This window comes from Phallusia mammillata, chromosome 4 (genome assembly GCF_965637545.1).
Source record: "Phallusia mammillata chromosome 4, kaPhaMamm4.hap1.1, whole genome shotgun sequence".
In the NCBI taxonomy this organism is placed as follows: Eukaryota; Metazoa; Chordata; class Ascidiacea; order Phlebobranchia; family Ascidiidae; genus Phallusia; species Phallusia mammillata.
The window spans coordinates 6,147,031-6,210,852 of NC_137255.1; the positions used below are offsets into that span (position 1 = coordinate 6,147,031).

The 63,822-nt window shown below is 36.8% G+C and overlaps 5 protein-coding genes and 1 long non-coding RNA gene across 6 annotated transcripts; 4 read left to right on the top strand and 2 right to left on the bottom strand.

The window, feature by feature from the left end:
* Positions 1 to 2,839: 2,839 nt before the first annotated feature.
* Positions 2,840 to 3,728, top strand: LOC145222619 (uncharacterized). Its single transcript, XR_013859364.1, has 4 exons — positions 2,840 to 2,901; positions 3,051 to 3,211; positions 3,396 to 3,506; positions 3,589 to 3,728. It is a non-coding gene; the product is annotated as an uncharacterized LOC145222619 (long non-coding RNA).
* Positions 3,729 to 15,590: 11,862 nt separating this feature from the next.
* Positions 15,591 to 27,819, top strand: LOC145222606 (chymotrypsinogen A-like). The gene is made up of 12 exons (XM_080088762.1): positions 15,591 to 15,600; positions 18,008 to 18,067; positions 18,409 to 18,470; positions 18,649 to 18,809; positions 19,013 to 19,123; positions 19,196 to 19,344; positions 19,545 to 19,681; positions 19,872 to 20,022; positions 20,404 to 20,463; positions 25,880 to 26,004; positions 27,021 to 27,098; positions 27,751 to 27,819. The coding sequence occupies exons 1-12, from the start codon at positions 15,591 to 15,593 to the stop codon at positions 27,817 to 27,819; spliced, it is 1,173 nt and encodes a 390-aa protein (XP_079944888.1).
* A 295-nt stretch (positions 27,820 to 28,114) lies between these two features.
* Positions 28,115 to 55,455, top strand: LOC145222621 (transmembrane protease serine 9-like). Its single transcript, XM_080088777.1, has 30 exons — positions 28,115 to 28,142; positions 28,776 to 28,837; positions 29,155 to 29,306; positions 29,625 to 29,720; positions 29,787 to 29,948; positions 30,024 to 30,192; positions 30,557 to 30,698; positions 30,811 to 30,828; positions 31,082 to 31,203; positions 31,693 to 31,776; positions 32,186 to 32,309; positions 32,414 to 32,527; positions 32,711 to 32,772; positions 33,051 to 33,202; positions 33,278 to 33,535; positions 33,642 to 33,807; positions 33,976 to 34,120; positions 34,357 to 34,377; positions 34,874 to 34,942; positions 35,316 to 35,431; positions 35,653 to 35,738; positions 35,936 to 36,072; positions 36,334 to 36,444; positions 36,610 to 36,671; positions 36,988 to 37,145; positions 52,649 to 52,741; positions 53,492 to 53,649; positions 54,089 to 54,237; positions 54,587 to 54,734; positions 54,880 to 55,455. The coding sequence occupies exons 1-30, from the start codon at positions 28,115 to 28,117 to the stop codon at positions 55,449 to 55,451; spliced, it is 3,936 nt and encodes a 1,311-aa protein (XP_079944903.1). The 3' UTR covers positions 55,452 to 55,455.
* Positions 40,131 to 43,821, bottom strand: LOC145222612 (uncharacterized). Its single transcript, XM_080088771.1, has one exon. It carries the CDS (start codon positions 43,483 to 43,485, stop codon positions 42,904 to 42,906), a length of 582 nt encoding a protein of 193 aa, XP_079944897.1. The 5' UTR covers positions 43,486 to 43,821; the 3' UTR covers positions 40,131 to 42,903.
* On the bottom strand, positions 44,266 to 45,370 carry LOC145222613 (uncharacterized). Its single transcript, XM_080088772.1, has 2 exons — positions 44,993 to 45,370; positions 44,266 to 44,931 (listed from the first exon to the last, which is right to left on the bottom strand). Exons 1-2 carry the CDS (start codon positions 45,045 to 45,047, stop codon positions 44,501 to 44,503), a joined length of 486 nt encoding a protein of 161 aa, XP_079944898.1. The 5' UTR covers positions 45,048 to 45,370; the 3' UTR covers positions 44,266 to 44,500.
* On the top strand, positions 45,455 to 52,259 carry LOC145222270 (uncharacterized). The gene is made up of 4 exons (XM_080088361.1): positions 45,455 to 46,391; positions 46,624 to 48,734; positions 48,889 to 50,917; positions 52,069 to 52,259. Exons 1-4 carry the CDS (start codon positions 45,455 to 45,457, stop codon positions 52,257 to 52,259), a joined length of 5,268 nt encoding a protein of 1,755 aa, XP_079944487.1.
* Positions 55,456 to 63,822: the final 8,367 nt, after the last annotated feature.

A 63,822-nucleotide genomic window follows, 5' to 3' on the forward strand; every position in this document is an offset into this window, starting at 1 on the left:
ATGTATTTTTTACGACATCACAGCTGCAACAACATCTTCGACTGGAAAACTAGCAGGCACCAAATGTCCAATGATATTAGGCTACTTATTTGTAGCAGTAGTGTTGTTTGTTTAGCTATGAGAAATTGCTTATCCATGGTGTTTCTATTTCTAAATTAGTCTTCAAACATGTTAAGTCTTATTATTTCAAAATGGCCGGATATAAATGCGCTGTCATGTCTGCGTTGTGATTAGTTTGCAGATAATTTTGCATAAAATTTATTTATATTTTTAGCTTTATTTTCCTTGACGACTTGTAGCTACGTCGAATTTAAGTAACTCTAGTAATTTTAGCATAGTATTTGCTCGTTGCATTTAATGAATAGTTAGTTTTGATGTAGATAGTTTTTAGTGTTGATGTAAATATTCATCCATTTTTCGAGCATTGATGGTTTTACTGTTTATTGACGCGTTGTGAAGTAAAATTTAGTATGATTATAAAACTAAATTTAGTCGCTTGTTAGTCCAGCTTTTTCTAATACTTTTGGTGTTATTTTTGCGTATTATTTTTTTATTTTATAGAAATATTTGTAACAAAATTTGTTTTGTAGAGTGTTGATGGACAAATAAAATAATTCAATTAATTAAGACTTGAAAAGGAGTTATGCTCAAGGGTTTACTCGATTTGGTATAGTTTTTAGCAAAATATGGTATAAAAGGTGTCATAAAAGCTTAGAATTTAAAAAACGAAAGTATGAATCGGTTCTGCCTGTTTAATAATATTTCATGTTAAGTTCTCCTTTTTTGTATCCAGCATAAAGTTTATAAAGACTAAAATTTGTCAATATTTTGAAGTTATCGTATCTAAGGGTAGAGGAACCGACTTGGAATGACCCAGGACAAAAATTCGTGAAATTGCGGTATGTGGCGCAAACAGCAAGATGTGGGGCAACATAAATTTAAAAAAAAAAAACATGTAGTAGTGTGGCAAATAATGCTCATTGACATTGCGACAACAAATCCAACCCTATATGTTATAACTGCAAACAACCACCTTTGTATAATTTGACTAAAGTATCCAACTTGCTTTAGACGCAAAATCGAGCCATTTAAGTGACGTTAAATAATCACTTACGCTTAAGCTAAAGGCTTGGTTTGGCTGCTACAGTGTCTTGTTCCCAAAAAGCCTTCTGGCCGGAGCCATTTTGCCTTATGACGCAATTTATGACAAGAAGGATGCTAATCGGTTCCACAAGAAATAGTAGAAATGTTTTATCTGAATAAGTTTTAGGTGATTTCCTGGTTAGAACCAATCTTGATTAATGTGCCTTTCAGAGTTTTGTTGATAAATGTAAACTTGCAACACATAGATGGAAGACATATCAAACGGATTAAAATAATAGCATCGGTTAAAAAATCAGATACTATTTGATGTTTAAATTTTCTTTAACTTGTTTAAAGGTTTTAATTTAAGTGTTGAGTCACAAGCTGTGGACACAAGTTTGGATTAATGAAGTAAGGGTTATTTCATTCTGCTGTTATGCTTGCTTATTACATTCTTAACAATACTTTTGTACTTCAGTTAATTTGGATAATAGTTCCAGTAACCACGGACAAGTCCCCATAATCATCACAAAAAGTTACATATCATCCAGACGTATGGACAGATGTAACAAGGTAGGTACTTTTCACTTGAGCGCCACAAAGGGTGGTTTTAAGCCAGATGTTTCTGTTTAGTCTGGTAGGGTCACTCTCAACAGGTTGGTCGTGTGGTTGTGTAAATTTCAGGTCACTTATGTCAGTAGATTCGATAGCGTCTGAAGTTTGTAAATGCCAATTGAGATAAAGTTATTGATCCATTGTCCATCTTCAAACAAATTCAAATTAGATTCTAAGTAATTTCCACTCTTGCAAAAATACTGTAGTATTAGATATGCATAAAATCATCTACACATTTTGAATGTTTGCACCAGCTACTATTCTTGGCTTGTGTTAACGCTCCCAATATTTTGACTTGTCTTTATGCTACCAATGCAGAAACATTCACTAATAGTCCAAAAGATACGAATTAACAATCTTGGGGTCTTACGTTTGTCCAACTTTACAGTAATCGCGTAACCTTTTTTTGTGGAGTCTGAAAATTGTGATTGCGATTTGGTTCGACAGTTAATTAAATTTGCGCTTCAGTGAATTCAATGCCTGGCGTCACGTATTGCGCATCAGTTGCCAAACCGATTTGCCAATGTCAACAAGGTTATTGTTGAAATTTCCACCAATGTTTTTTCTATTTAGAGAACAATGCAGCGAGATACGGGTTTCATGTTTTTCTAGCATTGAATTATCTTTGTATTGTTCGCTCAAAGCTTTTTTACACCTTGCGACATCATTGTCCAACCTCGTCATATGTATTGCACAACCAACCTCGTACACAACAGCAGAGGGTGGACTTTTTAGTCGTTCACTTTTCAGGGTTTCTGTCACAGATAAAAGGACGTTTAACGATAAATGAAAATGTACTGTCTGCTATTCGGCCTGATTTGTATCCACAGTGTTTGCGGTAAGTATGTTTGGGTTATATATGACCACAAGAATATTATTCAAATCACAGTACTTGTTTTTTGTTTACAATTCTCAAAGATATTTAGATCTTTCAATCTTTTATATTGTCCTTGACTTCGTTACACGACCACGTAGTGCTTGTTGTAAATTAAAAATACGATTTGAAAAAAAAAAGAAATTGAAATAGTTAAGACTCGAAATGAAATTGAATTAGTTAAGTCGATTTAAAAAAAAATTGAAATAGTAATGTGTATAAACTGTGAAAGATTGCACTGTAACTTAACTTTTGTGCTTACCGCAGGTGTCACTTTTCAACAGTTGAATTGTGGACAACCGGCAATTTCTCCACTTTCGATATCAAAAGTGAGTTTTCTTATTTTGTGAGAACTTCTAATCAAGTGAGCGTAAAAGAAATAATTTGTAAGACAATTAAGACAATTAAAATAGACTTTTATTTTGTAAAGCTTAACTTTTTAGTATGTCAGCTTCCATTTCGTTTTTTTTTAATCAAGGGTGTACGCATTATTGGCGGCAGCGAAGCAACACCTGGCTCTTGGCCTTGGCAAGTTCGTTTGATTCTAGACTTCGGGGCCGGCGGACAAATTCTTTGTGGTGGCTCTATTTTAAATGAGAACTGGATTGTGACCGCTGCGCAGTGCGTGCTGAACGAACCGTAAGTTTAATAAATGCAATTTCGGAAATAAAAGTTCGTGTGTCTGGTTTGTTAAAATAACATTGCGTCAGGCTTTATTAACTTATGTTTTAACATGTTACATCTTTTGTACCTGTTAAAAAACGTTTTGCTTTGAAATATCCATTCTGAATTTAAGTGAAAGATGTAAGTTAAATCTTCTTAGATACACAATACAAAGCGTTGAAGTGCAAATTGGTTTACACAACGTTGGAGACACAATCGGAATTCAAAATGCATCTGTAGCCACAGTTAGATACCATTCGAACTACGACAGGTATGTTAATGAAACTTTAAAGATGCAAAATATTTTTTGCTTGATTTAATTAAATCTAATATTATGGTTTGCAAATCTGAAGCAATTTATTCATAAACGACATTGCGGTATTGGAACTCCGTTCTCCACTGTCGTTTACATCAACCGTGAGCCCAATATGTCTACCCGAAGACACAGTTATTGTTACAAGCACATCTACATGTTTTGCGACGGGTTGGGGCCGTACAGGTAGGTTACGTTACTTGGCTGATAAAACAAGTTGCTTCCCCCAGTTTGCAAACGCAAAAGACATCTCCCAAAAAACTATACAAACAAAAAGGGTTTTATCAAAAATAGCGGGTTGTACAAAAAATGTAAGCCAAAAAACGTTGTTTATTTATTGACAGCCGATATTTTTACCATTACGGTTTGCATTTACAAATACTTAATGCATTTGGCACTTACTTCATACATTTGGCACTAAGTTTTTTATGACGGGGTTCGAACCCATGACAGTTCCGGGGACGAATCCCGATTAAGGTTTTTTCTGCCTTCCAAGCCCCTCAATTTGAGCCTTTGTTTGGAATAATACTATTTGGGGACACAACCTAGTGTTAGTAATCATGCTTATTATAATAGTAATTATTAGCGATTTACAAAACCTGTATAAATTATAACTAAAAACAAGTGTATTTGTTGCAAAGTTCCTGAAGGAAACTTCTCCAATGTTCTACAAGAAGTACAACTAAATGTCATATCTAATACTGTTTGTGGCCTTCAATACACAAACATTGACGGTACGCACATCTGTGCAGGTGGCAGCGGCAGGTCGACTTGCAATGTAAGTTTTTCTATTATAGCTTAACTGGCACTCTAAAGGTCGGATCATTTATTAGCGTAAATAAAAAAAATGTGCCATCAACTAATATTGTTACTCCCGGCTTCATTTAGATTTGGCTGTAAATCTGTCTAATGATAACATTTATTAGATTTCTGCATGGTTATTTTGACAGGGTGACGGCGGTGGGCCTTTGGCTTGTTATATAAGTGAACGGTGGTACTTGATGGGAATTGCATCGTTTGGTAAAGAGCTCTGTAACACAGTTGGTGATACGGCAAGTGTCTTTACAAGAACATCGGAATACGTTGGATGGATTAATCAAGGTAAGCAAGGAAACAAGATTTTAAGTTGTGTGGAATTCTGACAAGTATGACTTGTGGAAACGAGTCTCGTAAAACATTTGCTTTCCTACTGTTATTACCCAGCCGTGCGCAAGTTCCTATATGAAACACTTGTTAAAAGTTTGCAATCTCAAATACTCATCCCCTCCTAATGTAGAAAGATGACAAATGTTTCTCTTTATCTTTGTTTATTACTACGAGCCACATTCCATTTCACTGTTAGAACTCATATAAAGCACTTCTAACCCAATTTCCTGCCTATTTATCATCTCTTAAGTATGTCTACGTCTAGAAAAAAATGTTGATACGCTTTGAAAGCTACAAATATCACCATTGGTTGCTTTGCTTGTCAAACAAATTTAATGTTTTTAGCGATCGGCGATACTACAACAACGTCAACGACCAGTACCAGCAGCACCAACCGTGAGTTATTATGTTCGTTATAAATATTCTGTAAAACGCTAATCTTTGATCAAAAACCTGAACATAATGACTGGGTTATGCAGAGTAGGGCAGAAAAATGAGGATTTTTCTAATTAGTTAATCATGCGAGTTTGAGATATTGATCACCTAAACCGTTTTGTATTCCTACGGCTGTTGTTACTCTGGTTCAAAAAAGGTACAATGTCTGAGTGAAAAACTCACACATTCCTAAGACCCCAGTCCAGTGGTTCTTAACCTTTTTGTAGTCACGGACCCCTTTTATGAATTTTGTAAGTCTGCGGACCCCCAACGCCTTTTACCATAAGTCTTTTTATGTTTCACGTTTCTTGCATTATACCCTGTCATGCTTTTGAAGCATTTAAATCCACCTTCACAGTCCTTTAAAATCAATGACGTTTCTGTATTGTAGTGGCCAACGCATCGAATTGGTAATATTTCTGGTATATATAACTTCACAGATCACTTGTCCTATAAAGTCTATTGTCAATGTGTGTTATGATGTCACAATAGGGAAGACAATCACAAAAAGTAATTGTTCCTGGCATAATTAAGGTGTAATAAACAGCGTGCACTCGTATGCAGGATTGTAAAAACGGTTGAGAATCTTATAAATATTCTTTTGTTGGTTAATGATACTTAACATATTTCCCTCCGTGGACCCCCTAAAACCATCTCACGGACCCCTTGGGGGTCCGCGAACCCCAGGTTAAGAACCACTGCCCTAGTCATTTTATGTAGACCTAGAACAAGAACCTCTTAAAACCCCAGAATTGGGTCTCACCTTCTGCATTGGCCTTTTACGAAAATATTATGTGAGAGCTGTCGCATAAATCAGGGGTCGACAACCTTTTTTTCCTCTGCGGACCGTTTTTGAAAGTAAAATTTTATCGCGGACTCGTCCTCAAAAAACAGTATTTAGTAATAAAAACGCTTAAATTAGTCTATCATCCCATAGGCAAAATGTTTGTAGTATTTACCCTGAAAAATTGTACGGCCCGGTAACGAAATCAATCCTCGCGGACCGGCAGTTGCCGACCACTGACATAAATAATATCTTTTGACAAATTGATTTGAAAACCAATTATTTAAACTCATATTTTTTGCCATCAAATACCACACCAAACGTATTTAGCACATTGATTGTTTTGAACTATAACCTTAAACACACAAAACCAATAAACTTGACACCAATGCCTGTGACACCCAATACTTGACGCCTTTAGAAGTAATGTACCCTTATTAAATGTGTAAATTGTATGTGCAAGTAAGATTAGCTGATTATAATCATGTATTTTTTACGACATCACAGCTGCAACAACATCTTCGACTGGAAAACTAGCAGGCACCAAATGTCCAATGATATTAGGCTACTTATTTGTAGCAGTAGTGTTGTTTGTTTAGCTATGAGAAATTGCTTATCCATGGTGTTTCTATTTCTAAATTAGTCTTCAAACATGTTAAGTCTTATTATTTCAAAATGGCCGGATATAAATGCGCTGTCATGTCTGCGTTGTGATTAGTTTGCAGATAATTTTGCATAAAATTTATTTATATTTTTAGCTTTATTTTCCTTGACGACTTGTAGCTACGTCGAATTTAAGTAACTCTAGTAATTTTAGCATAGTATTTGCTCGTTGCATTTAATGAATAGTTAGTTTTGATGTAGATAGTTTTTAGTGTTGATGTAAATATTCATCCATTTTTCGAGCATTGATGGTTTTACTGTTTATTGACGCGTTGTGAAGTAAAATTTAGTATGATTATAAAACTAAATTTAGTCGCTTGTTAGTCCAGCTTTTTCTAATACTTTTGGTGTTATTTTTGCGTATTATTTTTTTATTTTATAGAAATATTTGTAACAAAATTTGTTTTGTAGAGTGTTGATGGACAAATAAAATAATTCAATTAATTAAGACTTGAAAAGGAGTTATGCTCAAGGGTTTACTCGATTTGGTATAGTTTTTAGCAAAATATGGTATAAAAGGTGTCATAAAAGCTTAGAATTTAAAAAACGAAAGTATGAATCGGTTCTGCCTGTTTAATAATATTTCATGTTAAGTTCTCCTTTTTTGTATCCAGCATAAAGTTTATAAAGACTAAAATTTGTCAATATTTTGAAGTTATCGTATCTAAGGGTAGAGGAACCGACTTGGAATGACCCAGGACAAAAATTCGTGAAATTGCGGTATGTGGCGCAAACAGCAAGTTGTGGGGCAACATAATTTTTTTTAAAAAAAACATGTAGTAGTGTGGCAAATAATGCTCAATGACATTGCGACAACAAATCAAACCCTATATGTTATAACTGCAAACAACCACCTTTGTATAATTTGACTAAAGTATCCAACTTGCTTTAGACGCAAAATCGAGCCATTTAAGTGACGTTAAATAATCACTTGCGCTTAAGCTAAAGGCTTGGTTTGGCTGCTACAGTGTCTTGTTCCCAAAAAGCCTTCTGGCCGGAGCCATTTTGCCTTATGACGCAATTTATGACAAGAAGGATGCTAATCGGTTCCACAAGAAATAGTAGAAATGTTTTATCTGAATAACTTTTAGGTGATTTCCTGGTTAGAACCAATCTTGATTAATGTGCCTTTCAGAGTTTTGTTGATAAATGTAAACTTGCAACACATAGATGGAAGACATATCAAACGCATTAAAATAATAGCATCGGTTAAAATATCAGATGCTATTTGATGTTTAAATTTTCTTTAACTTGTTTAAAGGTTTTAATTTAAGTGTTGAGTCACAAGCTGTGGACACAAGTTTGGATTAATGAAGTAAGGGTTATTTCATTCTGCTGTTATGCTTGCTTATTACATTCTTAACAATACTTTTGTACTTCAGTTAATTTGGATAATAGTTCCAGTAACCACGGACAAGTCCCCATGGTCATCACAAAAAGTTACATATCATCCATACGTATGGACAGATGTAACAAGGTAGGTACTTTTCACTTGAGCGCCACAAAGGGTGGTTTTAAGCCAGATGTTTCTGTTTAGTCTGGTAGGGTCACTCTCAACAGGTTGGTCGTGTGGTTGTGTAAATTTCAGGTCACTTATGTCAGTAGATTCGATAGCGTCTGAAGTTTGTAAATGCCAATTGGGATAAAGTTATTGATCCATTGTCCATCTTCAAACAAATTCAAATTAGATTCTAAGTAATTTCCACTCTTGCAAAAATGCTGTAGTATTAGATATGCATAAAATCATCTACACATTTTGAATGTTTGCACCAGCTACTATTCTTGGCTTGTGTTAACGCTCCCAATATTTTGACTTGTCTTTATGCTCCCAATGCAGAAACTTTCACTAATAGTCCAAAAGATACGAACTAACAATCTTGGGGTCTTACGTTTGTCCAACTTTACAGTAATCGCGTAACCTTTTTTTGTGGAGTCTGAAAATTGTGATTGCGATTTGGTTCGACAGTTAATTAAATTTACGCTTCAGTGAATTCAATGCCTGGCGTCACGTATTGCGCATCAGTTGCCAAACCGATTCGCCAATGTCAACAAGGTTATTGTTGAAATTTCCACCAATGTTTTTTCTATTTAGAGAACAATGCAGCGAGATACGGGTTTCATGTTTTTCTAGCATTGAATTATTTTTGTATTGTTCGCTCAAAGCTTTTTTACACCTTGCGACATCATTGTCCAACCTCGTCATATGTATTGCACAACCAACCTCGTACACAACAGCAGAGGGTGGACTTTTTAGTCGTTCACTTTTCAGGGTTTCTGTCACAGATAAAAGGACGTTTAACGATAAATGAAAATGTACTGTCTGCTATTCGGCCTGATTTGTATCCACAGTGTTTGCGGTAAGTATGTTTGGGTTATATATGACCACAAGAATATTATTCAAATCACAGCACTTGTTTTTTGTTTACAATTCTCAAAGATATTTAGATTTTTCAATCTTTTCTAATCTGTTAAATATATAAAAATAAAATATATATAAATAAAATTGTTTTGGTCTTTTAGTACAATTTCGATCATGTTTTAACTTGGCAGCACGGCAGTGTATATTTGAACTTTCAGTGGCCCAAGATTGCAGTATGTGTGACTCTCAATCATAAAAGATGTTTTGTGTTTCGACAACATTGTGCCATATTCCCAATTCTGTATCTTAGTGATAGGCAGACCAAATGCATTATTAATCGAATGGAATTAGATGTTTAAAAACTCTTTAGTAAATACAAATTGCATTGATAAACTTCTAAAACTATTAGACAATATGTGTAAAAACTTTGACATATTTAATTCCCTTTTCTAGCGATCAGTGACAAGCTAATTATTTCAACCACCAATGTTTCACTGGATAAAAGCATCGAACGTGAGCTATGTTTAAAAATCTTATACCTATGCTGTTTTTTGTCATTCGCCTAATCAAATATAAACCGACTCTGTACGCTAAAGTTAAAGTAACGCCTCAGCGGTAATCAAACGACCGTGAAGTAGATTTACCAATTTTGACAAAAATGTGTAAAACAATCTGGTGCTGCGACGTGAAAGTTTATTATTGTCCACGTCTTCTTTAGACGACCACTTATTGCTTGTTATAAATTTAAAATACGATTTGAAATAAATGAATAAATTGAAATAGTTAACTCTCAACGTACACCATGTGGTAATGTGGTATAAACTGTGAAAGATTGCACTGTGACTTAACTTTATTGCTTGCCACAGGTGTCACCTTTCAACAGTTGAATTGTGGACAACCGGCAATTTCTCCACTTTCGATTTCAAAAGTGAGTTTTCGGGTATTTCACAAACTTATTTTGTGAGAACTTTTATTTTCAAGTAAACGTAAAAAAAATATGACTAAGTATTGCTCATCCAGCAGTTTTATTGTAAACAATCGACGTTTCGACGTCCTATACAAAAAATAATTTGTACAATGAGACAAATAAAATAGACTTTTATTTTGTAATGTCAAATGACTTTTATTTTGTAAAGCTTAACTTTTGAGGATGTTAGCTTCCATTTCGTTTTTTTTTTCAATCAAGGGTGTACGCATTATTGGCGGCAGCGAAGCAACACCTGGCTCTTGGCCTTGGCAAGTTCGTTTGATTCTAGACTTTGGGGCCGGTGGACAAAGTCTTTGCGGTGGCTCTATTTTAAATGAGAACTGGATTGTGACCGCTGCGCACTGCGTGCTGAACGAACCGTAAGTTTACTAAATGCAATTTCGGAAATAAAAGTTCGTGTGTGTGGTTTGTTAAAATGACATTAATTTATGCTTTATTAACTTATGGTTTAACATGTTACATCTTTTGTGCCTGTTTAAAAACGTTTTGCTTTAAAATATCCATTTTGAATTTAAGTGAAAGATGTAAGTTAAATCTTCTTAGATACACAATACAAAGCGTTGAAGTGCAAATTGGTTTACACAACGTTGGAGACACAACGGGAGTCCAAACTGCATTTGTAGCCACAGTTGGATACCATTCGAGCTACGACAGGTATGTTAATGAAACTTTAAAGATGAAACATATTTTTTGCTTGATTTAATGGTATGGTCTACAAATCTGAAGCAATCTATTGAGAAACGATATTGCCGTATTGGAACTCCATTCTCCACTGTCGTTTACATCCATCGTGAGCCCAATATGTCTGCCTGAAGATACTTCAGTTATTGTCACAAGCACCTCTACATGTTTTGCAACGGGTTGGGGCCTTACAGGTTGGTTTCGTTACTTGGCTGACAAAACAAGTTGCTTCCCCCAGTTTGCAAACGTAAAACACATCTCCCAAAAAAATGTACAAACAAAGGGTTTTATCAAAAAATAGCGGATTGTGTTTTTATTGACAACTAACTTAATATTTTTATTATTACGGTTTGCATTTACAAATATTTCATTCATTTGGCGCTTTTATTTCAAACCCATGACCTTCTAAGCCCCCTTAATTTGACCCTCCATTATGTGAGGAACAAAACCTAGTGTTAGTAGCCTACTTATCGTTTAAGTGCTAATAATAAAAGCTTTACAAAACCTGTATAAAATATAACTAAAAACAAGTGTGCTTGTTGCAAAGTTCCTGAAGGAAGCGTCGCCAACGTTCTACAAGAAGTACAACTAAATGTCATATCTAATACACTTTGTGGCCTTCAATACACAAACATTGACGGTACGCACATCTGTGCAGGTGGCAGCGGCAGGTCGACTTGCAATGTAAGTTTTTCTATTATAGCTTAACTGGCACTCTAAAGGTCGGATCATTTATTAGCGTAAATTAAAAAAATGTGCCACCAACTAATATTGTTACTCCCGGCTTCATTTAGATTTGGCTGTAAATCTGTCTAATGATAACATTTATTAGATTTCTGCATGGTTACTTTGACAGGGTGACTCCGGTGGGCCTTTGGCTTGTTATATAAGTGAAAGGTGGTACTTGATGGGAATTACATCGTTTGGCAAAGAGCTATGTAACACAGTTGGTGATACGGCAAGTGTCTTTACAAGAACATCGGAATACGTTGGATGGATTAATCAAGGTAAGCAAGGAAACAAGATTTTAAGTTGTGTGGAATTCTGACAAGTATGACTTGTGGAAACGATTCTCGTAAAACATTTGCTTTCCTACTGTTATTACCCAGCCGTGCGCAAGTTCCTATATGAAACACTCGTTAAATTTTTAAGTTTACAATCTCAAATACTCATCCACTCCTAATTTAGAAAGATGACAAATGTTTCTTTTTATCTTTGTTTATTACTATGAGCCACATTCCATTTCGCAGTTAGAACTCATATAAAGCACTTTTAACCAATTTCCTGCCTATTTAACATCTCTTAAGTATGTCTACGTCTAGAAAGAAATGTCGATACGCTTTGAAAGCTACAAATATAACCATTGGTTGCTTTGCTTGTCAAACAAATTTAATGTTTTTAGCGATCGGCGATACTACAACAACGTCAACGACCAGTACCAGCAGCACCAACCGTGAGTTATTATGTTCGTTATAAATATTCTGGAATCAAAAACCTGAACATAATGACTGGGTTATGCAGAGTAGGGCTGAAAAATGAGGATTTTTCTAATTAGTTAATCATGCGAGTTTCAGATATTGATCACCTAAACCGTTTTGTATTCCTACGGCTTTTGTTACTCTGGTACAAAAAAGGTACACTGTCTGAATAATAAACTCACACATTCCTAAGACCCTAGTCCTTTTATGTACACCTAGAACAAGTACCTCTTAAAACCCCAGAATTAGGTCTCACCTTCTGCATTGGCCTTGTTACGAAAATATTATGTGAGAGCTGTCGCATAAATCAGGGGTCGACAACCTTTTTTTGCTCTGCGGACCGTTTTTGAAAGTAAAATTTTATCGCGGACCTAAAAAAACAGTATTTAGCAATACAAACGCTTAAATTAGTCTATCATACCATAGGCAAAATGTTTGTAGTATTTACCCTGAAAAATTGTACGGCGCGATAACGAACTCGATTCTCTCAGACCGGCAGTTGCCGACCACCGACATAAATAATATCTTTTGACAAATTGATTTAAAAACCAATTATTTAAACTCATATTTTGTGCCATCAAATACCACACCAAACCTATTTAGCGCATTGATTGTTTTGAACTGTAACCCTAAACACACAAAGATAAGTAAACTTAACATCAATGCTTGTGACAACCAATACTTGACGCCTTCAGAAGTAATTTACCTTTATTGTACGTATATGTGCAAGTAAGATTAGCTGATTATAATCACGTCTTTTTTACGACATTACAGCTCCAACAACATCTTCATCTCCTGGAATTACAATTTCAACAACATCTTCGACTGGAAAACTAGCAGGCATCAAATGTCCAATAATATTAGGCTACTTATTTGTAGCAGTAGTGTTGTTTGTTTAGTCATGAGAAATTGCTTATCCATTGTGTTCCTATTTCTAAATTAGTCTTCAAACATGTTAAGTCTTATTATTTCAAAATGTCGGGATATAAATGCCCAGTCATGTCAGCGTTGTGATTAATTTGCAGATAATTTTGAATAAAATTTATTTCTATTTTTAGCTTTATTTTCCTTGACGACTTGTAGCTACGTCGAATTTAAGTAACTCTCGCAATTTTAGCATTGTATTTGCTCGTTGCACTTAATGAATAGTTAGATTTGATGTAAATAATATTTAGTGTTGATGTCAATATTCATCCATTTTTCGAGCATTGATGGTTTACTGTTTATTGGGATTTTGTGAAGTAAAATTTAGTACGATTATAAAACTAAAATGAGTCGCTTGTTAGTCCAGCTATTTCTAATACTTTTGTCATTTTGTGTTATTTTTGCGTATTATGTGAGAGTGATAATTTGCACCTTTTTTTTATATTATCAAAATATTTGTAACAAAATTTGTTTTGTAGAGAGTTGATGGACAAATAAAATAATTCATTTAATTAAGACTTGAAAAGAAGTTATGTTCGAGGCTTTACTCGATTTGGTATAGTTTCTCAGCAAAATATGGTATAAAAGGTGTCATAAAAGCTTAGAATTTAAAAAACGAAAGTATGAATCGGTTCTGTCTGTTAAATAATATTTTCATGTTAAGTTCTACTTTTTTGTATTTGTATCCATCATAAAGTTTATAAAGACTAAAATTGGTCAATATTTTGAGGTTATCGTATCATAGGGTAGAGCTACTGAAACGAGAGGACAAAAAACATGTAGTAGTGTGGCACATGTAAATAATGCTCAATGACATTGCGACAACAAGTTTCAAAAACCAAACCCTATAAGTTATAACTGGAAACAACCACCTTTGTATAAATTGACTAAAGTGATAAACTTGCTTTAGACGTAAAAATCGAGCCATTTAAGTGACGTTAAATAATAATCACTTGCGCTTAAGCTAAGGCTTAGTTTGGCTGCTAAAGTGCCTTGTTCCCGAAAAGCCTTCTGGCCGGAGCCGTTTTGCCTTATGACGTTGTTTTCAGTCAAAGCATCAAGGCAGCGAAATAAATTAATAGTTCATTTCAGTTTGAGGCAAATGTTTGAAATTTTAAAAGGAAAAGAAGGTTTGACCAATGTTAATGCCATCATCAGTTTCTTTTGTCCAGTGTTAATTAATGGTTCAGTTTCCCGAATAGTAAAAGATTGACTGGTAAACTATACCTATACGTAGGTGTTGTGAGGTAAAACGCAGTGATCGGCACTGGGCTTGAATAACAATACTATGTAGAGTAGAATATTAGACCGTTTCAAAAAAAAACAGATAAAAAGCATAAATCTTTTTTTATATATAACAGAAATATACATTTCGCCTTAATAAACAGGCATCGTCAGTTTCTGCAAAAAAAGCAAACATGTGGTGGACTGTCGATAGGAAGTGGTAAAAATAAAATAGTTTAAACACCTAAAATCATATCTCTACAAATTAAACAACTGCGAAGCACAGAGGCAAACCACGACTAGCGAGTGGCAACAAGCGACACAAGAAAAAGGAGACGTGACACAACTGATAAGCCACAATTGCAATTGTTTCAAAATAAACAAGCATTTGTTGCAACATAGGCTACACCACGTCTTTTTGTCAACAAATTCTTGCGCCAACATTAAACAAAGCGAGCCGCTTTTAGTATCCATTTTTAGGTGTTGTGCTGGTCTGTGTTAACGATTCTAAAGCCGTGTTTAATGTCCGTGCAAAGTATTTGCAACGACCGAAACTTGATCCAATGTGAACAAAGTTTTGGCGTCAACAGTGCAAAGTGGGCTGTGATTAAAAACGTGACTCGCTTTTACTTTTATTTACCTTTATCGAACGAAGAAATTGTGTCAAGTGACGATTTGCAAAATAACGTGGCAGAAACAACAGACTAAAGCACGTAAAAAGTATCTGTGTTTAGTTCCTAAGTAAGTATGGTACGGGTACAGATACTGCACATGGTAAAAGTATCGGCAATTCGCACCCCCTTTTTTGTTAAAACTCTGCGGCTGTGCTCATAATACTATTCAACATTACTAACATTCTCTTTAAAATGTACTAACATTTGGCGGGCCGCATGAACTCCTTTGCCGGGCCGCATGCGGCCCGCGGGCCGTAGTTTGCCCACCCCTGCTCTAGAGATTAACAACTAACATTTTGATCCTCTTTCAATGTATCATGTGTAATCATCTATAGTTCATCACCAAATTCCGTGGACCACCCAAAAAGTCATCATGGTCATGGACCACTAGTGTGGAGTACACAACAAACCGTACTCACGATAAACCTCAGTATCGAAATGTGAGAAATAGTCAATTACAGAGTACGGAAAATAGTCACTTGACAATTAATTCTTTTGGTGGTTGTTTCTATTGAGCCTACACAAGTGCCCTTGATTTCATTTATAGAACTGATCAGATCAGCAAGAGGATTGACTCCAATTAAGCACAGATGCACATCAAGGCATTGATCGATATTAACAAACTTATTAGACTTAGAGTAAAATAAAGACAAATGAAAAATCACGGTTTAGGGGGTTGCAACACCATGGAAAGAGGTAAGCCCAATTTAAAAGTGGATACCGTATATACTCGCCGATAGGTCGCGCCACCGTATAGGTCGCACTATTAGTTTTGTGTTAAAAAAGTTTAATTTAGAGTTGACTCGCACATAAGTCGCACTGAAAATCTAGGGATTTAAAAGCCCCTTTCCCTAGCTTTTTTGCATAGATAACTTCCTATTTTTTTTGTAGGGCTTAATATAATCAAAATATGTTTACATTTTTTCTCAACAAAGCGGGAAAATCCAACGCACGCTGAGCGGTCGCACGAGCGCATGCACCCGTATTCGATAGAACCACAGTGGCAATAGCACATTTCCACTACAATTCGCGTCTATAACGCCCACCCTTAATTTTTTACAGAAAATTAGCATAACATTTTGCGCGTTATACTCGAAACGTTACATCCGCCCAAAAAGACCTGAAGCAAAATGGCGACTGTCAAAAGTCTCGTTTGGAGACAAGGCACTTCAGCAGCTAATCAATAGCGCTGCCTTAAGCATGTGATTGTTTGACGTTAGCTGAATGCCAGACTCGTTTGTTACGTTTATAGTAAATATTGTATGGATGTTTGCTGTGTAACTTATGGCAATAAGCATGTTAATCGGTTTCACAAGCAAATTGTGGAAATGTTTTCTTTAAGTGAATTTTAGGTGATTTCCTGGTTTGAACAAATCTTGATTAATGTGCCTATTAGATTTTTGCTAAGCAATGTAAACTTGCAAAACTAACATGAAAGACATATCAAACGCAAATAATCTCATAGCGTCGGTAAAAAAATCCTGAAGCAATATTTAGAAGAGCTCTGTTGTGCAGATACGTTTTGATGTTTAAATGTTACTTTACTTGTTTCAAGGCTTCAAGTGGACTGTAACAGGCTATGGACACAACTTTGAATTAATGAAGTAAGAATCATTTCATTCTGCTGTTATACTTGCTTCTTACATTCTTAGCAACACTTTTGTACTTCAGTTAATTTGGATAATAGATCCAGTAACTAAGAACAAAAGTCCAAGGTCACCAGAAAAAGATACACATCGTCAAGAGGCATGTACAGAAATAACAAGGTTACTTTTCACTTGAGGCCCCAAAGGGTGGTTTTGAAGCAGATGTTCCTGTTAAGTCTGGTGGGGTCACTCTCAACAGGTTAAATGTTTGGTTGTGTAAATTTCAGGTCATTTATATCAGTAAATTCGATAGCGGTATGAAGTTTGTAAATGCCAATTGAGATAAAGTTATCAATCCATTGTCAATCGTCAAACAACTGCAAATTTGATTCCAAGTAATTTCCACTCTCGCAGAAGTACTGTAGTATCAGATATGCATAAAATCATCTTTACATTTTGAATGTTTGCACCAACTATTCTTGCCTTGAGTTCATGCTCCCAATATGTCAATATTTGTGACTTGTCTTTATGCTCTAAATGCAAAAACTTACACCAATAGTCCAAAAGATACAAAATAACAATCCTGGGGCCTTACGTTTGTCCAACTTTACAGTAAACGCGAAACCTTTTTTTGCGAGTCTAAAAAACTTGATTGAGATTTGTTTCGGCAGTTAATTAATTGTATGCTTTAGCGAATCAATGCGTGGCGTCACATATTGCGCAACAGAGTTGTTGAATTTTCGCCAAAGTGTTTTCTATTCATAGAACAATACTATTCAGCGAGACACGGGTTTCATGTTTCTAGCATTGAATTACTTCTGCATTGTTCGGTCAAAGCTATTTACACCTTGCGACATCATTGCCCAATCTCGTCCTATGTATTGCACAACTAACCTCGTACACAACAGCAGGGGATAGACTTTTTATTCGTTCACTTTTCAGGGTTTCTGTCACAGATAAGAGGACGTTTAACGATAAATGAAAATGTACTGTCTAATATTAGGCCTGATTTGTATTCACAGTGTTTGCGGTAAGTATGTTTTAGTTATATATGACCACAAGAATATTATTCAAATAACAGCACTTGTTTTTTGTTTACAATTCTCAAAGATATTTAGGTCTTTCTATCTTTTCTAATCTGTTAATGAAAAAAACTTGCTGGTTTTTAGTACAATTTCGATCATGTTTTAACTTTGTAGTGGAATTTGTTACGACAGCATCAACCGCAGGTTACATCACCAAACAGCGCAGCAGGGTGTATTTGGACCTCAGTGGCCCCAGATTGTAGTTTGTATAACTCTAAATCACGAACGCTGTTATGTGTTTCGACAACATTTTGCCATATTCCCATTCTGTATCTTACTGATAGGCAGACCAGATGCACCGACAATCGAATGGTTCATATGTTTAAAATATATTTGATAAAATTAACATATAACATGCATTGATAAACTTCTAAAAGTATAGACAAGATGTGTAAAAAAATAGGACGTGACAAATGTATTTCTCTTTTGTAGCGATCGGTGAAAATTCAATTATTTCAACCACCAATGTTTCACTGGATAAAAGCATCGAACGTGAGCTTTGTTTTGATATCTCATACCTATGCTGTTTTTTGTCTATCATTCACCTTTTCAAATTAAAACCGACTTTATACACTACAGTCAACAACTCTGCGGTAATCAAACGACGGTGAAGTAAAATTAACTACAAAAATGTGTAAAACAATCCGGTTTTGCTTTGTGACGTAAAAGTTTATTATTGTCCTAGTCTTCGTTACACGACCACGTAGTGCTTGTTATAAATTAAAATACGATTTAAAAAAATGAAATTGAAATAGTTAATTCTCAACGTACACCAAATGTGGCATACATTGGGAAAGATTGCACTGTAACTTAACTTTTTTTGATTGGCACAGGTGTCACTTTTCAACAGTTGAATTGTGGACAACCGGCAATTTCTCCACTTTCAAAATCAAAAGTGAGTTTTCGGGTATTTCACAAACTGATTTTGTAAGAACATTTAAACAAGTGAGTGCAAAAGAAATAATTTGTAAGACAAGACAATCAAAATTGACTTTTATTTTGCAATGTCGAATGACTCTTTGAAAATCTTACCTGTTGAATATGTTAGAATCCTTTTCGATTTTTAAATAAAGGATGCACGCATTATTGGCGGCAGCGAAGCAACGCCTGGCTCTTGGCCCTGGCAAGTTCGTTTGATTCTGGACTTCGGGATCGGTGGAACAGGTCTTTGTGGCGGCTCTATTATAAACGAGAACTGGATTGTGACAGCTGCGCACTGCGTGCTTAACGAACCGTAAGTGTACGAAATGCAATTTCAGGCGCACAATTTCGTAAGGTTCAGTAAAATAACATTGATTTAGACCTTGTTAACTTTTTGGCAGAAAAACAATTTCCTTAATTGTTGTTTTTTAATTAACATCTTACATCATTTGTTACTTTTTCCTTTTAAAATCCTTTTGAAAATTTAAGTGCAAAATGTTAGTTAAATCTTCTTAGATTCACAATACAAAGAGTGGAAGTCCAAGCTGGTTTGCACAACGTTGGAGACACAACGGGAATCCACATTGTATATGCAGTAACAGTTAAATACCATTCTAACTACGACAGGTATGTCTCCAAAAATTTAAACAAACAAAACAATTTTTGCTTGATTTACTATTATGGCTTGCAAATCTACAGCATTCTACTGAGTAATGACATTGCGGTACTCGAACTCCAATCTCCACTGTCGTTTACATCAACTGTCAGCCCAATATGTTTGTCTGAAGATAATTCAGTTATTGTTACAAGCACCTCTACATGTTTTGCAACCGGTTGGGGCCTTATAGGTTGGTTTCGTCAATTCGTTGCTTATCAGATAAAACAAGTTGCTTCCCCAAACTTGCAAACCCTTTTCTTGGAATGACACTATTTTGATATAGGACACCACCTAGTGCTGGTGATCACTGGTTAAGTGCTAACACTCTACGATTTACAAAACTTAAGCTTATATAAATTATTACACTAAACAAGTGCACCTGTTGCAAAGCTCCTGAAGGAAGGGCCGCCAATGTTTTACAAGAAGTACAACTGAATGTCATATACAATACCATTTGTGGCCTTCAACACTCGAACATTGAAGATACGCATTTGTGTGCGGGAAGCAGCGGCAGGTCGGCGTGTAATGTAAGTTTTCCAGTTATAGCTTATCTGGCACTCGGAAGGTCGGATCATTCAGTATTGGAACAGTTTATTAGTGTAAAATTAAAAAAACTGCATCACCACCAAACATAGTCACTGACGATTTCATTCAAAATTGGCTGTACACCTGTCTAATCATAACATTTATTTGATTTTCGTATGTCTACTTTGACAGGGTGACTCCGGTGGGCCTTTGGCTTGTTATATAAATGAAAGGTGGTACTTGATGGGAATTACGTCGTTTGGCCAACCGCTCTGCAACACAGTTAATGATACGGCAACTGTTTTCACAAGAACATCTGAATACGTTGAGTGGATTGATCAAGGTAAGCAAGATTTTAAGTTGTTTTGAATTCTGACAACCATGACTTGTGGAGACGAGTAACGTAAGCCATTTTGCATTCCTATGTTATTACCCAGCCGTGCGCAAGTTGCTATAAGAGACACTCGTTAAACTTAAAACTTGCAATCTCAAACAATCGACCAACTCCTAATAGGAAAAAAAATTCTGTTTATGTTTGTTTATTACTACCAGCCACAACTCATTTCACCGATAGAAATGTATATAAAGCATTTCTAACCAAATTCCCTGCCTGTTTAATAGCTTTAAAGTATGTATATAGCGAGAAAAACATGTTGATGCGCTTTGAAAGCTACAAATATAACTATTGATTGCTTTGCTTGTCAAACAAATATAATGTTTTTAGCGATCAGCGATACTACAACAGTGTCAACCACCAGCGTTTCAACTACCAGCAGCACTAATCGTGAGTTATTATGCTCGTTATAAATATTCTGTAAAAAAACTAATCTTTGGTTCAAAACCTGAACTTATTGACTGCATTATGTAGAGTAGGGCTGATAAATGAGGGTTTTTCAAATTAGTTAACCATGCGACTTTTAGAAAATGATCAACTAAACCGTTTTGTATTCCTACGGCCGTTGTTACTCTGGTTCAAAAAAGGTACAATGTCTAAATGAAAAATTCATACATACCCAAGACCCGTAGCCTTTTTATTTGGACCTAGACCAAGAACTTCTAAAACCGTTCTAAAAAGAATTAGGTCTCCCCTTGGATATATATGTAGCGTTTTTGGGCCTTGTTACGAAATTGTTATGTTAAAGCTGTCACATAAATTATCTCTTTTGACAAATTGATTTGACAACCAATTGTTTAAACTCATATTTGCAATAAAACACCACACCAAAGGTATTTAGCACATTTATTGTTTATAACCTTAAACACACAAAAGCCAATAAACTTAACATCATACTTGTGACAACCAATACATACAAAAATAATATGCATTAAGAAGTAATTTACCCTTATTGAATGTGTAAATTGTATGTGCAAGTAAGATTAGCTGATTATAATCACGTCTGTTTTACGACATTACAGCTCCAACAACATCTTCGACTGAAAAACTAGCAGGCATCAAATGCCCAGTGATATTAGGCTACTTATTTGTAGCAGTAGTGTTGTTTGCTTTGCCATGAGAAATTGCTTAATCATTGTGTTTCTATTTCTAAGTTAGTCCTTAAACATGTAAAAACTTTAATTATTCTAAAATGGCGGGATATAAATGCCCTGTCATGTCTGTGTTGTGATTAACTTACAGATAATTTTGAATAAAATTTATTTCTATTCTTAGCTTTGTTTTCCTTGACGACTTGTAGCTACGTCGAATTTAAGTAACTCTAGCAATTTTTGCATCGTATTTGCTCGTTATACTTAATCAATGTTTAGTTTTGATGTAAACAATATTTAATTTTAATGTAAATAATATTTAGTTTTGATATTTAGTTTTCATTTTTCGAGTATTGATTGTTTAATTTTTATCTGCGTTTTGTGAAGTAAAAATCACTACGATTATAAAACTAAAATTAGTCGCTTGTTAGTCAAGATCTTTCTAATACTTTTGATGTTATGTTTGCGTATTATAAGAAAGTGTTAATGTATTATAAGAGTAGTTCTTTTCAAGTTCTCTTATCGGCGTCCAAAATACTTGAACATTTAAAAATCAACCCCTGCAAACGGAAATACTGTCATAGTAAAAACGAAAGCCACTGCTGTCGAATAACTCTGTTCTTACGAAAATTCAGTGTGAAAAGCAACTAAATCTGTCGCTATATTTTATTTGTTTCATCTGTTCTTACGAATCACTATATTGTGTTTGACTATTGTATGAGCCTACTTTGACAGGAAAAAGGTTGACGCAAGTGAATTCCCGTAATTCAGCAACAGAGAAAAAAAATCACGTTTATCGACAGCAAAATTGTACGAGCGTTCTACGCAAACATGAGATCGCGTTGTCAATACACATATATTATAGATTGGTACAGACATACTAATTCTAGGAACACATGCCGCTATTTAGGCTGACGCAATTAAGTGAAGTTGTTGTTTAGGTCAGAGGTATTACTAGTTTGTCGGTATTAGAAACTTCAACAAAGGCCTGAAATGTGCGAGAAATAGGTTGGCGTCGTTTCATGCCTGCACTAAATGTTTGATGATAAAATTACTTTCATTGTTTTTACTGAATGTCTTTGCGTAATTTTACTAAACATGCAATGACTGATTGGTAATGGGGTTATGGCTAAATCCACAAGCGCATACACCTGCCTCAATTTGTTTGCGCGCATCCATAAGATGAACCATTGATTTACATGTAACATAACCCATTTATAAAAAACAAAATGCAATTGTGAACAAAACTAAAAAACTTTCCCAAATTCTGGTTTTAAATTCGATTACCATGCATATTGTGGCATACGTTATACAGCAAACATCCATACCATGTTTGTTCTCGCGTTGCAGGCAAGCTCAATCAAAAAACTTCTTTTAAACGCAACATACGAGTCTGGCTTTAGGTGACGTCAAACAATCACAGGCTTGAGGCAGCGATTTTGATTGGCTGCTAAAATTCCCAATTAAGACTTTTGACGGTGGCCATTTTGCTTCAGGTCTTCTCGTTGCAGAAATGCGTTAGGTTTGAGTTGAATTCTATAGTTAAGACCAGTTGTCATGATTTGGTTTCTTACAAGCTCTGCATGTATCAGTAACTGTAATAACACTTTATACTCGCGTTTGATAATTTTTTCCAGGACATCGATGCCTTACACTTACAGAAACAGGGTGCAGAATTTCCAGCTAAATAGGATGGTAAGTGTTTGTTATATTTTGCTAAATTTTTAACAGCTGCAAAAAATAGGAGAGGTTTAGTTGTGGTGTAGTTTTTCTGACTATCATGCTGTTGCCGTAGAACTACGCACTCACTGATGTTTTTTTTATATTTCGCAGACGCTGAAAGGCTGAAGTCCAGCACTTAAGGTGGAAATGTCAAGCAGTCGGTAAGTTTGTAATCAAAATTAGTTGCTTTATTGTGACTGCTGTGTTTTTCTTATGATTTGCGACATCGGTTGCTGTGGCGCGCTCTCGTGGGACAGCTCCCCAAAGCGATTTCGTTCGCCATTAACTATTTTAACGCAAGATGCGACACTTTGATTCGCTAATCTTTACAGGATTTTGTAGGGCATATGTCTCAGTTTTTGGCTAATTTCCAATGTTAAAATCGTCCGGTGCCTTTTATGCAAATTACATGAAGTTATAAGTTGTCTTGGCGCTTCTTAAGCAAACTTAATGAGGTCAACATCCTTGCAAGTACACTGTCGGTTTTATACTTTATCCAAGTCTATGCGGTCGCAGTCGTGTACTATAAAAAAGGAGTAGACCTCAATTTGATGCAACACTGTTCGCTAAAAACTAGTTTTTTCACTAGGCAACTTGTATGTTATCGATCTCAACAAAAGAATGAAAAAACAGACTTTTAAACCTACCAGCTAAGCTAGAATAAAGACTGAGTGCCTTTAGTGTTCAAAACGTTGTGTGAAAACACATGTGCGTATTGCAGACTATAGTTTGACTTGCATCTCCAACTGTGCTTTTGGGTCGATGATGAGATTGGACTCGACCTAAAGTTCATAATAATAACTAACAAACACTTAATAACAAGACTTAATAACAATTGTTATTTTTAGCCAAAACAAACTCGGCTTGATGTTTCTGGCAAAAGAGGTCATAACCGTATCCAAGTATTTGTTTAACCCTGTGGTTCTTAACGTTTTTATCACCCCGAACTTCCACGAAATTTTCACGCTTTTGTCAAACCCTACTAATATATACAAGCTAATAAAAGACCAGCATTTTTAAAATATTTTGCAAATAGAGTCACAATTATAACTCAAACATAGCTCTCAGGCCATTTGTTAACTGACGACAAATAAGCTTACAGGGCGCGAATTCAGAAAAAAAGATATAGCGTCTCATATTAGCATATGTCGCTAGCCACTGGGCAGTAAAACGGTAATTGTACAAAAAAATCAAACTAATTAGGCACTTAATCAAGTTAATGACTTTATGTTCGACAACAGTGCAGAATTACGAAAGGTCAGGTGTCGAAAAACGTTTGCTGCACATTAGTACTTGGAAGGACCTTCGTCGAACCCCTGTTTGGGCGTTGGCAAACCTGTGGAGTTCAATCAAATCTAGGTTAAGAACCACACGTCAATTTATCGACTAAATATTAATACACTTTACAATACTGCTGTTCCAAGAATTTGCGCCAACTTATATTATTTACATTTTGTCTCCAAAAAGCACAGGTAGAATGATTAGAGACGTTTGGTTTTTCTTCAAACAAGACCCTGACGAAGCTTAAACGCAAAGTAAATATTTCCTCTTTGATATTCCGACGCACTAAGCAGAGCAAATTACGACACCCGTCAAGGGAAATTCCACAAACCTCAAAAACACAATAGCCATTGTAGTGAAACGCATTTAACTTTTCAAGTAAATATGTGGCTAAATATTACCGAGAAAACGAGTTTCATCACGTTTGGACCTTTTTATTTTGCCTTCACCATTTAACGGCGTTGAATTACGGTCAAATATTTGAGCGACTGGGTCCTTAAAAGACTTGGCTAAGTTGGAAGCCGCGGTAACCAAACAATATTGATACTAATTAAATCAATCGTTACCCACAATATCAAGCAGAAACAAGCGTTCTGCCATAGGCTGTTTACATTTTTTTTTATCATGTGGGTTTATGACATGCATCCAGTCTACTCGTCCCGTTTAGGCCCATCAATAAACAATGATTTATTCTATTTCATGAGAATTTTGAATTGGGTAAATTTTAGTTTTACGCAAAATTCACCAAGTTTATTGACACAAGCCACAATCTTTGTCAATCTAATAAAGAAACCTAATAGCTATACTATATCAAAAAATACCGCAGTATTATTGCTTTTACAACAGTGGTAAACGTACCCTTAGGATGACAGCATGTTTGAATTCGGTCATGGGCCATGTGCCTTGTTTGCTGTCATATGCCCTGTATGGCTGTCATACGTTTCACTTGCTTTTGTCTAATAATGTTGTTAAATGTCATTTCTAATGCCGAAATCAGAGGTCAGCAACACTTAGACTTGCAGTTTAATAGATTTGTTAAGAAACTGATTGTGTTTAGTTTATTAGGGTGCAATAATCCTAAAATGAACGTAGGCCATAAACCTCGACATTTTTCATGTTTTGACTTTGTTTGTAGTTTGTTCTCTTCCCATGGCTTTATACTGAAACCACGGCGAGATTGACAGCTTAACCAAAGTAAAGTGAAAGTAAAACGTGAAGCAAACGTTTCTTTCTTTGACTCACAAAAGCAAGGCAAAAATCAACAGCGTTAAGGGAAAGTCCTGAAAGTAAATATTCTTTGTACTTAACCTCGCATACAATTTTAGTTAAACATGGGACGGAAAGTTACCTAAACATAACGTTTGCGCTTTTTAATTTTTCGCTATTGTAATTTTTCGTTACAAATACGACGACTTTGTCCTTTCAAGACATTACTTGGCTGGCGATCTGTTCTGTTATTTGACCGATTTGGTTTCCAATACTGCATTGAGGCAAAATGTTTCATGCCGTGATATGTTTTGCTTGGTTTATGGTATTACCATTGAGTCAGACACATGTTCCAGCGATTAAACAAACGACTGGTAAGTTTTATTATGTGTTCAAAGTAACTGAAAGTAGATGAAACTCCATTGCGCTAAGTTAAATCTAATCGTGAGGCTGACCGCTACTGCAACTGCTTAGCGTGTGATCTTAAATTTATTGTTTGTTATTAGACATTCATTGCGATGAACCATTTGTCATAAACTCCACCAGTGGTTTCATCACATCCCCATTGTACCCGGAAATTTATCCTCGTGGTCTTCAATGTGAATGGAGAATTGAGGTTCCCAGCGATAAGGTTTACTTTTATTATTGTGATATGTGCCAAATATTTTAATTCAAGATTTACAAGACTTTTTGCTTGGCAGTCCCGGAAACCTGAGAATAACACATAAGGGCTGCACAGCTGCACAGCTGCGCAGCTACACATAAGGGCTGCATAGGACGCAAAGCAATAAAAGAAAGGCCTGCGTCATATCCAAAGTTTATTTGATGTCACATGTTTTGACTTGTAAATATGGAGGGTTTATGTATAAGAGTATCTTCTACCGACCAATGCTCCTTTAGTAATAACGGAAAGGGCAATTGTTAGCATTATTATTTTACTTTTGTTGTGGCAATGCTGCGAAGCTTGTCAAATTACCCCACCTTTTGTAATATAACTTGAGTAAAATAGCTTAAAGTGGTCAACTCTAACGCTTTTAGTGGTTAATAATATATGTGTTTGGCTCAGACCGCGAGCATAAACAATAAGTGCACCCGTGGAAAACAAATGTAAATACAGTTTAAAGGACTTTGGCAAGCGCTAATACATTTTCAGTGTTTCACACGCAAATCTGGGTACATTTAATGGCCGGTTGGGCCTTATAGTATAGATTGATGACACTTGTTGTATTGCGATATACGCAGAATAGTAACTAACAACGTTCTTGGTACCTTCTAAGTGAGCTAAATTAATATTTCTTCAAATAAAAGATTAAACTAACACTGATCGTCTACCGCTCGTTTTGGGTATATTTGGTATAAGTATGTGCAGTTTCGAAAAAACCAACATGTATGACAGTTTTGCAATCATTTCGGGCATCACAGTATGAACAGAATGTTCCTCAAAAGAGTGGACATGCCTCTATGAAGTAAAAATGGTTCATCTTTACCTTTATAGGTACTTTACGTATTACTGTAATGATTGTTTTGCCTTTAGAACGAATTCATACTGTGCTTTGACGCGCAGGGTCCGCCACAGTGCTCTAAAAGGCCATCATACCATCAGCGCCTATGGTAATAAGACCAAGAATGCTATTTGTTGTTTCACAGGTCTCTGTCATTTCGTTTAACGATGTTAATATTCACTGCGGGTATGACTACATGCAAGTTTTGGACGGCGAAGAACAGGTAATTGCTTTATTTAATATTGTTAATCAGATAATCTGTTCGTTTGTGCCAAAATTTTCCCAATACTATAAAACAACCAAAATAATATGTGTTATGATCGGTAAACATTTAAGCAGATTTATGTTTAATAACAGCCTAATCATGAACAAGCTTTTTAAAAACCATATATACCAATTAAAAACTAGGACAAAAGTTCTAGTACGTTTAATGAAATGCAATAAATTCATATAATGCAGCCTTATAAATCGCCATCAAAAGCGAAATTACTCGCGACAATTTATTTGTTTACCTTAAGTACACAGGAAGGAAGTTATGCGGAACAACAAGTCCAAAAAATTTCACAGCTTTTAACAACATAGTGACTGTTCGATTAGTATCAGACAGCTACGAATATTACAACACGAGCCGCGGTTTCAACATTTCCTGGCATACGATAGGTGGGTAATTAGTAGCAGTTAAATTGTTTATTTAATTACCATACTTTTTGAGTTGTGATGGTAATTTTACGTTTCATGAATTACAAGTCCCATATTGTAACATACAATAATGTTTATCAATATTCCGGGGGTTGCAAGAATGTTTTGCATGTTGCACAAGAACTCGCACGTCAGATTGTTATTTATAGACAACACTGTTCTTAACATTGAAAAAGGCACGAAAGAAAATGAAGGTTAGTGGAGACATAAAGCTTGTTTTGTCTGACATAACCACCAACGGTTGACTGCGCACTGTAAAATGATGACTGTCACACTAATATTCGGTTGTAAATGCTGAATGTGCATACACATTCCACTACTTACAAGTAAGTTAGTAAAAAGCACACATGAGGGTCGCGTTTTGTTGGAAAACCTATGTAAGGGGGTCGCGTAAAAGATGTTAGGAGCTTGCTGAAAGCTGGGACGTTTATGCTCCTACTAAAGAGCTTTGTTTCAGATCGCTGTAACGTGAATGAGTTCACATGCTGGAATGGTTCTTGCATCCCCGAAACCAAACACTGCGATCTAGTGGATGATTGCATGGACAACAGTGACGAAATTGAATGTGGTAAGCAGTCATTACGTTAAGCGCCGACTGAAATTTTGTTTTTTTAAAGAAGAAACCACCGGTTAAGGGAAAAAACGTTATTGTGGAACTCTTTTTTACATTCATGGCAATGCATCAGCATGACACATATTGAATCGACTTACGTCAGTTTTTAAGTTTGAGCTAACACCTATCATTTGCTGACATATCTGTGCAGCTTTAGCAATAAGAGTTTGGCAAATTTGACATGACGAGATTGGGGTTCATGAAACCTCGACTTTTCGATAACGCGGTGATACTGCATGGGCTGGCACTAGCAATTCCACCAAGGAAATTTTAATAGGTTTTCTAAGCGTTAAGCATCTGGATTTTGGGCAAGAAACTCATCATTTCTACTCAGTTACCAACGCTAGGATGTGATGGTCGCAAAAAGTAAGGGTTTTTTCAGCGATTGTTGTTCTAAGTTGCTGAGCTTTCACAATTTGTTTACATTTTTACTTCCTCGCAACCAAACATTTGCCAAATATATTAACAGACTTTATTAAACAATGATTACAAACAGTTCTATGCCTTGTATGTAATTCAATCCTTAGTTATACTTTTTCAACCATGATTACTGCGGTTTACGATTACAACAGACTGCTTTGTTTTCAGCACATGATTCAAGAAACTTGTCTGAATGCGGAAAACCCTCGGTGGCTCCACATTTTACGTGGGTAAGCTTCGAATTGCAGTTTGACAAATGCATGTGTTGCAGGTTCAAAACCGTGGCGTAATAAAATAGGTTTATATTACATTACTTTGTTTGTTTCATCAACATCGTTAACATGATTGGGTTACACCTCAACAATATAGCAGAGTTCAGTTTGCAAATTTTCCTTTGTGTTGCTAAAATGTTTTGGATAACAACTAAGTCGATTTTGTTTATTTTTCTTATGAAAGTTCTGTTTATATACTAAACGAGGAACTTTACTTTTGAAAGTTGTGACATTTGTTAAGAGCATTGCCAACATAAGTTCAATATGTATTGTAGGATCCTCGTATTGTTGGTGGCAATGAAGTCAGCTCCGAAAGCTGGCCGTGGCAGATTGCATTGACATACTATCCTGGTGGCAGATCGTTTTGTGGAGGTTCTATCATCAACGACAGATGGGTGGTAACCGCTGCCCGCTGTGTAGGCTATGTGTATAGGTAAGTAAGCCGTTAGTCACAGGTACAAGTTCCGTCTATTAACCTGTCCATAATTTAGGTGTCTGCCTTGTGTTGCACCATTTTGGCTCTCTGTAATTTTAGACCCATTAGCCATATTTAAAAATTGACTGTATACCTCTTGTGCCTTTTTTACTTACCTGTGTGGTAACTGTCAGACTGCCTAATATTCCGCCATTTACCTATGTCACTGACTACCTTGTGCTAAAGAGTTTTCAGATAAATTTAATGAATGGTGCAAAACATTTTGTGCTCTTATATGCTCACCGATCGTAATCTCTACCATTGATGTAGAACACTACACGTTGTTGCTGGACGCCATGAAGCTAGCGGTTTAATTGACGAAGTTTCAATACAGGTCGAACGTATAATAATTCATCCAATGTTTCTGTAAGTATATTGTTAAGGTAATGTTGCTCAGAAAGCGATTATGATATGTATATATTTTTTTTTCAGCAACTCATTTAGGGTTTCTGACATTGCGTTATTGAAACTAAACTCGTCACTGAACTTTAGCGACACCATACGACCAATTTGCGTCCCCACAAACACTTCTAATTTCTATGTTAAAGCTGGGTTAATATGCGTGTCCACAGGATGGGGAGATACAGGTAAAATGTTAAGTGTAATTTATTGTAGTACTACGCGGACATTATTAATGTTATAACGCTTTGTGCGATTTTTATGGGTAAGTTTGATTGTAACGGTTGATTCTTTAATTCCAGATGAATTGTTCCAAGTGAGGCTGCCAGCAGTGGCAAACGAGGAATGCCATCAAATATACAATCGTTCCGGAGAAACCATTCACGACAGCAACATATGTGCTGGTGATGTTGAAACTGGAGGAGTTGGTCCTTGTCATGTACGACTTAAACTTTATAACTTAAAATGTGAAATAGTGCAATGAATCTCTCAACTGGAACGAAATACCTATTTTTGTACATAACCTCTTGCAAAAACACATCACTTGTTATAACTTAGTTTTGCAGTTTTACCTTAGTAATATTGATTTCGGACTAAGTTAGGACTTTGTATTTCAAAAAGGTGTCGGGTTAAAAGGTGTTTTTTGCGGTTAAACTTGCAACCAGTATAATCTGTTCCAGCGTTTGTTACAAAAGAATGACAAGATAACTTGCAGTTACCGATTTTATTTGTTCTGTACCTATTAGCTTTACCAGAGAAAGCACAACGTTTTTTTTAGTTTGCAGTTAAAGTTTTGTTTTCAGGGAGATAGGGGAAGTCCCCTAACCTGCTACATCGGAAACACTTGGTATTTAATGGGAATAACATCATGGGGTTACGGATGCGGTACAAATGTTCCTTGGGTGTTTACAAGGGTTACTTGGTTCCATGACTGGATACAAGAAGGTAAATGAGATGAAACTAAACCCTTTCAACATCTAATAAAATTAAAGCGTTTCAGTTAAAATTAAAGTCGAGTTTACTTACTTTAATTTTAATTGTACATTTATTTTTACAGTTATGGCGAGGAAAGTGGGTGAGTAGTGCAGTAGTTTGTGTGTAAAATTCGAACGTAAAGTGACAATAGTGGCGGCAACCATATTGGTGTAAGTAAAAAGCTGTATTGGTATATCGTATCGGAAAAAAAAAAAATAAAACGAAAAAATCCATAATTTTGTGTTTTTTTGCTTCGGCAATATCAGCTAAATGTTGTATTTATGAAACAACAAATCTTGATTGACAGCACAAAAGAATTTGCATCATTGATCAACCCAGTTTTGTTTTTGCAGATAGCTGTGGAGACAGGGTTTTTACAGATATAACTGGTAATTTTTCTTCACCTCAGTTTGATGGAGAATTGCTGCCATACAACAAAGTTTGTGTGTGGACAATACTGGCTCCTGAAAACTTGGTACTTTAAGTCCCGCAAAAACATAGTTAGCGGAATGTTGAACAATCATTAACAAATTTAATTTTTCTAAATAACCCTTTTTACAAAACGCACCTAAAAAATAATATAGTTTTCTGCTCAAACTATTCCTAAACGTCATATAATAGTTGAATACCAATTTTTATACATATTTTTGGAGGTTTAGCCTGCAACGGGGTAATGGAAACAAAAACTTGCAATTACAACACGATAATATGCCGATGTAACAAATGAGTAACATGATGATCATTGTCAAACTGTCGAATGTAAAAGACAATTGGCTAAACTTTTATTTTTTTTGCATTTAAAATAACTTGTTTGTACCGATCAGTAATTTGGTACAAACGTAAATGACCTGTAATTTTAAGGGTTAATGTTGAAAGTTGAAAATCAGTTAAAGTGGTAGTTTTATAAACGGGTTTAAGCAAAGAGATATTGCCCACACTTTTGTTAAGTCAGGTTCTTTTTCAGCTGATCGAAGTTCGATTCGTCGACGTAATTGATCATGCCTATTGTCGTCAAACCCGACTGGCAGTTTACGATGGGGAGAGTCTTGTAAGTGCGACTAATAGATTTTTCCACTTTGATTTTGTTTTTTTGGTGAGGACTATTTGTTGCTCTTAATTCAGAACAGTGGCGTAACCAGGGCAAATGTTTCGTGTTACAGGTGTTTTGCGTTTGGGTCGGGGGGACTTTATGGCCCCGCTATACGAGCTGAAAGCACTTTTTAGTTCCATAGCCGGAACAAAAATTTACAAGTTGGTGTATAACACCGAGTAATGGGACCTACATGCATTGTCAAAGTGTTTTGGGGAGCGAGCAAATTCGCTTTGGTCTATTCTGGCTGCGAAAACTAAGACATGTAATACCATTGTTGATTCAAAAGGTGCATTTCCAAATCGCACCACTTTTTGTTGCCACTTTAACTGCAGTTAACTTGGAATATTCTGCATATTTTTTACAGTACACAAATTATGAGCATTGTCTCTATCTAAAATTGCAAGATTTCATTTCATCAACAAACAATGTGACATTTGTGTTTCGAGGAAGTAATAAGTTTTCAATTCACGTTTCCTGGGAAATGAAAGGTATTACTTTAATTTGACGTTAATTGGTTTCGCTTTTTATCCCTAATGGAACGGGTTGGGGTTTTAAAATTACCCGTAATAAACACAGTTATAACATTTTTCAGAGAAATGTAGAAACAATGGCTTTGCTTGTTGGGACGGATCTCAATGTATTTCTGAATCTTCGACATGTGATGGAGTAAGAGATTGTGCGGATGATAGTGATGAAATTGAATGTGGTGAGTGATAGTTTGCAGTATGTTTGTTGACGTTATATGGAATTGTTAAAACGATCGACATGCAATAAATTGTAGGGTCAAATTTGTCAAAAATACAACATAAATTCAATACCTGTTGGTTGGTATATTTTTAAAAAGTATTAATTACGTAAGCTTAGATGCTGTGCGTTGTGTTTATTTCAGCTCAACCATCATCAAACTTTGGTGAATGTGGAAAAACAGATGTTGCTCCTGGTTTTACTTGGGTAAGAACAATACATGATTTGGAACGGAATAATAGTAAAACACGTGTTTATTCCATGTTTTCATTATTTGCAGATAAACGCTTATGACTAAGCTTTTTTTGTGTTTTCATTATTTGCGGATAAACGCTTCTAAAGTTTGTTGAAAGAAGGTGAAAGGTATTTCAACTAATATTTTAATGGCACCTGTTGTGCTTGGACTGCAAAATCCTATCAAACAAATGGAAGGCGATTAACAATACTTATATTTTTAAAATCTGACAGTCTAAACTCGTTTACAGAATCCTCGTATAGTTGGAGGCAGCAAACCTACCAATGTTTCATCCTGGCCTTGGCAAGCATCAATCTATATATATGATTATTATGCGAAATGCAGTGGTTCAATCGTCGGCTCAAAATGGGTCATGTCGTCTGCTAGTTGCCTACAATATTGGTACGACTGGTTGTAAATGCATTATACGTTTAGCACATAGAATAATGTACTGCGCGGTTGTCGATGTCCCTGCAGGAATAGCTATGACCTATCGGTGGGGGTGGGTCCGAACGGAACTTTCTATACAGTGGTGTCAGTCACTTCTCATCCCAACTATGGGAATTACTACAGCGACATTGAATACGATATCGCGATTGTAGAAGTGTCTCCAGCGTTTACATTCTCATCAACACTTCGACCTATTTGTCTTTCTATGAACGACGATGACATCAAGATAGGAGAAACGTGTATCGCCATTGGTACTGGTTATAATGGTAAGATTTGTTCTAACTTGTTTAACTTAAATTTCTTAAATTTATTGAAATTTTCTTAAATTTATTGTTGATCTTGCAGGAAGAAACTGTTAATCATTAGTTTTTGTTATTAAGCCATACTCTAGTCTTTCCCATGGTTTTGCAGGCGTGGCATACGATTCGAAACTGTATCAAGTTCGTCTTCCGGTTCTTGACTACAAAACTTGTAGAAATTACACATACCACAATTTTACCGAGGACGCTGTATTTTGTGCTGGATACACTGATGGGAGAGAAACCGGTACATGTTATGTAAGTCTGTATGCAGTTGAGTGTACCCAAGTCTTTTGAACTACTTATAATGGCGCATAATGTGAGGTTACACCCACCGAACAAGTAACTTTATAGTCTTAGCCGTTTTACGGAATATTTTCCTAACATACCGACGCAAATAAAAAGAATTGTTTTCGGATGTTATAGAGTGACCAAGGTGGCCCACTGATGTGTTTAATTGAAGAAAATACTTGGACTCAAATAGGCGTCGCCTCATCAGCCACTACCTGTTATTCAGGAATACCCAGTGTCTTTGTAAAAACATCTTTTCATGCTGAGTGGATTGCCAATGGCAAGTTTTCGGTTGTTATTTGTAACGCAGAAATATTTTTTTGTTTTGGAAAATTGACTAGCTTAATCAAACGAAGCCTAATACTTTACGGTCTAGTGTATTAGCTTAATATTGTCACCTTTCAAATTTGTATGAATGTAGGCTATTTCGATTTAATTATGTTTTGGTCAATATCCATTTGAAACATATTGCACGTTTTCCATTCACACAAGAAAATTTATTATTTTTATTTTTAGTGCCAGGGAGACAATACAATGGTGAGTTACACACTTTACTTAGTTTCTTAGTTCGTTAGCTTTGTCATTAAGTCTCGCTTTGAGTTGGTCAATTTATATGTTAAATACAAACGGTAGAGCTAATAGCATCGGTATTTTCATATACAAAAGTACAAACCTAGATCAAACCGATTAGCCTAATCACATACCCATTTCCCCAAATTATTTAGTACCAAAGAAATAAAACCGTTTAAACGCTATTTTTGCAAAAAATAGTGCAGCTATGAGCCCAAGTGCTAATTTACTCTTTTCCAGGTAAACCTAAGTAACTATGACGCCCATCTACAGCGTCAGTGGTTCCTTGGAACTTAAAGAAGATATTTTTTAGATCATGGTAATTGTACAGTAAAACTCCGATGGTACTAAAGTGCCACGTGACAAGTCCACGATTAATGGGTCCAGTTCTAATGAATCTCCCTTTTGCTTCTAGTCCGCATTAAAAATGTGTGATACACATAGCCTGGAACATTTTTTTCAGATCCAAGTATGCCAAAAACCTCCACCAGTTTTCCAACACCGCCACCGCTTACTACCATCCAACCAACGGGTACGAGTATGAAATAAGTTTTTTTTAACTGTTTTAACTGATTTTTTCTTATGTTTTTTGACATGCAGTCAGATGTCTTCCGTCCTTATTTCTAACCTAAGATTTTTTTTTTTTTCGACGACACTTCAGCAAATATGAACGCCTTTATTTCCTAAAAATGTCCTAATTTGTGACCTACTTTCGTACATACGAAACAAAGACTACTACTAGCATTAACAGCACAGTGGCTACCAAGATTAGTTTGTAGAAGTTTCAGCGAATATCTATTTTAGCGTATGACGCAAGGCTAAAATCAAAACAAACGATTTGAAATCAGTAGCCTGAATGCAAACATTTCCGTCAACTCGTTTTGAACCGATCAAGTTTGTTACAGGATGTGGGTCGCAAAACTACACGTCATCGTCTGGTGTTATTACGTCTCCCGGTTACCCTGGAAACTACTCCAACAACTTGCATTGCGAATACTTTATTTCTGCTTTGCCACACTTGGTAAGTGATTTAGAAAGTCCATCTTTTTTCACAAAAAATGCTTTATGTAATATAACGCATAACATCGAACATTTAGAGTCAATATAGATATTTATTAAAACGTAAAGGCAGTTTGCCCGCGCAATTGCTGTATCCTTATTCTAGAAATATGAAAAAATATTGCGATTTTTAGGGTTTCTTTTGCTTATTTTGGTGGATTTTTTTAAATTATCTATTTACAGTTGATAGAAATCTCGTTTGGTCGTTTTGATATCGAAAATCACTACCATTGCATTTGGGACTACTTAGAAGTTTACGATGGTACAGAACTGGTAAGCGTAAAGAACTTGATTATCCTTAGAATATCTGTTCAAATGGTAAGAATTTCAAACATTAACATCGCATACAAGCCAAACGAAAACTGTGCAGCAATATAAAGAAAATGCCTAAAATAAACATATGGAGTAACAAAACAAAAACGTTTAAACAATTCACGAGGAATCTACCGAGGGCATGTATACCCTTACTTTACACTGGAACACGATTATGTGGTGATCAAGCCCCATGGAACTTTGCAGCGTTTTCTACAACAGTGCGTATTGTTTTTCATACGGACTATATCCAAGTTCGAAGTGGGTTTGCATTATCATGGCGGACAGCAGGCAAGTAATGTCCGTATTGTTTAGAATAAAAAGTCTCAGATGTCCATCTTTACCCTGTGGATTTGTATCTCTAATCTAGCCTACTGTTCTTTTTGCATGTTCCCACGATAACATTTTTTAATCATATTTTTGTCGTTCCAGCTGCTTAGCAGTAAAAGTGGTTTAATTTATGCCTGAGAGGTCATACAACTTAATCAATCTTAACTTCTTGTAAATTATATGGTTGCTAAACTACTTTCCATTAGAGTATCTATTTTGCAGTGCGCTGCAGTGATAGTCAGTTTACGTGTTGGGATGGAAGTTGTATAGCGGAGATCCAACATTGCGACGAAGTCGGCGACTGCCCACATGGAGAGGATGAGATTGAATGCAGTAAGTAAAGTACTATTGAAATACAAGCAAGTATTGCCCATGTAAACAGTTTTTTAAACATAACCAATCATGGGTTAGGATTTTTCTTTAACTGCATGGTAATGTAAATGAACTTACGTAGATGTAACGAATTTGCATTTATTGCAATGTTATGTTGGATTTCAGTGCAGGGATTGGGATCCAATGTTCATTGTGGAACTGTTGACGTACCACCAAGTTTTTTATGGGTATGAGAATTTGCATTATTCTTCAACATTTGCCTTATTTTTGCATATCTAATCCAACGTAAGTATTTCAATATTGTTTAAGACTCAAGACATAGTTGTGAAAATAGTCACTCGTGTTGACCTCTAGTCAAGTTAGTTATCCTTTCACCCAAACGTGACTTAAGCCGATAGGTATTAGGTTTTCAGCACTAGAATTCTATACGAGTCTGCCAGATTTTATACAGAAAACGTAAAAATGTGTGGTTGATGATTGTGTAAAAAATGTTTCAGCTATTCCATGAAAATGCATATTTAGCCCAATTTATTCTTGCTTCAGAATCCTCGTATAGTTGGTGGAAGTCCCGCAGAACCTGGTTCCTACCCGTGGATGGCTATGCACACTGATCAACAAGACAATCTTGTCTGTGGTGGTACCATTATCACTGACAACACCATTCTTACCGCTGCTCACTGTGTAGAGGAAAATTGTTATGGGTAAGCTTTGTTGTTAATGCTTTTCATTAGGGTAAGATTTAATGTTACTAGTTATAAGTTTACTCGTGCTAAAACGAATATCAGTAGTAGGGAGATGGGCCGTAGATTCTCCAGTTCCGTGCAAGACATCCGGTTACCTTGACCTTGACCTTGAATACGTCTTAAGACTTCCGCAGGAAGTCTTGGCTACACGTCTTGGTTTCCGACTTCCCCATCTTGAACACGTCTTGGTTTCCGACTTCCCCATCTTGAAGACGTCTTGAAGATGTGTATTTCCCCATTCTTGAAGATGAGGCCTTTTCCTGACTTCCGAAGGAAGTCTTACCTTGGTGCAAGTATCCGGTGACGTTGCAGGTGTTTCTTGGAATTTCAAAGGCTGTGTAAGACTTGCGCAAGACCTGTTTATTACCTGGAATTTCAAAGGATGTGTAAGACTTGCTCAAGTTTTTGACGTACTGGAATTTCAAAGGAATTGCGCACGTTTTTGACGTAGTCAAATAGATGTATTTGTTTGTTTGTTTGTTGCAAGAAAGTGGGTCATGACTTTCATAAAAAACAACCGAGTTAGTAAACCTGCCAATAGTTACGTCATAGACTTATTACTCTGCGTTTCTAGTGTCAGCTGTCGTGTTTCATCGGATGAGCGAGCGCGCTTGCGCTCGTTAGATTATAATACAGGTATTGTTCGTTTTACGTGGAATTCCAAAGGAAGTGTTGTTTAAGACTTGCGCGCAGGTCCCTTTGTGATCAGCACAGCGACCCGAGAAAACTTATGATAACATTTGGAGTTTCTATGGCTGAGTTAAAAACGCGTCGTCTACCAGCTGTGGTAAATCGCACGGATGAGCGAACGCGCGTCGCGCTCGATTGCGTATCGGATGAGCGGCGCGTCTCGTGCGCGTCGCGGGCTCGCGCGCGGCGTTTCGAATGCGTAATCCCGGCAGAGATTGTTTTTTTCGTTTCGATCTTTTTTTATTTCTCTCTCACACACACACAAGTCACACACACACACACACACATAGGTAAGCACAATTAAAGCAGTTTTTGAAATAGTTGTTGCACGAAGCGATCGTTTGCGCGGTAATTACTTGAAAAACAGTCTACAAATGCGTCAAGCGATATGTCACGCGCCATGGCCATAAGAAACAGGATAACGTAATGGCCGCACACCGTTGAATGAAAGCCTTGCAGTCTGACAGTGTTATAACACCAACGGTCGACGGCGTTCTCGGTCATGAATAAGTAAAAATCAGGATAGAGCATCAAGCCATAGCTGTCGAAATAGATACCCTCTCCATCTTGATTGAAATAAGCAGCTACCCAATGTTCACCTTCTTCGTTTGAGTTGTCTGTGTTAAAAACGAAACCGCAAGGAACTGACTCGGTAATAATGTCTTCTAGTTGATCTTTGGCAAAAACGCCTCGAAAAATTCCTCTGGCTTGAGCATCACCGTTCAGTATTGTCGATATCGTAATAGTGTCCATTGTTAAGCGGCGTAGTCAAACAGAACGTTGCGATCACGGTCAATTTCCAGAACGTTGTCGAACTCGGTGTAAATAATTACGTTAACGGTTTCTGTCAAGGCAGACGCAAACTGTAACTGCAAGCGGATATTACCTTGCTGTTTTAAAGCAAAAGTAGGTGTTTGCGATAAGTCAGGTGTCAAATCGAAAGCGTATAAGCAAAAACCCGATTTGTAATCCTTGCGCGAAATATCTAAGCCTTCATCATTAAAATATTTTCCAGTCGCGGTAAACAGTGACGTATAACAACGCATAAACTGATCGTTTTCATAATTGGGTCTTAACACTTTAGAGCAGGGGCGGGCAACTTCTCCAGTCGGCGGGCCTGATATGGGAAAATGAAGTACTTGGCGGGCCGGATTCCTAAATCGATACATTAATCGCCTATTTATCCAGTGATTTAAAACGGATTTTTGACCACCTAAACCAAATACAATCAAGAACGTCACAATTACAGTACAGTCCAAACAATCTAACTGATATAACATAAAATTATTCACCACAGCAAATTTAATGCATACACCACAGACTTGGATACTGCTGAAACACTAACTAGGTTACACGTGTGGAAACAAAGGAAACCGTGAAAGCAGGCCACACACAAGGTCGGCAGTTATGTCGTAACAATGGATGTATGGTGCAATGGTAACAACGGCGGGAAAGTTTTTTGCTATTGGGGAGCGTTACTGTCCGTTACAACTATAATTTGACATAGTAAGCAAGTAGTGGGGGATTGCGGCAGACTGTGGTCGCGGGCCACATTATCATGTAAGACCAGAAACTGTCTGCGGGCCGCTCAAAATCCCGTCGCGGGCCGGATCCGGCCCGCGGGCCGTATGTTGCCCGCCCCTGCTTTAGAGGGAAAAGATTTTGCACCCTTAAGCAATGCAATGTAGTTTACATTAAAGTGTTTAAAATTAAACGGGTTTTTGGAATATTTCCCGTTAAAAGCACTGTTCTCCACCAATCCAATTACAACTCTCCGAGGTGTTTGGCCCATAAACAAATTCTGTTGGTTGAGATCCAGATTGCCACTTCCGACACTTAATATTTTGACGTTGCTTCGTCGTATCGGATAGAGCGCGTTTGATTTTTGTAGCGCTTTGACATGGGCGAGTTGTACTGTTGGATTGATTTTTAATTTTCGAATAAACAGACTCATATCGAGTATAACGATTTTAAATGTTGCAGTGTCGACACACATTAAAGAAAATTCGTTTGAATTGCGTATGAAACGAAATTTGAGACCTACGCCGTTCAATAAATATTTCTCCTGGTTACACAAGTCCAGATGCGGTTTGTCAAATAGATCAACCGTTTTGCTGCCGGCAATATACGACTTTCGTTTCGAAAAGCCCCCATTACCATTTCCTATCGTATCGAAATGGCCTGCCGTATCTTTAAAATAGAGGCCGCTTGTCAAATGGGACTGTTTGGCAGCCGGTCCAAAAGAAAGCAAGGTTTCGATGTAGGACCGATAAGCGTACGTGTTAGCCGAATTCGTCACCAACTTATCGTTGACCGAAAGATCCAATTGAGAAAATATGCTGTTTGCGAAAGAATTAATCGTAGACACCTCAGCGCCGGCGTCCAAATCGCTTCCATCGGCTTTGGTTACCTTTAACCTTATTTGAAAGTAGGTATGGAACAAGTCGATATATTCGTCACTGGCCGCTGCAATGTGGAATTCGATTGGCGACGTTTGACCGATGGTACTTATCGGTAGATATTCGGTAAAATAACCGTCCTGACAACTGTTTTGAAACGCTGGCACACAAAATAAGTCTAGTTCGCTTTTTATTCCCTCTTGAGATTTAGGGTGACACGACATAACCGATCTAACTGAAAATGTCGTCACGTTTCGTTCTCTTTGCCGGACGTTGGCGACTGATTCGTCGAACTGGGGTATTGTCTGTTTTATTCTTTTTCGAAGCAGTCGTTTTTGCTCTTGTGCGTTTCCTTGGTTTTCGAAGATTTTGTGTAAATATACCAAAAACGTTTTTTCCCGCCTCCTTGCTTCGTTGCACAGCTGCAGTTTTTGGATTTGCTCCATCTATGACGTCACTGGCAAAATTAACACCGGACTTCAGTAACTGGCGTCCGACGGTTTTTGCTCCGCTTTTAAGCAAAGGAACAACAGACCTAGCGAGACCGGCCAAAAGATTACCCAAACCGTGACCCCTCTGATTTGCACTCCCTTGAAAAACTGGAAATCCCGAGCCGGCTTGATTCATGTAGTACGACTGATAAGGACAGTTTGGCATCGTTTCAAAGTTCATGTCTGTTTTATTGGACGCAAATGCACGTTAACCACAACGGTGCCACTCTCAAATGGTACTGGTTTCCCAGTGGAGTCTCTAATATCGATTGTCAGCGAATCAAATACTGTTCTTTGCATTTTTAAATAACGCAATTTTTGATAGTGTCGATGTATGGTTTTAGTATAATTAACTCCGTCGGTTGCAATAGTCGCTAACAGCGGCGCGTACACGTCACCGACCAAGCGTTCTTCGAGTAGATCACAATAAACATACAACATATGTTTTCCTTGTTGCAAATCGAGAGGTCTCGCCGCAACGTATGTACCGGCCGACAAATAGCCTGTGTTAAAACCCATGATAGCGGCCAGTTGTGGGCTCAGTTTTAATTGATCGCTATGTACGACCAAACGAACCCGGGCCGTTGTGGCTATGTATCCAATAGTTACAACGCGTTCAGTTAACGTCAAAAGTGTTCGCAACGCCATGAGAAAATGGTTCACCGTATAATGACCGCCGGGCAATGAATAGCGATTTGTCCCCTTGGCATTTTTAATTTTCACCCAGCCGGCGCCTGTTTGAATTGTTTGCCAAGTTTTCGGTAAATATATCTCGTCCAGTGCCAGTTCCCACTTTCCATTGAGATTGAAAGTTCTCGGAAATTTTGTCATGTATCGTGTCAGTGTGTTGTCTGGAAAATAATCCATACTACTGTTGCTGGGGAGTGTCAAGTACATCGCTTCTTTGTGTTGCATTTCTCCGAAATCTAAATTTTGGATTGGGCAAGATATATCCCAGGCAGCTGCTCAGTAAGCTTATCCACAGTTGTTTTTCGGGTTGATTTGGCACGGTAATATTGTAAATACTAGCTACGACCACGGCATATATTAAAGCAATCTGTGCAAAAAATAAAATTTGACTGCTTTTGACCAGCTCTTTAGACATCTTTAATCGATGAGGCGTCGATCCAAGTGTTAAAAGAATTTGAGTAACCGCTCCATTTCACAAGATATTTGTGCTTTTTTTTCGCTAAAATTTTCTCAATCCGAAAAAATTCCGGTGGTGTAACCTTTTGCAATTCGCTTTCGTAAAACGTTCCTTGCAGAATTTCGCCACGCAAATCTTCAATTTTATACACAGGCGGCTGTCCTGGCACTCGCTTTGTGACTCGAAAGATTTCCTCTGACCACTGAGCGCGAAAACCCTTGTCAAAAATTCTTTTGTAATGTGAAACTCTCACAGTATCTTTTGGTTGAAATTTTTGTTCACGAATCGGCTGAGGTTGACCGTATAATAATTGCCAAACTTGTTCCTGATTTGCATAGCTGACGTCAGAGGGCGCGCGACCTATGCTACGATGGTAGGTGTTGTTGTATGAAGAAATCAGGTGAGGTAGCGCGTCAACATAACGCTTGGTATTGCGCAATGTCATGAAACGAAATATTTTATTTTTAAAAGTTCTGTTAAATCGTTCAACCACTGAAGCTTTGGTTTCCTGATTGCTTGTCGTATAGAAATCAATTCCATTTTCTTTGAGCAGCGTTTGAAAAGCTTTTGATTTGAACTCCAAACCGTCGTCTGTTTGCAGATACAAGGGTTTATTTTCTTGCAAAATAATTGAAAACGCATCAATCATTGACTTCGATGTTTTGTTTTTGATAGGCTCGACAAAGGCAAATTTCGAGAAAACGTCTATACAAGTGAGCAAAAATTTTACATTATCATTTGACACCGACAGAGCCCCCACATCTATAAGATCGGCTTGGTACAAAGAACCTATTCCAGATACAATCACTTTGCGTCGGGGAAATTTCCGACGCGCTTGCTTGTGTAGCGTATAGGTGCGATTACCAGATAGCCACTTTTTTACGAACGATTTGTTTTTAATTTTACTATATCGTTGCAGAGCGGCTAAACCACCCAAACTGCCTGGATTTTTCGGTATGGCATATGTATTTTGCAAGGTCTGTTCCATTTCAGTAGGCTTTCCACTCTGGTGAATTTGAGTGCATAAAACGCCAGCGTTCTCTGTTTCCAACTAGATCCAAAGGTAAATTTAGTTCTTTCAAAGCATTGGCAAACGTTTGCCAACCACGTGGGGTAAAATTTTTCCTCTTACGTAAAACGTCTTGAACGAGGTCCACAATGTTTGTTTCGGGAACGACACGATCTTTGTAAACAAGCTGGTTTCTGTCATTCCACTTTATATGTGAACTACGCTTCAGCTCATCCAATAAAACGCGAGCCTTTTTCTGTAATGTTTTAGGTGTTGCCGCGATCACCAGTTCTTCGGTTTGTTGTGTTTCTTGTGGCCCGTTCTCATTGGAATGAGTCGATATGCTTGCGGGTATCGTCGTTTGTTTCATTTTCTTGTGATATTGTAAGTATCGTTCAAGAACTTCCTGGTATCGCGATATTTTTTCGTGATCATTCAACGAATCTTGTTTCAAGATATTTTCCATTTCCTCATCAAGACGCGATAAAACTTTTGTTGTTGGAGCAGTATCCATAGGAGAAACCATTCTAGGGTCCATAAGAATTAATTTTCGGACTGACATTACTTTTGAAAAAGTTTTGTCACACCGCCAATTATTGTCGGAAGCACAGTCCCTATTAGTGGGCCTAAAAGCGCAGAAAGAAAACCACCCTTTTGATTAATCAGTTTTTTCTTTTGTGCAAAACCGGTTCGCTTGCTTGCCAGACAACGAATTTTGTTTTTGTAAGGTTTCAATTTACGTTTTTCTATGGCAGTTAACGGGACGTTGCCCTTGAGAACGTTTGAACAACACTCGGCTATACAATTCAGAAGATCTTTGTCGGCACCGTTTAAAATCAGTTTCTTAATTCTCGGGGAACTCTTGTCCAACGCCTGCAACACAGCGTGATTTCTTGTCAACAAGTCCGACGGCATGATTGTAAATGAATCAATATCACAGTTGTATTTCAATTTAAACCCGAGGTACATACACAAACAATTCATCACCAGGAAAAACTCCTGTACGTAATCGTAAAGTTTCGTCCGTTTCCTGCTTCAAATCAATTAACAAATACCCATAAGCACGCGCTGTAGCATCAATAAATGACTCGACAAGGACTTTTGAATTACCGGGGTACATTTGTCGGGCTAAATGATTAATCTGTGATTTATCTCGAGGGTTTTTAAACAGAATTAAATAGTGTGCGTTTAACGAAATGGTTCTCTGTTCGCGTCCACAGTGAAAAATATTTTGAACTAAATAAATAACTGACAAATTTTTATGGTGACAGCCTTTCGTAAATAAATTAGTCACTGTTTCATCTGTTTCCAGCAGTAAATCGTCAATGACACACAGAGAATTTTCAGTCAAATTCTTTATTTCAGAAAGCCCCTCATGAAATACTACATCAGGGAAAGTACGAAACCAGTTCTGAAATTCACCGTAAAACCAAAAAACACGCTTTGGAACTGGACAAAAAATTTCTTTTAGGTGACGAATAACATTTCGAGTAAAATAACTTTTACCACATTGCGATGGGCCACTTACAATGATACTGCTAGGATGTGTAAACTGCATTTTCAAAAGTGATTTATTTTCACACTTGTGAGGTCTTTTTATCTGCGGCAAATTCGCCTTCTTTTTTAAGGGCGTCGCGGAACAATTTTTCTATGTCCTGCAAATCACTTGTCAAAGATTTACTGGTTTCATAAGATGCAGTGTTTAAGGCTATTGGTTTCAAATACGCTATAGGTGAATATAAAACGCGTTCTTTGAAGACTAATTCTGATGCATAATCGCGACATTCCTTTTTCAATTCTTCGATACGTCCATAAACTGTTGTTTGACAGCTCGATCCGAGAATATAAATTATTTGCACTCGAAAAAAATTGTCGGTACATTTAGGAAACGCTATTAAATAGGACATTTCTTTGAAGATGTAGGCGGCTATATTTTTTAATTGGTCATAGTCAAAAAATAGATTTCTTGATAGGCGGACGTGCAATGTGGCCAACCGAAGTTCACTATCTGCAAGAAAACAAGACATTAAATGTAGTGCAGTTTAATAAAACAAAACATACAAGCTTACCTTGTCTTTCACGGTTTAAGTTCAGTTCGGCAAATACAGCTTTGGCAGAATCCATGGTGTTTGTTTCAAATGCACGTTTCAACACTCAAATCGCTGCGGTTTTATACCTATATTTGAGGCAGGTTTAAACCTGCCTGGGCACATCTGGATGGCATCATTTCCTGAATGAACAGCTGCTTATTGTCTCTGTTGCACCACATCCGTGAAATAGGTTATCAATTAAGATGATGGTATGAGGTATACTCGACCGGTTTTCCAGAATCGATCTATGTAATTATTTTGCTTGGAAAAAAACAGACACGTATTTGCGTCAAACTAACCATACGACTTAACTTCACGTGATCTTATTTCACCATTGCCGCTGCTGCAAATGAGTTAAGAAGTTTATCTATTTTTGAAACAACTAGTTTTTACAAACGTCTCTTCAAAAACAAGATTTAAGTAACAAAAAGAATGGTTATAATGAAAGACCAAGCAACAGGTGAGGTTCTTTTACCGCTAACAGAAAGTGTAAGTGACAGCCGATTGGACGCCTCGTTTGATTCTGATGTGACAAATATTTCTGATGGAGCTTTGTTGCCTGAAAGCGATACTGCAAACATATCGAGTCATATTTCCGAAGGTTGTATCAGTCCTGTATCGTATGACAGTGATGACCAAAGCTTATTACCTGAAAGTTATATAAGCAGATGTAGAATGGATCCATTTTTTGACCGACCTAAGGGTTCTAAAGAAATGTATTTTCCGGGAAATACACCTAAAAACAGCCCTGTGCGCTTTGAAGATCTTGTTAGCGATTCAGATGACGACGATTTTGAAACTCCTTCACCCGGGTTTAAGCCATTCAAAATGAATTTGGAAGCAAAGTTAAAGGCTCACGTTTTTGATAATGATGAACAAAATGATTTCTTTATGGTGGATAAACCTCACGCTGCACGGAAACTATGTTTCGATGCTGTACAGGAAAAACGGGATTTTCAGAAAGCCTGTTGTAGCAAGAGTTTCCGAGGTAAAAAATTCATACCGAAACGCAAAAGTCCACGAACAAGATCTGAACATTGGGCAATACATCGCGAAACGCTGTGTCAATTCACGCGCCGTTGTAATGAACAGCAACGAGCTCTAGATCTGTGCAACGAGGGCTATTTAAGTGGTATTGAAATTCTTAACGACTCAAGTTCAGCTCTTTCACCAGCGAAAACAAAGATTAAACGAAGCCCTGTCACGCGTTTACAGCACGCTGAATTTAGACAGAGACAGCAATCTAGTATGGATGGTTTGATTTATGACAGCGCTGATGAACCGTCAATAGATTTTATGATCAATTCTTACTGTGCTCAAACGCAATCTCCTAATCAAGATGATGATGAGGATGATGAACAGGTCTTAAACGAAATTGGTCAGAAAATTAAAAAGACATTTTACAATTTGTAAAGGGCGTCCTGTTTGTGTGGGTTTTGTTTGCTGAAAAAGACAGTTGTTTATTTGTAAGGTTTGTTATAATAATAATATAGCAATCTGTTTTATGTATTTTACCTTTTTGGTGTGAAAACAGATTTTTTTTTCAGATTTGTGTGTGTGTGTGTGTGTGTTTTTGTGTTTAACAATCTCTTTGCGTTGTGTTTTTTCAGGTTCTAGGAAAATGCCAAACTATTTTTGTCAACTGTGTTTTCGTGAGTTTTTTAACGAAAGTGCTTTAAACTATCATTTGAGACATCATGAACTCCACACCAGAGGCGAATGTCCGTTATGTGGCGGTATATTCAAAACAAGATTTTCTGCACAGCGTCATTCGGTTCATTGTCAAGGCCCCCGGAACTTTACCTGCAGGATATGTACTGCACGCTTTCAACAGCTGAATGCCTTGGAGTCTCATTGTGATAATCAGCATGGTGCAGGTATGTCTGTCCAAAACCCACAAATACCCATAATAGCACCTAACGAACCCCAAGTGATTGTACCGGGTGCCAACAACCCGCCCAGCTTTTTAGATGCTGAAATGCAAGCTTTTTATAATAGACATTGGCCTTCAATACGTTCGAGCCATGCAGTTGGTCAGCCTATAATGGATGTTTATAACTTTACTTATGACGACATGGAACATTTGCAAGATTTGCGAAGCTATCTACTCCAAAACTTTCCATATCAAGCCAAGATTTCATTAAGTGTGGGTGTTATTTTACGAAATCAGGAATCCAATCAATTTCGCTATTTTCACGCTCACCAGGGACATACAGCGATGGACGAGCCGTTCTCGTTGAACACAACAAACGATATAGATAGATTTATCGAATTAGTTCGCGATTTAGATCTCTTGGAAATTGGAAGCCAAAATCGCGAAGACACAAAACACTCCGCAGAACTAATTACGAATATAACTTACTATGTTTACAAACCAAACGGACAAAACCCTATCGGCGCTAGGGTGACCAAACTGCCTAAGTACCTGAAAGACAGCAAAGCCGTTCATTCGATGCTTTGTGATTCCCATGGTAAAGTGTTTAAAGATAATCTCTGTTTCTTTCGCTGTTTGCAAAAGTGGTTTTTCATCCGAGGAAGAGAGCACGATTTATCGGAGTTGTACAATCGCTGGACTTGTGAGGGCCCGTGCGACTTTAAAGGCATACAGTTCGCGGATTTGGAAAAATTAGAACAAATCTTTGAGGTTTCTATAACAGTTTTTGAACTAGTTCAAATAGAGGAGAAAATAGTGGCACGCCTTGTTCAACGATCCACCATTTGTCTTTTGAAGAAAGGAAAATTTCCGAAATGCTTTCTCAATTTGTACGAAAACCACTTTAGTTTAATTAGTGACTTCAAACGCTATACAAGAACCTTTGCTTGCAAAATCTGTAGCAAGATTTTTGATAGTCTTTATCGAGTAAAACGCCACGAACATCAGTGTACAATGGTTACCAAAAGCATCTACCCGACCGGGGTTTATCACTATAATCATTCAATTTTTCAAAAATTGGAAATGGAGGGCTTTGATCTGAGTGGTTGTGATAAATTCTATTCCTTTAGGAGCAGTTTTGATTTGGAGAGTTATTTGAGCTCAACAGGCGTTCCCCCAAGAACAGAAAAGACAGAATATATTGCCCAACACAAGTTGCTATCGTTTTGTGTGTCAAGCAACGTCCCTGGATATGAAACGCCTTATTTTGCTGCGACACAAGGTGATTCGATGAGTTTGGTCGCCAAAATGATAGATTATCTGATAGCGATTTCGTCACATGCCTATGAAATACTGCTGCAGAAATACGAACAACTTATATCGGCTATAGAACTACAATTGGAAACACGAGCATCTATTGAAAAAGTAGAAATGGAGAAGCTTCCCTTGTACACGCTGTTGCAAGAATTTCACAAGTATTTAAAACAGCTGCCTGTGTTCGGTTTCAATTCTGGTCGATATGATTTGAATTTGATTAAAGCAGATTTAATCAAAATACTGCACATACGTAAACTACGCTTTGATGTGGTTAAAAAACAACAAACTATTTTATGTTTGACTACAGAAAGTTTAAAGTTTTTGGATATAAGAAATTTTCTCGCACCGAATATAAACTATGATGCATACCTCAAGGCCTACGGTGCCACTATGAAGAAGGGCTATTTCCCTTACGAATACATGACGTCACTCGACAAACTGGATGATAAACAACTGCCACCGCACAATGCTTTTTACAGTCATATCAGGAGCTGCAACATTACTTCTGAACAATATTTACATTGTCAAGAGGTAAGTTTGTTCCATCTACTACATCACACGTATATATATAGAGAGAGAGAGATAGATAGATAGATAGATATGTATGTTTATTATATGTACATAATTATAAATATATTTGTACATGTGGAAATGAAAATTTACAATGTGGCTTTTTATTGTTTAGATCTGGAAACAACACAACATGACAACTTTGCGAGACTATCTAAGATATTACAACACTTTCGATGTTGAACCTTTTTTGCAAGCGTTGCAAACACAATGTGACATTTACAGAAGAGATTCTTTAGATTTATGTAAAGACGCCCTTTCAGTGCCCGGTTTAACCGATAAACAACAAAATGAATCTCTTCCAGATGACGTAGCGATAACGATGTTTGGCAGTAAAAACAAAGATTTATCTTCTTTGATTCGCGAGCAAATAACTGGGGGTCCCAGTTTGATAATAAATAGATTCGCTGAAGCCGAAATAACCAAAATCAGACCCCACGAAATCGCTAACCCATTAACCTGTAAAAGGGTGATGGGTTTTGATTTCAATAGTTTATACATGTTTTGTATGCAAAGTAAACTGCCTGTGGGTTTCCCTATTCGACGATTTCGTGAAAACAACTTTAAACCCGAGTTCCCCTATTACCATTCAAAAATCGCTCACGAATGGCTCCAATACCAAGCTTGGGAAAGAGGACAGAAGATTTATCATGGGCTCAATTCCAATGAGATGCAGTTAGGATCGAGACGTTTACGGGTAGACGGTTTTGAACCCCCAACAAAAACGGTCTTCGAATTCCATGGTAAATATTACTTCTTTTGCTCTCCTATTTTTATTCATTTTAGCAGTAATAATGTTGTTTTTAACACTAATTTCAGGGTATACACTTTACAAGATGATTTTAATTGTTTTATATCTTTTATTTCAATATGCTGTCGATGGCACGGGTGCCTACTTTGTGAACTTGACCCCCCAAATTCAACACCACCGAAGACGCGAGAACAACTCTATGCTGCGACAGTGGAAAAGACAGAATATCTTCAATCGCTTGGCTACACGGTGATTTACACTTGGGAATGCAAATGGAAACTTTTCTTGGCGTCTAACCCTGCTGCAAAGGCCTTTGTAAAGAACCTGCGACTTTCACATCAATACCAAGGTGAAATGACAGAGCAACAGCTTATCGAAAACATAAAAAATGACAAGATATTTGGCTTAATACAATGTGACATTTCAACTCCGGACCATCTACGTGCTAAATTTGCACAGTTTCCACCGGTATTTAAAAATATATCGGTTTCAAGAGACGATATTGGGATGTACATGCGTGCATTTGCTGAACAGAACCATCTGCTAAAGAAACCTAAACGACAATTAATTAGCAGTTTTACAGGAAAACAGCAATTAATCGCATCACCGCTCGCGCGCTACTATCTAAAATTGGGATTGATTATAAATGAAATAACACAATTTGTTGAATATAAAGGTCTTGCTTGCTTTAAGGAATTCGGTGATAAACTTGTAGCAGAACGTCGTTTGGGTGATGTTTCCTTAGAATTCAAAGCGTTGAGTGATGTCTCAAAATTAAAAATGAACTCGTCCTACGGCCGAACCATTACGAACGTAGCCAAACACCGAAATGTGCAATACGTAGATGCCAAGGGTGCAGCCAGACTGATATCCAGCAAACATTTTCAATACTTATTGGACTTGGAAAATGGATTTTATGAAGTCGTAAGTAAAAAGAAAAAATTGGTTTTCAAATATCCAGCCCAAATCGGTTTCACAGTCTACTCGTACGCCAAAATGCATTTATTATCATTTGTGTATGACTTTCTCGATTACTATATTGACCGGAAACACTATGAACTTCAACTTTGTGACACTGACAGCATTTACCTATCGTTGAACTTGAATTTGGAGCAGTCAATTCGACCGCATTTGCGTGACGAATATTTTCATTCCATAGAAAAATGGTTTCAACGGCCGTTTTGTCCAAAACACTTCAACGATTTTATTTTTGCAAAACGCCGTGGGTTAAAATGGGTTATGCAATCTTGTTGTGAACAACAATTTGTTTGGGATAAAAGACGATCAGGGATTTTGAAATGTGAATTTGAAGGTCAAGGCCTTATCGCTCTTTGTTCAAAAACATATTACTGTTTTGGCTCGACAAATGACCCCGATAAGATCAGTTGTAAAGGTGTGAATAAACGTCAAAATGACTTACGACGACAAAATTATTTAGATGTATTAAAAACACAAATGGATTTTACTGTCTGCAATCAAGGTTTTATGCTTAGAAACGGAAAAATGTTTACTTATAACCAATATAAAAAAGGTCTAACCTATTTGTATTGCAAACGAAAAATTAAATCAGATGGTATTTCTACTGATCCCCTGGAAATTTAAAGCTACACTTGTAAAGTTTGATGTCGGGGTAATTGTTTTATTCTTTGTGTTTTCTTTAATGTATGTTTATTTTATGTGTTTGCATTGCCTGGGTTATTTCAATGTACATATGTTTTCTTTTTGCTCGGCTATATAAGTGTGTGTGATTTTACCTGCATAGCGCCCCGATAAAACTTATTATAACATTTTTTGACTTAGATAATTTTCTTATGGCCATGGCGCGTGACATATCGCTTGACGCATTTGTAGACTGTTTTTCAAGTAATTACCGTGCAAACGATCGCTTCGTGCAACAACTATTTCAAAAACTGCTTTAATTGTGCTTACCTATGTGTGTGTGTGCGTGTGACTTGTGTGTGTGAGAGAGAAATAAAAAAGATCGAAACGAAAAAAACAATCTCTGCCGGGATTACGCATTCGAAACGCCGCGCGCGAGCCCGCGACGCGCACGAGACGCGCCGCTCATCCGATACGCAATCGAGCGCGACGCGCGTTCGCTCATCCGTGCGATTTACCACAGCTGGTAGACGACGCGTTTTTAACTCAGCCATAGAAACTCCAAATGTTATCATCAGTTTTCTCGGGGCGCTGTGCGGGTCACAAACGGACCTGCGCGCAAGTCTTTGAAAAAAGACACTTCCTTTCCACGTAAAAAACGAACAATACCTGTATTATAATTTAACGAGCGCGAGCGCGCTCGCTCATCCGGTGAAACACGACAGCTGACAGTAGAAACGCAGAGTAAAAAGTCTATGACGTAACTATTGGGGGGGGTTTACTAACTCGGTTGTTTTTTTATGAAAGTCATGACCCACTTTCTTGCAACAAACAAACAAACAAACAAATACATCTATTTGACTACGTCAAAAACGTGCGCAATTCCTTTGAAATTCCAGTACGTCAAAAACTTGCGCAAGTCTTACACATCCTTTGAAATTCCAGGTAATAAACAGGTCTTGCGCAAGTCTTACACAGCCTTTGAAATTCCAAGAAACACCTGCAACGTCACCGGATACTTGCACCAAGGTAAGACTTCCTTCGGAAGTCAGGAAAAGGCCTCATCTTCAAGAATGGGAAAATACACATCTTCAAGACGTGTTCAAGATGGGGAAGTCGGAAACCAAGACGTGTAGCCAAGACTTCCTGCCGGAAGTCTTAAGACGTCTTCAAGGTCAAGGTCAAGGTAACCGGATGTCTTGCACGGAACTGGAGAATCTACGGCCCATCTCCCTACTACTAATATCAGATAACTGACAAGTTCAATATTAACGTTTGTACTTGACTTAGGTTTGACCACTTTGCCTTAAAACAAAATCATGTTTAAACAGTTGTAATGCGTGCTGCTACTTTGTACCAACCAATTTTACAATAACGTTCTAGGCCAGGTTATATTGGCGCTATAGTTGACTCACTATAGTAGGCATAAAACCAAATAATTTCAAACGTCAACAATAAATACGACTAGAATATTTTTTGGTGCATTGTTCAAGCATATTACCTGTAGTATCACTTACATTAATAGACTGAAGGTTCGAGTTGGTCGTCATTACCTGTATGGGAACGAGAGCGATCAGACGTTTAATGTGGATTCCGTCAAAGTGCATGAAAACTACAGGTAAAGTAAAAACGCAATTTTATTCTCTACTTGTTTAGAATGCAAAACAAATAAACCCGGGCTTCTCACACAAGTCAAAAGAATCTTATTCTAAATCAAACTGTGGTGAGGATTCTTATCCTAAAACAACGTATTTTTCACATCACACTAACAAGCTGTAAAGGGTTTAAAAGGGACGCAAATTGTTTGTTTTTGCAAAATACAACTATTATCGAATGTTTAAAAGGTCTACTCTGTACTTCAAACCTTGTTGTACCAAAAGCGGTGACTATGTTACGTTAAAGTGGGAAAAATATTTCTTTGAATGAGCGTGTGGTAGCTTTGGGCTTACAGTAAGTAACGAACAAAAAATATAGTGACCGGCAATAAAATGCTTTAATTTGCCTGATAAAAAGTTGGAAAATACGGTGTTGTTTAAAAGGAGGTATAGCGCCTTATTTTTTATGTTACAGATAAAAATGTTTTGTTTTTTTCATGGGGTATATTAAGTCTTTGCGATTCTTTCAAAAATGTCTGGGGGCCTCTAAAGGCCACAACCATCACGTTGAAAAGCCCTTAACTAAACTATCCAATAGGTTTTCAGCATCAATATACCCAGACCCCAAATGGATTACAGCAAAATCACTGGTATAAGCACATGCTAATTTGATAGTCTAATTTCGTGTTTTTTTGTCGGTAAAGCAAGAACACTTGATAGCGGTTGGTTAGTTTAACTTCACATAACGCTTCAAGTTTTGCAAATCGTTTCAGCAACACTGCTGAAGGATTCGACATCGCCCTGTTGTTCTTAAACGGAACAATCAACTTTACGAGAATAGTGAAACCGATTTGTATCCCGCCTTCATCGCAAGGAAAGTTCGATCTAAAACCTGAAATGAGATGCATCGCCACTGGATGGGGCAGACCTGGTGAGAAATGCTGCATTAAGTAACATTTTATTCTACATTTTTTTAATTTGTACCAAGTCTGTTTTTAGCCAGCCAAATTCCAGTCACTTTTTCCATATTTAGTTTACAGAAAAACATATGTGGTCATTTCGATATAAGACCAAAACAATAACCCGATCCGAGTTATTTTTGCTAAGGATAAAGTCAAGGTTACAGCAACCTATCTTGTACAAGGGTAGAAGAATCCTATAAAGGATTTTAATTATTCAGCTTGGCTCTTATGTAGCACAAAAGTCGGTTTGGATGTAGCAACATACTTTTGAAGACAATTAATAAGTTACTAAAATAAGTTACACTAGTACTAAACTACTAAACTTACCATGTAAAAAACCGAAGAAAAGATTTAAGATTGCTTTTGCTGTAGTTTTGACATAGAAGCTTAATTTGGTTGTTTATTCAGCAAGTGGAGGTTCCTTTCCAACTGAACTTTTTCAAGTTCGTTTGCCGATTGTCGATGCAGATAAATGTAACAACAGTTTTTCTTGGCCGTTGTTGAACTCCCAAATTTGTGCTGGCGACTACGACAACGGAGGCATTGATACTTGTCAGGTAAATAGTGCAGAATACGTTTTATTTATTTTAATAAATAAAGTACAAACCAAAGGTGCACAAACTTGCCTGCAATCGGCATACAAAAAGTCTGAGAGGCTGCTACGCCAGTAATCTATCTTTCCAGTACAACAAAATCCATTTAGACCAGTTGTCAAGAAAAGGTGTTTTCTTTAATTTGCTTCGCCAGTATAGATAGTACATTCTTCAAAAACCATTTTCCGATAGCGAATGCGACCATAAGGCCACAGGTTGTGCACTCCAGATCTAATCAAACGTCAGCATATGACCCTTATTCCTTAGAACAAAACCTAAAAATAAGTAAGCACAATTATAAATTCATGTTCAGGGTGACTCTGGTGGACCACTTATATGTCTGTTTGGCGAAACAGCCTGGTATCAAGTGGGCGTGACCTCGTACGGTTTAGGGTGTGGTCTTAGTGGATATCCGGGCGTTTACACAAGAGTTTCTTCCTTCTACTACTGGATCATGAACAGTATGAGCTCGTATTTGTTTTATAAAAAATATACCTGTGATTGTTTTTCTCATTGCTATTGTTTAAAGCACAGTGCAGGAAATTCACTCGATATGGTCGGTGGGATCTATAGGCCTTTTCAAAGTTTTTTGTTTTTGTTTTATAGATGTAAACTCGACCCTACCTTCAACACCTTCTCCAAGCTCTTCCAAAGTCACACCCACAACAGGTTCCACAGTGGCACCCACAATAGGTTCTACAGTCACACCGACTATAAATCCGTCTAAAGTCACACCAACAACAGGTTCTACAGTCACACTGAACACAAATCCGTCTACAGGTTCAACCACGGCAGCTTCTACAGTCACACCCACAACAAGATCTAACGTAACACCGACTATAAATCCGTCTACAATCACAGTCACACCCACAACAGGTTATATAGTCCCACTGAACACAAACCCGTCTACAGATTCAACCACAACAGTTTCTACAGTCACACCCACAACAGGTTCTGCAGTCACACCCACAACAGGATCTACAGTCACATCTGCTACAAATTCGTCAACAGTTACACGCACAACTGGCTCTACAGCAATACCAGCTACAAGTTCGTCTACAGTAGCACCCACAACCGATTCTACGGTAGAACACACTACAAGTTCGGCTGACATAAATGGATTACAGACCATTTTAGTGCTGATCACTGCAATGTTAACCTTATATTTGACGAACTAAACAATTCCTACTTAATCAGCATTGCTGTCTAAAAGTGTAATACAGTATAAAAGATAAAAGTGATTTAGAAACGTTTGCATCATTACCGCCTTTAGCATAAATCCTATGGTGCTTGCTTTATGTTTCACGGTAGTTGTCCAACCACATGTAATTGTTTTTAAAGATACTAGATTTTTTATTGATTAAACCCCCTAAGTATTAGTTTTTGTTTAGAGACTTTATTCCCCTGGTGAACAAAATTGTAGCAGAGATGATTGTATCATTCTCGTGTGTAATGCGCCGATTTGTAATGTTGACAGTTGCAAGGCCTGTTTAAAGTCGCTCGGCTGCATATAGATATATTAAGCTTAGTTTTTAAAACCCCTCTTTTTTGGTACATACATCACAATCCAGGCAACGCATCGCATCAAACCAGATGGCCATTAGTTATACTAGGCTGGGTAGAAATAATTAATTAGCCAGGAAATGTAGGGCAGACATAGTTCTGCAAGTAATACATTTTTTGTGAGCGAAACATTCCCTACCTTTAGTGATTTACGATTTTAGCATCTTTAATTTTTTTATTACTGTTATTGTCAACATACATAACAAGATATCCTTGAATGTTTTTGCGCTGACAACCAAATAAACAAATGATGTAGTGAGTGGATTATTCAAAGAAAGCTTTTTAAACTCTAGAACAGTGATTCTTAACTCATTTCAGGACAGTAAAAATAATATGCGTGACCATTTCATTTTTGCCCAAAGTCGAAGTTAAGCATACGCAGCAAGCACAAGTTCGAGAAATACCTATTTCCAGGCAAAAATCAGTGTTCAATTTCCAGGCTAAAATCAGTGTTAACAGTGTTGTAAAATCAAATGAATTTCGCTACAAAGCATCTTCAGTTTCTTATTCAGAGAGAACCTACAACACTATCAACACTGATTTTAGCCTGGAAATAAATAATTCCCGAATTTGTGATTTATAAAATGAAAGGCGGAAATCGTTGCGACAACGGCAATAGAACAGGGAAAGATTCCCAGAAAAAATTGTAATACACAGCAAGCGTTTTGGTTTGAAAGATAATTCTTTTGATGAAGTTTTCCTAAAGTTAAAATTTATTACCAATTAACAATTTGACCCTATAATGTGCAATCATGTGCAGTTAATCACCACCCAAAAAGTTATCATGGAGCACTGGTGTGGAGTAAACAACAAACCGTTCTCACGATAAACCTCAGTATCGACAAAAAACTGTGAGAATAAGTCGGAAAAAAAAATTAAAGATTGCGGAAAATAGTCGCTTGACACTTAATTCCCCTGGAATACAGCTCCTGGCCAATGGTTGAGAAACACTTGAATATCTGGCAGCACTCATAGCATGTTTGTATGCATTTCAAAATTTTGCAATTGCAAACTCAATAAGACTTTACAAAAAAGCTAGTAGAACCAAAAATCTAGCCCCGATGTCTCAAAATGCCCTTGCCATAGAAATCATAGTCAATTTAAAATTCTCCAACATGCCATTTGATGTTTCGCATGTGAATATTTTGTCATCGTTTATTTCTACATTTAACAACAACATGCTTAAATCAAGTTTCTATCAGGCCGAATGTATTGGGTAAGCAACGACAAGAAATTATGGCATTGTGAAAGTTGGGTGAGGAGGAAGTGATTTAGAGTCTTTCCAGGTATTGCATTTTCTTGATTTGATTTCATCTATGGAATTGATCGGATCAACAAGAGGACTCAAAGTCAGAAGCGCATCAAGACTTTAATTGTTATTAACAAACTTATTAGAATTAGCAAAATAAAAACGTAGTTTAGAAAAGTTACAACACCATGGAAAGAGGCAACGGCAAATTTAAAACAAATAATTAGTTCCTAAACATTTTGCAAAGAGCTGCAAGTTTGGTCTACCATATTACAAAAAATAAAAACTTTTGGATTTTGATTCCATGCCCATTTTAATGCAACAGATTTGTTCATCAAATTATGTTTATAATGGTGCATTTAGGTCATGTTAATTTTTGATTTAAAATGAACCTGTCACAGGTTATTTATAAACAGTTACTGTGTGCAATTATGTATAGTATTTAACACAAGAAAACAAGTTTTTGATTTAGATTTGTTTTGGCTTTTTTATAAAAATTTTGGGTTGCTTGCCTAATATCATTTTAAATCTGATCACAATTTATGATTAGATAAACCATACTAAAGCAAGGTGCCTGGTTTTTGAGTTAATAACTCCCTGTTATCACCTAATGCAATAAGCAAAAAGTTTTAAACAGAGGAAATTTATCAGAACTTGTTATTGTTATTATGTTTAACACTGTTTATTATGACAGACAACTTACTGGTAATGAATTCAACGTTTATTACCAGGGATTTCAAAAGTTTTAGTTTGCCACATTTTTCAAATTGTCCTGATAAAAAAATGACATGAATATTTACATACCTTTAACACATTTTTTTAGTATATAGTATTGAACCCAGTTATTATTTTAATTAACACAGAGCAAGAAAAAATGACCCCAGTTTGCTCTTGGTTGGTTTCATTATATATTTAGTTAACATGTGCCTGCTTAATTCAGACAGAAGAAAATTATTTTTTTGATACCAACCGTTTTTCGGGGATGCACTTGAATACCACGGCACTTTCCGACCCCTGTACTGCGCGATTGACTGTCTAGAGACATCTGACGTGTTTAGGACATATGTATTATGTAGCACCTAAGGAGCAGGCCACTTCTTACCGGGAGATTTTTTTCATAAATTTTAACAGAATTCCTAATGCAGGTCAGTGTTTCACTTAAACGAAGCTCATATCGGTCGGTCACAAACCAGCAAAAATATATATTCTTTTAAAAGTTCTCTGTTTATACCTTTAAACTACAATAAATATGTAATCATACTGCAGTTTGTGCATTACAATCATAATGCCAAACTACAACAAATATGCAATCATAATGCCGTTTATTATCGTTTCAGTTAATGATTTGCCAGTAACATTTATTGGTGCATTACAGATTACACAGTCCTTTAACCGACATCGGAAAATCCCTTGTAAGACAAGGGGGAATATTGGGAATTACGTTTATAGGAGAAGATAAAACTACGTCAAGTCGGATCAATTGTAACCAAATTGCAGCACTTGAAACTTACATACAGCTGTTTTGTTATAACCCATATTCTGGAACAATTTTGACAATATGGCAATTAACATATTGATCATCACAAAAATAGAAATCACGTGGTAGAAAACAATTAATGACCAGGCCATCTGTTTCGAGAGATCAAGATGTTAAAAAGCGAAATTTGAGATAGATCAATATAACGAAATATCTCCAAGTATGTATTAACCACTGTGTCCAACGAACCCATGAATAATACTATTATTTGAGCAACTTGGTGTGTCTTTACCACTTTTACAAGTCATTTGGATTCTCTCTGGTGTATGAGGTAGATCCTGCAAAGCAAATTTCCACAAAGCAAAGATAAACAGACGAAAAATGTCACCCATCATTAGCGCAAGTGACACCAGCAGGGAACCATGAGATCGTTTAATCTTAACAATTTTTTCGTATGATGGAGCATTCTGCTTCATTCAATTAGTGTAATTGGTTTCACAAACTAAAGACACAAAATTAGCTAATTTGGTTAACACGGCAAAAACAAGAACGAAAATACCAATAAATCCAAACATTAGATACAAATATGAAAAATAAATAGTCAGTAAGCGACTAATATCAGATATTGTGGGCTAAGAAAACATTATTGAATTAACATTTGTCAACTGTGAAACATAAGCTTATTTGAAGCAGTAACGAAGACAAGTTCACACAAAGTCACACATGTTGGTATGCGAGTCATCTAGTTGTTCAAAAAAGCTGCAATTAGCAGCGCTGTGGTGAGCACTAAACCGGGTTTGAATCTATCCTTGGTAAACGAAGCACCTGAAAAAAAATTTGAGTTGATATATTGCTTTAAAGATTTGCAGCATCTAAAAATTGCACCTGGAACATTTTATTCAAACATTTTTTTGAACATTTGCACAAGACATGCAAGTGAGCCCAAATTTAGACCTTCATGAGGTTTCGAACCCGAAAGCAGAAGCCCGAAACCCGTGCCCTTACATTTCGACTCTCAAAAGGTCAGTTTGTTTCATGACGAGCAAGGCAGCACAACGAACACAGTTTACTTTTACCATACTTTTTGTTACCCACCACAAGTTGTGGTACTTCTGGATTGGTTGCCAGTTGTTGTGATTGCCTCATTGGTTGTAGTTTGGATTGTACTATATGGGTTTGTAGCTGGTTTTGTGGCTGGTTTTGTAGCTGGTTTTGTGGCTGGTTTTGTGGCTGGGTTTGTGGCTGGGTTTGTGGCTGGGTTTGTGGCTGGGTTTGTGGCTGGGTTTGTGGCTGGGTTTGTGGCTGGGTTTGTAGCTGGGTTTGTGGCTGGGTTTGTGGCTGGGTTTGTGGTTGGGTTTGTGGCTGGGTTTGTGGCTGGGTTTGCGGATGACGAAGACAGTAACGTCGAATTATCTACAAATTGATAACAACCTAAATTAATTACAAACGCTACTATTAAAACGATACACACAAAACACACACGTTGTTTACCTTTTATGAAATTCTGTTGCAATGGGAAAAACAAGTAGAAAATTTACAAAATAAACCCACAAGCAACTAAAAATTTATCAAAAAAATAAACGGAAAAAATCAAGCACAAATAAAGACAAAAGCAAAAATGAAACCTTTCATTTCCCAGGCGACTTTAAAAACAAACTCATAGCCTCCTTGCAACGAAAATGTAACATTATTGGTTGATGATATAAAATCCACAAATTCGAGTGAAGAGCAAAATTCTTTTCCCGTGTACTGTGAACCAAAGAATTTGTTTTTAACATGCATGCATATGAACAAATAAGTTGTGGGCAAAATCTTCGGTTATTTTACTTCGAACATTCACACTTTGAAAGGGAATTTTTGAATCGAAAAAATTCTTACAAGACTTCCGCCGTCGTAAATTGCCAGCTTTGTGGTACGACATTGCATGGAGTAGCCTGAGTCAAGAAAACGAACGTCGATGAGCTAAAGATAAAAAAAACTTACTGGTGCATCTGAGTTAAACATAATTTTATACTGCCACGTAAATTGAAACGACAAAATTACCTAGAACCGCAAATTCGTAACTTACTTTGATTTCTAAAATTTGTTGCTTGCAACATAAATTAGGTCAAAGTAGTTAAAAATATCAGTAACTTAATCAAGTTTTCTAACTTATTTGATTTTTGTATGTAAACAAACTATAACATATAGTTTTCCAAACTTTTACGAGTCACTGTAGGTTTAGAAAAAAATCATCAGTCACTTTCTATCTAGTCCTTGGCATTAGCATGGGGCTCAAGAGAATTTTTTTGTACGGCATATTATATCATCAGCTCATTATTGCAGATTATTTTTTGCCGTTCGCTGTAATAGTTTTGCCTGCTAAAAAACTGTAGTTACCAAGTCTTCAGGAGCCAGAATTGTCCATGTACAAACATTGTCAGGCAGTTCAACGCCAACGTACGGAGGCGAAGAAAAATTACCGCTTCTTTCAGTAAAAATTATTGCGCCGTCGCAGAACGCTGTGAAAATGTGTAGCACAAGTAAAAAAATTAACATCGAAAATGCGCACTTTGGCCGATCAACCAAAACTGGCCTACCAAAAGTATGTTTTTGTTACATACTTTGAGTAACGTTTTAATATTTATTTTCTACGAATCTTTCCGCTTATTCGCAGATATTGAAGATATAACTAAAGGATTAATGACTAAATGTTTTTTTTTCTGAAGATGCATCTGTTGCAAAAGGATTCACCAAGCATCCACCAAGCAACCGACTGGGTGACTCAAGCTTTTAGTTTCAATTACGAGTATTGCTAAAAGTTTTTGTTCACATTGTCTTAAGCTAACTTGTCATGTAATGTCTCAATGCTTATCCCAGCAGTTCAAACTACAAGAAAGTAAATCAAGTACTTACCGAAGTTTTCAGCAAACGTTTGAGCTGCAAAAATAAACACATAATAAACAAGCTAAATACACAACCAGCAAACAGTACAATTGTAACCAAACAAAAATTAAATAATAAATGGTTGCATACACACGCTTACTTCACATTTAATTTCAACTGTTCGTTCTTTTCTATGCTTAGATAAACATGACTACCTACGCCGGAACCAATTTAATCACCTTTTTGTATCCAGTCATGGAATGAAGAAGCTCTTACATACACCGCTGGAAAATTTGTTCCGCATTTATGTACCCATGAAGTTACTCCCATTAAATACCAGGTGTTTCCGATGTAGCAGGTTAGTGGACCTCCCGAATCGCCCTAAATTAAACGCAAACAAGTTCAGTAATAGTTAATTGAAGTTAACTCAAAATTAGTTCATTACATAACAAGGACTAACTCCGGTTTCAACATCACCAGCACAAATGTTGCTGGCGTAAACGGTGTGACCAATGCTGCTGTATATTCGGTTGCATTCCTCGTTCTCGACTATAGGCAGCCTTACTTGGTGCAATGCGTCCGTACTTTGGAAAACGGCAAACCCTAACAAAAATGTGTTAAAATGTCACGGCTAAATTTGTTAATTTTATCTAAGCAGCCAGTATACAGTGATAAAATAGTGGGGGGGGATGCTTTTACATTTATTCCTGGTTGTACGCCTATCATATTCTCGTGGTGTACGGAGGGAAGTCTGTTTATGCACAGACAACTGATAAAATAGGAAATACGACATACAAAACTGCAACAAACGCAAACTTCAGCGGTAATTGTTTACCTACGTCTCCCCATCCTGTAGACACGCATATTGTTCCCGCTTTGACGTAAAAATCAGATGTATTTGTGGGTAGGCAAATCGGTCGTATGATGTCGCTAAAACTTAGAGGTTTTTTCAGCTTCAATAAGGCAATGTCATGTCCCAGTAAAAAGTCTCTGCAAAATTACAATTGTCAAATTATCTGGATTGAATGGTCCAAAGTTTAAAAAAAAACACTGTTGTGACTGGTGTTGGAAGAGCAGAAGCGATTAGTTGTTCGTTATTGTGCTACATTGCAAACACTTTTTAAACAAAGGCTTTAAAATGATTTACATTTGACAACATTTAAAAAAAAACATTAAAATCGACGTTTTATGAAAAATAGTCATTTTCAATATTATTTTAATTTTCATTCAGTTAAATTGGTTTAGTTGCTGTTGCATATCACCAGAACTTATATAATGACTTACAGTCCATTGGGATGGATTATTTTGTAGTCGACTTCTATCGAAACTTCGTCAATAGATTTGTTATACTCATGGCGTCCAGCAACAACGTAAAAACTGAACATAAAGTATACCAGCTGTTAACGAAGAGCAGAAATTTTGGTTTATGAAACTAGTCGTAAACATACAAAAACAAAACAAAACAAAAGTAAAAACAAAAAAACCTACTTGGTCAAAGGATCAAAAAAATTATCATCGACGCAATGTGCAGCAGTCACAACCCATCTTTCATTAATGATTAAACCTCCACAAAACAATCTGCCTCCAGGTGAGAATGTCAATGCAACCTGCCAAGGCCAGCTGCCGGGCTTGGCTACATTGCCACCAACAATGCGAGGGTCCTGAGATAATTACATTTTAAAGGTCATGTAGTGCAACATATTGGTTTATGTTTGTGCTACGATTTTAAATGTTATTTATTGTGTTAGTATTTTCAACTCAATCATGTTCTTGTCAAATTATATTTTTTGAAACTGTGATAACACATATTGCATCACCAAGTGATGAAACTCACAAGTGGGTTTTTTAATTGTGGAAGTGGTGCAAACCAAACATCTAAAGTTCTTTCTATACGTTGTAACTGATTTAAATTCACGGACTCACCCAAGTAAACTGTGGAGCCACCGAAGGTTTTCCGCATTCAGTCAAGTTTGTTGAATCGTGTGCTAAAATTAGAAAAAAAAACGAATATATTGCCGATGCCAAATATGTGAGCATGCAAGGGGTTTACGATAGAGTTTGTTAACACACAGTCTTGTATGTGATTTCTTAACTTTCGGGACTCTGCAAGTTTATCAAAGACTCTTTTTATGAATCAAAAAACGTAATAAGCAACCTTCTACAGGCAAATACATTTTACGATTTGATGGTCGACAACATTTATCGTTCATTTTACAGATAACTGGCTTACCGCATTCAATTTCGTCACTGTTGTCCATACAATCGTCCACCAGATCGCAGTGTTTGGCTTCGGAGATACAAGAACCGTCCCAGCAAGTGTACTCATTTAGGTTACAGCGATCTGGTAGTAACAATAATAATGACAACAAGTATCACACGATTTGAGCAAACACAA

What these genes read in the sequence shown, in the direction of transcription:
- LOC145222606 (XM_080088762.1), top strand. An exon ending in ACTGGATAAAAGCATCGAAC is followed by an intron (nt 18,068 to 18,408) that starts GTGAGCTTTGTT and finishes TGATTGGCACAG; the next exon opens with GTGTCACTTTTCAACAGTTG. An exon ending in AACTACCAGCAGCACTAATC is followed by an intron (nt 20,464 to 25,879) that starts GTGAGTTATTAT and finishes GTTTGTTATTAG; the next exon opens with ACATTCATTGCGATGAACCA.
- LOC145222621 (XM_080088777.1), top strand. Translation starts at nt 28,115, where the DNA reads ATGGACAACAGTGACGAAATTGAATGTG. An exon ending in TACTACCATCCAACCAACGG is followed by an intron (nt 34,943 to 35,315) that starts GTACGAGTATGA and finishes AGTTTGTTACAG; the next exon opens with GATGTGGGTCGCAAAACTAC. An exon ending in GAGGCATTGATACTTGTCAG is followed by an intron (nt 54,238 to 54,586) that starts GTAAATAGTGCA and finishes ATTCATGTTCAG; the next exon opens with GGTGACTCTGGTGGACCACT.
- LOC145222612 (XM_080088771.1), bottom strand. Translation starts at nt 43,485, where the DNA reads ATGTCAGTCCGAAAATTAATTCTTATGGACCCTAGAATGGTTTCTCCT.
- LOC145222613 (XM_080088772.1), bottom strand. Translation starts at nt 45,047, where the DNA reads ATGGATTCTGCCAAAGCTGTATTTGCCGAACTGAACTTAAACCGTGAA. An exon ending in CTTAAACCGTGAAAGACAAG is followed by an intron (nt 44,932 to 44,992) that starts GTAAGCTTGTAT and finishes GTTTTCTTGCAG; the next exon opens with ATAGTGAACTTCGGTTGGCC.
- LOC145222270 (XM_080088361.1), top strand. Translation starts at nt 45,455, where the DNA reads ATGAAAGACCAAGCAACAGGTGAGGTTCTTTTACCGCTAACAGAAAGT. An exon ending in AATATTTACATTGTCAAGAG is followed by an intron (nt 48,735 to 48,888) that starts GTAAGTTTGTTC and finishes TTTATTGTTTAG; the next exon opens with ATCTGGAAACAACACAACAT. An exon ending in CGATAAGATCAGTTGTAAAG is followed by an intron (nt 50,918 to 52,068) that starts GTGTGAATAAAC and finishes TTGAAATTCCAG; the next exon opens with GTAATAAACAGGTCTTGCGC.